At 32.8% G+C, this 72089-nt stretch overlaps 4 protein-coding genes across 4 annotated transcripts; 3 read left to right on the forward strand and 1 right to left on the reverse strand.

Annotated features, from left to right (window-relative positions):
• Positions 1-15656: 15656 nt before the first annotated feature.
• LOC115969341 (double-stranded RNA-binding protein 4-like) lies at positions 15657-21889 on the reverse strand. The gene is made up of 6 exons (XM_031088964.1): positions 21477-21889; positions 18280-18551; positions 17200-17410; positions 16611-16983; positions 16109-16138; positions 15657-15987 (listed from the first exon to the last, which is right to left on the reverse strand). The coding sequence occupies exons 1-6, from the start codon at positions 21595-21597 to the stop codon at positions 15933-15935; spliced, it is 1062 nt and encodes a 353-aa protein (XP_030944824.1). The 5' UTR covers positions 21598-21889; the 3' UTR covers positions 15657-15932.
• Positions 21890-25744: 3855 nt separating this feature from the next.
• LOC115969312 (proteasome assembly chaperone 2-like) lies at positions 25745-32257 on the forward strand. The gene is made up of 7 exons (XM_031088938.1): positions 25745-25863; positions 25965-26130; positions 26244-26302; positions 27460-27578; positions 28465-28699; positions 30443-30566; positions 31965-32257. The coding sequence occupies exons 1-7, from the start codon at positions 25804-25806 to the stop codon at positions 32042-32044; spliced, it is 843 nt and encodes a 280-aa protein (XP_030944798.1). The 5' UTR covers positions 25745-25803; the 3' UTR covers positions 32045-32257.
• A 23133-nt stretch (positions 32258-55390) lies between these two features.
• Positions 55391-57005, forward strand: LOC115969245 (allene oxide synthase 3-like). Its single transcript, XM_031088852.1, has one exon. It carries the CDS (start codon positions 55424-55426, stop codon positions 56906-56908), a length of 1485 nt encoding a protein of 494 aa, XP_030944712.1. The 5' UTR covers positions 55391-55423; the 3' UTR covers positions 56909-57005.
• Positions 57006-68661: 11656 nt separating this feature from the next.
• On the forward strand, positions 68662-70494 carry LOC115968961 (allene oxide synthase 3-like). The gene has a single exon (XM_031088506.1). The coding sequence runs from the start codon at positions 68695-68697 to the stop codon at positions 70174-70176; it is 1482 nt and encodes a 493-aa protein (XP_030944366.1). The 5' UTR covers positions 68662-68694; the 3' UTR covers positions 70177-70494.
• Positions 70495-72089: the final 1595 nt, after the last annotated feature.

Raw genomic sequence — 72089 nt, forward strand, 5'->3', positions numbered from 1 at the left:
GAAGTTGTAAAATTTCATATATTTGCATTTTTTTTTTATGACTCAATATATTCAAGTTTTTTTTTTGTATTAAATTTTATTTAATTTAAAATTTTTAATGACCTCTCTAAAAAAAATCACGGTGCTGCCACTGTGGGTTAAATATGTTAAATATGGACAATACTTAGAAAGTGTGGATGCATTTTGTGCAATTACAATATTTAATATACATTTTTTAAATATAAATTCGATAGTTACAACTTTTATTATATAAAATATATCTATAATTTAAGGCAATCTTTCAAAAGAAAACCACAATATTCTTTTGGGAGAAAATAACTAGGATACATTGTATTTAAGCGGAAAAGAAGATACATTGTAGAGTCGAAAAACTTTTGAGATTATTCGTTTTCAAGACCATTGATATCCCACTATCATAGATTATATATTTTTGGACAGAGCATACAAATAACTCTAGGGTCTGTGAGATCTAAAACCAGTAGTTTACAGCTACAATTCTTTTCGCATTCAAAAGGTCACCAAGGTTAGTAGGTTACAAATTTAAATTTACAACTAGTCCTTAGAATGGGCTGGCCCAAAAAGGTTATCAATTGACTCTTTTGTGCTAATTAACTACTACATTTATATATAGATAAATAGAATTTCAACTTATGAAGTCTATAGTACAATATTTGCTTATATATAGATAAAATAGAATTTCAACTTTTGACGTTTACTGTATAATGTTTACTCTTATCATCAAGCTAAAATACCGATTGATTTTTGCTTCTATCATCAATCTAGAATTTCAACTAATGACGTCTACTATGGTTATCATCACTTATGATGTCTATTATAAGATGATTGCTCTAGATTTCTTTTTTAACGATAATAAACTTTATTAGTTGAAAGTCTAAGACAAAGTGTATTCTTTACTAGAGTGGAATTAGTGACAACTCGATAAGTCAAATGAAAACAACACTAGATTGAAATGCTAACTGTGACATCGAGACCCAGATATGATTTTCATGGTGTGTTGAGGATTGGATTCTTTCCCGTGACCATTTCACCTGTAAATTTATATTAAGAGAGCCATCATCCGAATTAGCTGAACAATGTGGTTGTCATGCCTTTGCCTCCTTAGTCGTCACTATTAATGTGTAGCTTTAATTGAACCATGCATTTTCATTATGTCAGCTAGTTGCTGTGCCTTTGCCACGTACTGTAGCTTAATTAGACCATTAAAAAAAAAAAAAAAAAAAAAGATCATACAATGACAAAATCATTGACATTGTTTATGATTTTATCGATAGAATTGACTTTCAGATACAGTTATAGTTCATGAATATCTAAAATTGTTGAATTTAAGCTTTGTGGGGGCATAGTGACCCCGGCCCACATAATAAGCATAAAACTTTTACATTTTTTTGGCAATAATTAATTACTCGAGTCTCGTGGAAGTTTTTTGTATCAACCACATGTCATCATGTGATTCATAGTATCTTTTAACTTGTTATTGGCTGAAGTTAACTTCGGTTGGTCATCTTCTTAAAAATCTAATAATGCCAATTGTCCTTAGTTTCTAATTGAACGATACATTCAATTTTTAAAGGCAACTATACATATATATATCAATGAAATTAAACTCTTATTATAAATTTCAATTAAAGGATAAATTTATTTTTGAAAGGTAACTATACATAAATGCCAATGAAATTAAATTTTTATTATAAATACTTTTTTATTTTGAGAAGGTTATTATAAATACTTTGAACTAGAAAAATTATTAATTTATTGACGAATTAGTCAAAACTATATACTATAAGATGAGTTATCTCTGGAAACACCTTTTTTTTTTTTTTTTAATTATAAAAAATGATATTTAGATCTCTTCAATAATTTGACTATTCCCTTTAGCATGTATTGTCACCTTCGTCCCACACACAGCGGCTTATTACAAGGAAAAATCTCTTGGAAGTGGCCCCAAAGTATCTCTTGAAACACCTAGTTGCATTTCTTATACCAATTTGCACAAGAATATTATATTACTAGTCTCATCACACGCGCTCCGACCGTGCAATAAGGCTCTTTTTTTATTTTGAGTTTAATATAATTTTTCAATTTTAATTTATATATTGTTAGTGAGATTACACTGGAATGGAATTTTAAGAAACTAAAATTTATGATATAAAAATGAATAAACTGTTGGATGTAGTTTGTGCTAATTTTTAGAGAAAAATGTATCAAATGTGCGTGAGATATATATAAATAGAGAGTTCTAATTTGTAGGAAAAAAGTTTCTCAGATAGTTTTTTTTTTTTTTTTAATTTGTTGAATTACAATTTTAACCATATTTTTATTTTATTTTTTAAGAATAAAGATTATCTAATTAGATTGTGGATATTTTTATATTTTTTAAAGTTACAATTAACTTTCTAAATCCTCTTTATATATAAAGATGAAATAACACATTTCATTACTGAATAAGATAGTAATAAACCCACTATTATACCTAATCAAGGAATTCAATTTCTACTAAGCCTAATTACTTTCTTTCCACCATGTAAAGATGGCTATAGGATAAGGATCTTTGGCCGCAATATGTTTCTCAATCCTCGTATGAAAACACACCCATGTTTTTTTGCTCTCGAGTCTCTAGTTGGTGAACCATAAAAGCTTCAATATTAACATTCAGCCAAAATTCTGAATCATACATGAGGCTTCATTATTTCGCCGTATAAAGCCTTTGAACTTTGAAGCCGTGGCGCGCCAAAACCGAGATTGCTTCGTATTTTAAGTAACGTTCGAATTGTCAACGGTCCATAAATTTCCGCCACCTATATTTCACTGGTGAGGTGACAGTGACCTCATCCAATCCAATAAAATCTAGAACTCCAGTGCCACGTAACAGTTTCTTTCTTAAATTGCTCCAATTAAAATCATTTTCTTTTTTCTTTTTTTCAAAAATAAATATATAAATAAATAAACATTTTCGTTTTTTGCCAAGTTATCCAAAATTAGATTAATACCCACCAATGTTACAAAGCTTTATTTTTTTTTTTTTTTGAGAATCCAATTGTTACAAAGCTTGATGAGCCAAATTTGAGCATAAATGAATAATAGCCTAATTTAGTAATTCTTTCTCTCATCAAAACTTGATGTTGAAGTGTCATAGTCTTGACTGACATTTGGCGGTCTGTATGGGCCCCACAATATATTTTTTTTCTATTTTTTGAAGGAAACTTGATTTAAAATATTGTACTAGCTTACAGTGTTTCACAACTTGATTTGGATTTGCTAAATATTTTGATCTAGTTTGAGTATCCAAATCAAGCTAAAGAAGATGAAATGTGGGGGTTTATTTATTAATTTTTTTTGTGTGTGTGTGTGTGTGTGTTTCTTTTTGAAGACAAGCAAATAAGAAAATGAATGTGTTGGATACACTTGATTAAACACTCCAATTTCACAGAGAGAGAGAGAGAAATCTTCCCAAAATTAATTTTTTCACCACAAAAATATTGTAATGCAATATTTTATGTTATCTTAGTGGGTATTTTGTCAGCTATTAATCTGTTTGTTGTGAATTTTAAGTCGAGCCAAATGAGCTGATACAAGCATAACATACTCAATGCGTCACCAATATTCTTAGATTTTGAAGGAACAACAGAAATTAGCTTTGGTGGGAAAAGAACCAAATTGTACAGATTATCTCACACAGATTTATTCATTGTATGTAGAATTGCTGCGGGTAGGTAAGAAAGTATTAAGTTCTTCACAGTAGCTTTTTTGAATATTTGAACCAAATCTTTCATCTTTGTAGAGAAGCTGACTAAGTGCAATGACCCAAGTTGCCTTAGTTATTAATTCTGGTATCTCATTCCTGTTAACCTTGATTTGATTTGTATTGAAATTTGAAATTGAAAATCGACATGCTAGAAAGAATTTTTAGTCATATCATATACTTGAAGTTCCACTTGCTAGCTGATTACTAATAATAAGTTATCAAGAAAAAAAAATAGTTACCTTAGTCTAAAACTGTAAACTGAAAATATTATTTCCAAAATGCTAATCAAAATTATTCAAGAAAAATGGCCTCTCAAGAGTCTCAACTTTTTTCCTATATGTTCACTTACAATAATTTATACTGGTAGGATTGATTTTAGTTCTTAAAACTGAAAATATTACTCCCAAAATACTAATAATAATAAAAAATTTAGCTTATTCAAGTTGCAATAGCTTATTCTGTTACTTGTATTTTGTATATTATATGGTGCTAGTAGAGTATGTACAACGTAGAGTTTAGACACAAGCACACGTAGCTATACATTAATCTCAACACCTTGCTCTCCCATGATAGAAAATTTATTTAGGCAAAAAAGCTCGTATATATATGTTTCTCAATAAATCCTAAGAATTGATTCTTGATAGTTATAAAATTATCTCTTGAAATGTCAAATATTTCTCTGCCAATTTTATATTTATAGCTTACTTTTTTTTTATAACTAACTTTCTACTATTTAATTACTCCTATTTGTTATTCGACCAGCAAATAAACAATAATTAATGTTCAATTGCTGTTAGTTAGGCATAAAAAATGGGAAATGAAATACGTGTCAACCAATAGATACACATACATATGTAAGATACTATGATTGTACCATGTGACTCTCATCAATAATAATATAGTATAATATACGTACGCTAGATGCAAAATTCCGTGACACTTGGCTCCACGTACACCAAGGTTTTCTTAATTTCTAGCATTTGTAAAAGTTGTACCAAACTTTCTTTAATTAGAAGGAAGAAATCATTACAATATACAACAATGGAAGTCAAAGTTAGCACAAGGATTATCTTTCTTTGTTTTTCGAACCCGGGCGACGCCATTGATTTTATTTCAAACCAAACCAAAAACATTTTTAATAGAGCTTTAGAATTTAAATCCTGTCTGGATGATTGTAACTTCCTGGACCTTGGTTTTTCTGGACCAAAATTCACTTAGTCTAATCGTCGGCAAATTTCGGATCTTATTTTAGAACGCATTGATAGATGCTTTGCGAACCCTGCTTGGAGAATTCTATACCCCGAAGCATCGGTAACCCATTTGCCCAGGGTTTTTTCCAATCACTGCCCTGTTCTTCTAGAGTTATCTAGGCCTCCTCCTTTGGCTTTTGATAAACCTTTTAGGTTTCATACCATGTGGATGCACCATCCAGATTTTCCAAATGTGGTTAGGAATACTTGGGAACCTGGGCTTGACCTCCATTCAGCTATTAAGAGTTTTGTGGTTAATGCCAAACAGTGGAATAGATCGGTTTTTGGGAATATCTTTGCCCGGAAGAAAAGGGTTCTAGCCAGGATTAATGGGGTCCAAAAAGCCCTTTCCAATGGCCCTAGTCATTTCTTGATCCAACTAGAAAAAAGTCTCATCGATGAATATAACTCTATAATGCAACAAGAGGAGGAATTCTGGGCCTTAAAATCTCGTCTTAATTGGGCTGCGTATGGTGATTCCAACACCTCATTTTTTCATGTCTCCACACTGGTCAGGAGGCATAAGAACAAGATTAGAATGTTAAAAAATTATGTTGGGGAATGGATTACTAATGAAGAGGAAGTTAAAGAGTACATTCTTTCGGGCTTTAAGGAGATTTTCCAAACGGAGTTTCTATTCTCCCCCGCTGATCCAGTGGCCCTATTTTCCAGTTGCAGCTTTCTTTCTGAGGAAGAGAGATCCATATTGGCTGGCCCTGTTCTGGAAGATGAGATTAGACTTGGCCTTTGGGCTTTAAAGCCTTTTAAAGCTCCTGGACCAGACGGACTACATGCGGGGTTCTTCCAATATTTTTGGAATGATGTTAAAAACTCAGTATGTATGGAAGTGTCTAACATTTTTGAGTCTAGGGTGATTCCTGATTTTCTTAATGAAACCTTGATTTCACTCATCCCTAAGTGCGCCAGCCCGGAAAGTTTGGGTAACTTTAGACCGATTAGTCTATGCAACACCATCTATAAGGTGGTTACAAAAATCATTGTTGGCTGCATTAGACCCTTTTTGGATAAACTTATTTCACCAAATCAGACTGCCTTTGTCCCGGGGAGAAGGGGTTTGGACAATGTTGTTGTTGCATAAGAACTTATTCACTCTTTAGATAAAAAGAAGGGTAGAGTGGGCTTCATGGCCATTAAAGTGGATCTTGTGAAGGCTTATGACCGTCTTGAGTGGTCATTCATCCGAAAAATCCTCCAAGCCTTTCGTTTTCCTCATGAGTTGATTAAGTTGATTATGAGTTGTGTATCAACCACGACCATCTCTATTCTCATTAATGGAGGTAAATCAAGCACCTTCAAGCCCACTAGAGGGATACGTCAAGGCGATCCCCTTTCTCCATACCTTTTCATCCTTTGCATGGAGTACCTCGGATTTCTCATCAATGAAAGTTGCAGGCTGAAAAATTGGACACCACTGAAAGCTTCTAGGCAAAATGTGGGTGTTTCACACCTTTTCTTTGCAAACGACCTTATGTTATTTGCCAAAGCTGATAAGGAAGGTGCTGAATCCATTAAGAAGGTACTAAATATCTTTTGCAAGGAATCGGGGCAGCTGGTTAGTGCTAAAAAATCCCGCATTTATTTCTTGCCCAATGTCTCCCCAAACATTAGAGAGGATATCTGTGGTGTTCTGGATATTGCTGAAACTGCAAATATTGGAAAATACTTAGGCTTTCCCCTAAATCATAAAGGTGCAGCCCGGAATAGATACAATTTTGTTGTGGAAAGGGTTATATCTAAGCTTTCGGGGTGGAAAACTAAATTCCTATCCTTCGTTGGAAGAACGGTTGTCAAATCTGTCATGGCTGCAATCCCAAATTATGTTATGCAGGGGGCTGCTTTGCCGAGTCATGTTTGTGAAAAACTTGATAAAGTCAATAGAGATTTCTTGTGGGGTTCATCTGCTGAAAAGAGAAAGCTCCACCTTGTTGGATGGAGCAAAATAATTAGGCCCAAGGATGAGGGGGGGCTCGGCATCCAGGCAGTAAGGGCTAAAAACATTGCCTTACTTGCTAAGCTCAATTGGAGACTCTATTATGACCAAGATTCCTTGTGGGCAAAAGTCTTATTAAATAAGTATTACTCCCAGCAGCGTCGGGTTTCTTTGAATCCGGAGAAGCTTCCTTGCTCTTCTAATTGGGCTGCAATAAAAATGGGGTTTCCTATATTTAAACAAGGTATTTGCTGGAATGTGGAAAACAAGTCGAAACTGAGTTTTTGGGAAAGTAATTGGGTGAAGGGTAATACTATGAGAGAATTAATTGAGGGCCCTCTTTCCCAACATGAGGAGTCGCTTACAATTTCGGATATTCATCCTAATGGGCAGTGGAACCTTGGGAAAATTTCTTTTGATTTTCCTAAGGTGGTCATTGACAAAATTCAAGCCATTCCTATTCAATCTTTCGGTGAAAGGGAGGAAACTTTAATGTGGAAATTTTCAGCGGATGGTGAATTCAGTATGGACTCTGCCTACCGGTTAGCTATTGCAGATCAACCTAAACCTCTACCCTTTTCTGGCGGCTGGGTATGGGGTTTGGATACTCTGCCTAAAATAAGACATTTTCTGTGGCTGTGCAACCATGCTAGCTTACCGACTAGGCAGGTGATTAAACTTAGGGGAATTGATTGCTCTGTTTTCTGCCCCTTATGTAATGTGCAAGAGGAGTCGATCTTACATGTACTCAGAGACTGCCCATTTGCTAAGAAATTTTGGTTATCCATCGGGGTGCCTCAAGTTATTACTGATTTTCTTAGTGTTGATTTGCTGGTTTGGCTTAAAATTAACTGCTTGTGCAGCAGAAACATCCAAGCTAAAGGTCTCCCCTGGTGTTTCATCTTTCCTTTTGCTGTCTGGTGGTTATGGAAACATAGAAATAGGGCTGTTTTTGATAACTGTCCAGCCAACCCAAAGCTTTATTTGTCTTGTATCCAGGCTGTGAGAGAATATTTCTACTATGTAAGCAAATCCCAAATGTCCAAACACTATTCTGTTGTTCAGGTGCGCTGGTTCAGTCCACCGATTGGCTGGTTTAAGCTAAATTCGGATGGTGCTGCACTTGGAAACCCGGGCAAGGCGGGTGGGGGAGGCCTAATACGTGATTATCAAGGGAATTGGGTTAAAGGGTACATGAGGCAGATCGGTTTTGCTTCTAGTATTGTTGCTGAATTTTGGGCTTTGAAGGATGGGCTGCTGCTTGCTTCCCAACTTGGCATCTCTAAGCTTCTTGTGGAGTTGGATGCTCAAGTTGTGGTTAACTTGCTGCACTCTTCCAAAACTTGCAATAACTCCTTCTCTTCTCTGCTTAATGATTGCAGATTCCTCTTTCGCCAGTTCCAGCAAGTGAGGGTCAACCATGTCTTTCGGGAAGCGAATAGATGTGCGGATTTGCTTGCTAAAGGTGGCTGCACCCTTGATGGAAATTTTGTTGTTTTGGACATTCCTAGTTCGGAAGATCTTTGTAATATTTTAAATTTTGATGCTCTTGGAATGTACTCCTTAAGGCTTGTAGCCAACACTTCGCCTTTTATGGCTAGTTAATGCAATATTCTCCCCATTAACCAAAAAAAAAAAAGTTAGTACAAGGATATATATTATGAATATGTGACACTGTTTTATTAAATCTGCAGTATTACTCAATACTTTGTCCGCTTATATTATGAAGCACATGCAATTCCCATGCTATATAACACATGATTTCACTTATAAATAAATAAAATTATATGTTATTGCAATAAACAATTTAAGAAGCACGATTAAATAAGCTAAAAAAAAATCAGAATTTAGGCAAGTGTAAACATGATGATACTCTTCCTAAAATTTTGTACGACTTTAGGACCTAATCAAACAAGTACTGCACCAAACCGTTGAACAAAATTCTCAAGCTGTATGTATTTTGAACGCAATCTGATAAAGTTATAATAGTAGTATTACATAAGCAAGAAAATTGGTAATGGGGAGCATATCTTAAAAATATATACAAAGAACATGTGTGGGTGGCTGGTCTTTATTGCTTTTTAAACTAACTTTGGAGCTTAATTTGTCTGCTATTATCAGTCAAGTTCCCATGCCACCAAACAGAACTTTAAGCTAAAATATTACTAAAAAAGCATTCAAATCTCTTTCGAAATAACATGATTACATCAAGGAAGAAGAATTTGTAATAGGGAACATGTTACTGCATGAGTATTAATTTGATTATTGCATTTGAATGTCACTTTGGGATTTGTCTATAGTGACCATCAAACATATTTAATTATGTGCAATTCAACAAAAATCTTCTGCAAAATATTTTTTTTTTGGTTGAGAGATTACGTGTGATTGACATGCATGTATAAATGTGGTACTAGAATTATTGGAAAAAACAGTTAATATAAAATCGGGCTAAACTAGGCAAGTGTCGATACAGCTGTTACTATATTGAGTAATTAGCTCTACTTTTAAGTCTTACCAAATTAATTAATAGTTATCATTGCTTGTAGTTGTAGATAACAAGATTAGAAAAGCCAAAAAAAAAGGGCTATTAGCTCACAAAGCAGTACCACAGATCATACATTTTGACTGTGACCTAAATCCAAGCTAGTTAATTATTGCTGTTCATATAAGTAAAGTTTTCATCCAGTACTCCAATGCATTCAATAAAACTCGAGAGAAAAACGTGGACATTTTTAAATTCGTGTTCTGTTGATGTCATATTTAGTACCACCAGTGGCGGAACCACCAGTGGCGGAGCTAGAATTTGAGTTGAGGGGGGGCAAAACTTGTATAAGATATATGCATTTTATGCACATATATCTTATGTATTTAAAAAGAAAAAAAATAGAAACAACAAATATGTTAAGTAGCTAAGGTGATTTTGTTCCATTAATGATTAGGAAAACAAGTATAAAATATATATACATATATTTCATTTTTCACAACTCCATCAGCAACCAAAACGAGTCAATTAAAAAAAAAAAAAAACCAACAACTGTTCTCACCTTCAAAACTGAAAATAAAAATGATAGTATCAAAAAAAAAAAAAAAAATTTGGGTGGGCTATGGGGGGCAGTGGCCCCCCCTCGACCCCCCCTGGCTCTGCCTCTGAGTACCACAGATAATACCTTTTGACTGTGACTTAAATCCAAGCTAGTTAATTATTGTTGTTTATCTAAGTAAAGTTTCCATCTAGTACTCCAATGCATTAGATGAAACTCGAGAGGAATGCGAGGACATTTTTAAACTCACATTGTGTTCATGTCATATTTAGTACTACAGATCATACCTTTTGACTGTGACCTAAATCCAAGCTAGTTAATTATTGTTTACCTAAGTAAAGTTTCCATCTAGTACTCCAATGCATTGGATGAAACTCGAAAGGAACATGTGGACATTTTTAAACTCACGTTGTGTTCATGTCATATTTAGTACTACAGATCATGCCTTTTGACTGTGACCTAACTTAATATGTCTACTAATTATCAGTCAAGTTCCCATGCCACCAAACAGAACTTTAAGCTAAAATATTATTAAAAAAAGCATTAAAATCTCTTTCGAAATAACATGATTACATCAAGGAAGAAGAATTTGTAATAGGGAACATGTTACAGCATGAGTATTAATTTGATTATTGCATTTGAATGTCACTTTGGGATTTGTCTATAGTGACCATCAAACATGTTTAATTATATGCAATTCAACAAAAATCTTCTGCAAAATATATTTTTTTTGTTGAGAGATTACGTGTGATTGACATGCATGTATAAACGTGGTACTAGAATTATTGGAAAAAAAGTTGATATGAAATCGGGCTAAACTAGGCAAGTGTCGATACAGCTGTTACTATATTGAGTAATTAGCTCTACTTATAACTCTTACCAAATTAATTAATAGTTATCATTACTTGTAGTTGTAGATAACAAGATTAGAAAAACCAAAAAAACCATTGTGTACCCTTGCTAGGTGGTCACTTCACAAGTATATATATTTGTGAGGTGTGAAGGGCAAAAGCCGGGGTTCAAGTTTTTAGGAAGGAGCTTCACACACATATACTTAGATTAGGTTATAATAGAAATTCTATCTTATATCAAAAAAAGAAACGCAAAAAAAAAAAAAAGGGGGCTATTAGCTACATAAAGCAGTACCACAGATCATACCTTTTGACTGTGACCTAAATCCAAGCTAGTTAATTATTGTTGTTCACCTAATTAAGGTTTCCATCTAGTACTCCAATGCATTGGATGAAACTCGAGAGGAACGCGTGGACATTTTTAAACTCATGTTGTGTTTATGTCATATTTAGTACCACAGATCATACTTTTTGACTGTGACCTAAATCCAAGCTAGTTAATTATTGTTGTTTACCTAAGTAAAGTTTCCATCTAGTACTCCAATGCATTAGATGAAACTCGAGAGGAACGAGTGGACATTTTTAAACTCACGTTGTGTTCATGTCATATTTAGTACTACAGATCATACCTTTTGACTGTGACCTAAATGCAAGCTAGTTAATTATTATTTTTTACCTAAGTAAAGTTTTCATCTAGTACTCCAATGCATTGGATGAAATTCGAGAGGAACGCGTGGACATTTTTAAACTCATGTTGTGTTCATGTCATATTTAGTACTACAGATCATACCTTTTGACTGTGACCTAAATCCAAACTAGTTAATTATTGTTGTTCACCCAAGTAAGGTTTTCATCTAGTACTCCAATGCATTGTAAGAAACTCGAGAGGAACACGTGGACATTTTTAAACTCATGTTTTGTTCATGTCATATTTAGTGCACAACGATGCACTGCACAGCATGCCAAACTCTTTGTAAGTTGAAGTTACTTTTAAAATGAAGTTGTCCCAAATGGAAACGAAAAACGCAAAAAAAAGATCCCAAACTACAGCTATGAAGATTAATGTTGACTCTAATTTAAGAAACATCTGTTCAAATCAATTTTGGTCGCCTTCGAATAGTGAGGTGTCTTGAACAAAAACATGTTTTCTTTATATAGTGATCTTGACCAAGAAGCTTGCAGTGACAACAGTATTCATACTAGACATACTAGCTTTTATGGAAAAGCTCATGTACTTTGCTTGAGACACGCAACTTTGAACAATAGGTTGGCAAAGTTATGTTATGTCTTTAGAAGAGTAATAGCTTTTTAAGAAGAATGCACTTCAATGATTGGAAAATAATGTTCATTTGGACTAAATGGTATCAACCGCATATCTTTGCTGCAAAAAATCTCTTCTCTAGTAGAAAATATTTTTACTGTGAAATCAGCCCAACACAATTCTTATTTCGTTGAATTAAAACATATCTGTTTGTCGCATTTCTACTTTCTTCTTTCCTGAAACCTATACAAACACAAAATAGAAATGGAAAAATATAAATTGGAATTATAAGGCATTAGAAATGAAAGACATTCTCCATATTTCCACATCCGCTTTTTCTTGTCTCAACAATGGACAATGATGTTCTAATGTTAGTCATATCATATAAAAGAGAAAAAGCTTTCCAACTATTGTGCTATTATTGGGGGGTGTGGAAAAAAGATCAAAGTCACATCAGAAATTCTAGAATTTCCAAAATAGTAAAAGAGCAATTGATACACCTTTACTATTCAGCAAAAAAAAAAAATTCAGCAAAAAAATTTGATACACCTTTACTAGTGTACACTTGGCCTTTCATAGCAGTGCCACTAAACAACTGGACCTTAGTCTTCTAGGTCTGGACCAAGCAAAAGGATATGGGTGTAGACAATTGATGGGGTTCTCATACTCTCATAGGCCCTAGCCAGCAAAATCATGCATTTCTACCCAATGTTAGTGCTGTACACACGGCAAACTCTTGTGTATACATTTGGATTTTGGACCATATATAGTCCAGAACTTTATTTTCATTGGGTCAAAAAAAAAAAAAAAAACTTTATTTTCATTGATTTTTTTTTGGGTCAACATTGGATCATATTGTTTCAATAGTAAGTTGTGTAAAATAATTTTTGTATTTAGAAAATGAGAGGTTTGATGGTGAAAATAAGTTAAAATTTAATCTTAAATAGTCAAGACATTATATTTGTTTTAACTTTATGTTGAATTGAGACTATTTCATTCTAGCTTCAAATTACTTTGTGATGTAAATTAGGTTGAACCCAATTGATTTTGTCTATCAATTAATTAATTTGACCATTTAAGTGTCTATTTGGTACAGCTTATTTTTCAAACTTTTGAAAATGAGCTGTTTAAAAAAAATTTACCTAGAAATAAAGAAGTAAAACCTATAAAAAAAATTATAAAATTAAAGTAGGGATTGGAAACATGTTACCAAACAGACACTTGTAAACGTGATTGTCTACCTATGAAATTGACAATCAGGCATATTGCTAGAAATTTGCTATACACGTATGTCTACCGGTTCAATCATTTTATAGCACTTGTAGGAAATTTTAACAAAAGTGAATAAGTTATGCAAAAAGTTTTAAAGATTAAAGAAAAGAGGGAGATTACAATTTATCCATGTGGTATTGCCCTATCGTGTGTTGTATTTGTAGTGATTGATATTTTTTTTTTTACTAAAAGTTGTGATGATAAAGCAAAACCATCAGTGGGTGAGTTGTATTTGGAATATTATGCAAAATTAATTCATTTGAATAGAACTTTAACAATTTCATTTTAATCTAAACCTCTAAGGATCAAATATAGAAATTAAAAGTTTTTTTTATATAAATAAATTGTAATAGGACCAAATCTCATTGGGTAAATTGTGATTAAAAAGAAAAATAAATAAACCATTTTCGAAATTATAAGTGCCATTTTGTAAATGAAATTATTTTACACATCCTACACTAACATCCAAAATATGAAGGTTTAAAAAAAGAGACATGAAAATAAAAGATACATCCTGCAAATAAGACTATAAAATAAACAAAGTTGCTTATGAACAATTTACGATTAGTTAATTAAGGAAAAAGCTTATTTATATACGTTTATTTAACAAACGAGTCAATCACATATATAATAATATGATTGTGAACAATCTTGTGGTATAATGCTCAATTTAAGTATATAGAATATTGTATAGAATAATGCACGCGCGCGCACACACATATATAGATTCTATACTAGATTGTGCAAATTTGTAAATAAGTTTATGAGATGTCAAACTATAATTAGTATTTTATTAATAATATAAAATTTCATTTTCGTAATTATATATAAACTTTAACAAAACAATATCCGTGAATCTAAATTTCATAAACAAACACCATTTTATCTAATTAAATCAACTAATATAATTTCAACTAAAATTTAGTTATTAATTATTACTATAGATTTTTGGAGGAGTAATACATTTTATCTATGTTGTTTATTATATTTGGAAAAACAATAAATTAATTAAGTAGCTTCTAAACAAGTTCAAGCTTGTTCAAATCAAACTTAGATATATAATCCAACTTAGTGATGAACTCAAATTGACTAATGTTTGAAATAAAATTGAATGAATAAATCTTGAAACTTTAATACTTCAACTTGAAACTAAGAAAATCACCCTTCTCTTGTTGTTGAAACTAATAAAATAAAAACTTGGCCCAGTTGATTTATAGCCCCTCTCGTAAAACATCTTTTAGCTTTACTTATTGCAATTGTATTTGTATCATGTGTCTCTGTCTCACTAGGCCCTTTCGGCCCAAAGAGTAAACCTGCTTGAGGCCTAAACTATCTTCTTCTCCAAAGTCCATAATTCCTAACCAAAACGACTCTGATCCATAGCCATTCCCCAATCCCAATCTCTCTTACTTGTTTTTGAGCTTTTAGCTCTAAAAAATGGAATTGTTATTGAAGATATGCATATGAATTTCAGTTACTATTAATGAATCTCATACTATGAATTTCAAAAGCACTTCCATTTTCATTCCATTTCTACTTCACGCTGGTTCTGACTCAGTCATATGACCCTTTTCAAGCTTTGTGGCAGCCTTTTGTGTCCATTTCTAGCTTCAACTGCCACAAATTTGGTCTGAACGAGTCATATCCATTGAAAACAATCTCAAAAAGTACTTAATCCCCCTCACAATTTTCTCACCCTTTTTGTCTTTGACAATCATTACCAATGACTGCATAAGCTACCAAGAGTTGTATATCATGAATAATTGAAGGCAAATGTTATCAAACACCTTAAGGTGCTTGTTAAGGTTAAAATAATGTGAGTTCCACATAATAAAAAAAAATTGAATAAATAGGAGAAATTGTATAAAACTGGCCCAAAAGTGTATAAAGTTGACAAAACACCGACATAAAGACAACATCTGACACAAAGTTTGGTGTTAACAGGCACTTTATTGTGCCCATTAACACAACCCCTGATTGAATACCACTAACATTTACCACCTTAATGCATTTTCCATTTTGTTCCTTGTAAAGAAGTGATCTTGATGCATAGAAGCAAGGAATTTGATAATTCTTAACTACACTTGAACAAGATAATTCAAACACAATGCAAATAAAATATTGCAGCATTATGTGTAACTGATTTCCAACTTAAATAAGTATATAACCTACAATGGTAATGTTCAAATGTTGCAGCTTAAATAAGTTTTCTGAATCATGTCAATGTTCGAATGTTGCACACATAATAAAGCATCATAACATGGAAGTAACATCAGAAGCTACCCTATGATCATTACCCAAACTGTAATACCTTCTCAATGTTCACTGGGACATGACCCAAGAAACAAACAACAAAATAAGCTAGATGGTTAATATGTTACCACATGATGTGGCAGGTTATTCATAATAGTAATAGGTAGCAAATAGTTAAGAAGCACATAACAGGGAGGGATTAATGTCTTACAAAACCCAATATGAGAGTTTTTGAGTCAACCTAAACTAAATACTTACACAATATATACAAAAAAGAGCAAGTTTAGTTATCAGGCTAATGAACTGGGTGGGGCTTGAGTCATAGGCAAGGCAGCAAGTGACAACCTGCAAAATGTAACAACAAATTACCTTTCAATTAAGTCAATAAACACCTATACAAGAACAGCATTATGCTTATATAGCTTTATGCTGCAGGAAGGTATGAAATGGGGAGAGAGAAATATGCCTGCCAGCTTCGATGATATCCAGCACACGCCTAGAAGAATGGAGAAAGAGTTAGTGAAGAAAGCTTTTAAAATGAGTAGGATTTTGCTAACTTTTGCAAAACAAGAATTGATATGCAAGATAAACCCTTTTTTTTTAATGCAAATATCTTAATTATGACCTTCTAAATGATCATACAAAGTACCAAGACATGTTAGTCTAATGGAACCATAGAACATGAAAATATCTTTTTTTTTCCTTACTAAGATGCAAAGAGCTTAAATTAGCTTTATGGCTAATCAACAACAGCATGATGTGGAAATTATTACTAGCAACAAGAAAGTTACAGAGATCCAATTAAGGTATTTAACCATAAAGCAACTTAATGAAATTTACCAAATACCCTATATATATATATATATATATATATAGAGAGAGAGAGAGAGAGAGAGAGAGAGAGAATATATATTAAAAAGAGACAGCCAGGAAGCACAGCCAATATGAAAAGAGAGACTAAAACTTACTGAGCGTCATACTGCAATTTCTTATCAGCTTCTTTCTGATTTTTTTGGCGCTTCTTTGAGGAACTTGGACCCACAACTGAAGGCTCTGGTAAATCAGCAAGCACAAATCCACTTTGTAAATTGACTGCTTGAGATGAGGGTTGTGCACTGATCAATTGAGTTGATGGTTCAGGTGGTGGTACTTTGAGTTCAGTGCGAACTTGTGTTCTTGAGGAAGCCCCTGGAATTGCAACTTCCATGGCTCGTATGCTAGGACCTTGGGGTACAGCACTGATATTGGCATGGCTTCTATCCTTGACTTTATGCAATGCAGCATAGAGTTTGCCTTTAGACTTAATAATTTCAGAAAGAATTATTCCTGATCCAGATTGACCTGCATTATATCTTCAATTAGTTATTCATGCCAAGAGTCTCGTGACTCAACTAATACCTCCTGGTGCTTCCAATGGAGACATCCAGGGTTCAAATCGCCCTACCCATAGCTATCATTTTTTTTTTTTTTTTAAATTTGCTATTCACACAAAGTTTAGAACACACATGGCATAAATAGATTTAAAACAACTTCATAATAATCATAGAGCAAAGATACCCAAATGGGAGAGAATGACAGCGCGTGCTGCCAATTGTTCAGCTTCCTTCTTGTTTCTACCAGGTTCACCATTATAACATACACCATTGAAAATCAAAGAAGATATGAAAACTGGAGGCAACCCTTCTGTTTGAACAGTATTGTAAACAGGCTTTTGCAGAGTCATCTTGACAGCAAACTCGTTAAGGATAGACTTGCAAAATACCGTATTCTGGAAAATAACCACAAGGTTAATTTAAATGAAAAAAAAGAAAAGAAAAAAGAAATTGGTCAATCTTTGAAGCAATAAGAGAAGATCTAATATGTCAAACATACATAAATGAATGAACCTAATTCTCAGTAAACTGAGCCTAAATAATATTTATAAGCACATTAACATTACACTTCATATCTGCATTCATCATTCATAATTGCTTGCATTCGCATACCTAAAAAGTAAAGTGCAAGTTTCATAATTAGATGAGCTACAAATACAAAGTATTGTATTGACATTATTTCAACCCCTACGAGTCTTCTTACAAAGAAACACATAAATCTCAATGCCTTGGGAAACAGCATTGTACCTAAGAGAAAATATATAAATCACGTGATTAGTGAAGTCTAAATTGGGAAAAAAAAATCTGTTTCCTCCAACAATAACACACTTGCCGGCTTAGAAACTAACTAGCTTATCAATAGCCATACAAACATTAACATATAGTAACAAAATAATTATCTAAGATGTCAAAGCAAAATAACATGCACATGGTTGTACCTTCAATATAGCAATGCAACCACAATAGAAGACTTCATATTTTTTATAAGCCCTTATTATCTAACTTGAATATTTATTATCCATATTGAATTACTAATACTCAAAATTAATCCACCTAGAAAAGATGCAACCTACATATTTATGTTCTAAAAGGTCACCAAAATTTTATTGTAATAGAATATCCCACACTTATATGCATCTTTCAGCCTCACAATTTTGTCTTCTTTCAACCTCCAAAAAGATAATCTCCCAACCTTTGAAAAAAAATTACAAGTTTCACCTTCCAAAGTTCTAAATTTACAAATTACAATCATGATGTAACAAACCTCACAAATGAGTGGAGTCAGTGGATATCTTTCATCCTTTATCTTCTTTGATATGTGCTCCAGTGCAAGTTTGGAAACATCTTGTTCGGCTATTTTTCGCTGTAAAAAAGTGTTTGGAGAGGTATAAATCTGTCCATCCACTACCACCGTTGACCTAAACTTAGGTGCATGCTGTGATCCTTCATTTACAGTTTTATACATTGGCAACTGAATGGCCGACCTTTGCGCGTATTCCTGTAGGCGGTTCTTGTACATCAACTGTTCTGGAAGGCCTAAACAAATTCCATCCACAAAAGTTTCAAAGAATACTTCTCAACAACAACTAGCAAAAAAGATTCAAGCAAAATGTTGCTCATCTTATATTTTATATATAAACATGAAGCCACATACATGTAACCATGACAAACAAATGGATTAAACACGAATCAACAATGAGAAAGCACTTTGCAATATTAAAGGGTAATTTCTAAAGTAACACACATTGCTTAATTACAATCGCAGTAGAAGTGAACTAGCCGACAATTCAAACAACAACATCATCATCCTGTACATGATAAATAAAAGTATCAACAATTTAGACCTTATTTGAGCAAGTACCTTAAAGCCCTACAAAGAACATTTTATTGTGTGCACGTAACTAAGTTGATCCATCGTATGATGTGGGTTAGTTTGTTGACACTAATTTGCTACAAATGCCTGGCAAAAAGAATATATAAAGCTAAAGCCCATAGAAAACCCAATTAGATTCTTAATTGGATTCTCAATTTTGTGCTACATGTCTCATATAAGTTTTTAAATTTTTGTGCTTGCATTAACCCCTAACACAGAAGCCAAGAAGACCACAATATTAAGGTTCATTAGCCTAAGCAAGAACATCTCACCTGTAAACTTCTATGGTGGACTCAATAGGTGTGTTTTACTTTCGAAAAGTCATAAGACATCTGATATTTCCAATTTTTTTCATAATAAGGCAGAGAGAGAGAGAGAGAGATCTATTTGTGCAATAAACCAAAAAAATATGAGAGAGAGACGCGAGAATCAATCTATTTAACTTTAGTGGTGACCACGGGTAACAAGATTAGCAAAGTCCTTCAGAAAAAGGGCATCATCATCCTTCCCCCTCTTTCACGTTCAAGGTTTTTTCTTTTCTTACCCATTCTAAATTTCGTTTTAATACATCACCACCATCAAGCTGCCACCCATAAGAGATGACATCTCCTAGAAACACACAACTGGTAAGAAAGCAATAATTCATTAATAATATTATATTAATTGCTTCTTCATAATGTTTTGAAGTGACTCCCCATGCTGGATTTCTTGATCATCCACACAGAGGTTCAGCAATTGTTGTTGTTTTTGAAATTATGTGCATTCACAGATCTTGATGTTTTATTGTATAGAGCTTATGTATGTGTGTGCATCCGCTGAAAAAGTGTGAATGTGTGTCTATATATATACACACAGACATACTTTTGCAGCAGATGACAAGTAGAAGAATTATTCACTCTAAAATGCCTGCATGAGAAGGAACTTCAAAGGCTTTACAGCAATGGATCAATTTATCCTCCAAAGAATAAATTTTAGAATGCTTCTTTCCATTAGCAATGACATTATTTCCAAATTAGTAAGTTATGAATCAATCATTACATTTTCATGAGCCACACCAGCCTGCTTCTCCACAATTGTGTGTATACCATAGTGACTTTTTATTAATTTATTTATGAATTGTATACCTCAGTGACTTAATTTGTCTTAAGTTATTAAAATTGTAAATCATGCAAGTACCAATCAAGCATCCAGTTTGTGGATTTTTGGATATGAAGATACCATATGGGCTATATCAAATTGGTATGCTCAATAACCTGTGTGTGGTATTGTTTTTACCACTTCATGCTACCTGATTTTTGTCTTAACTATTTATTTATGAGAGAATTTTCATGTTAGCAAATATCCCAAGTTGTTTTTGATAACTACATATAACAAGTATGCTTTCTTCTAACATATTATGGCTTTAAACCGTTTGTATCATTCTTAGCACCAATAAGTTATAAGTTCCCTAAACCAAAGTCAAACACTAAAGAACTTCTAAAGGATATATAGAAAGGGCAGAGAAAGATTGGGTTGAGGTCCAAATTATAGCAGGACAATCCATGGGAGTCCAATCTCGGGTTCACACCCAAACTAAATTGTGTATATAAATATACTTGAAGGTGAGGGTATTTGGCATCCCAAACTCATCTCCAATGGCCGTATAGTCTATACAAACCAACAATGAAGCTCTCAACTATATAAACAAAAAACATCACAATTCCTATTGAACATTTAAACTAAAGCTCTATCATTCAGTGAGAGCTCTCATCCTCACAGCATTTAAAAAATAGAAAGGCTTTTGTTCTTATACTAAAGTTGAAGCACAAATTAAATCCAAATTATTATTATTTTTGAGAATCAAAAACTAAATTAGTTAATTGTTGTATAATGTGTCTGAATTAATTTATTTAATTTCGGTGTCAAAAGATCAATTTATAATACTCAGTGCAAAAGCCAAGAAAATTACCACACTCACTTAGATAAGATACCAATCACTATTGTTGAGTGTTTCCGTGCGAAATCACCGGTTACAAGCTAGTTTTACATAAAGATCACATCCCAAGTTTTCATTTTTCCTTTTTCTTTCTAAATTCTCAGAGCCCACCAAATTGCAAAGCTTAATAAACAAGAACCATTTCCACTATGAAAACAGGAAAGCACCCCTATTTATTATTTTGACATGGAGACCCTTTGGCTGCTCAGTAAATATATGAAACTAAAAAAATTCTAAAATTCGTTTAGAGCAGAGAGAACCAGACCAAAAAAAATGTAAAACCTTAGATCTTTAAGTACCAAGGACAATTTATCAAAACCCAAAAGGGAAAATGTATGAAATACATAAATAAAATCCAAAAAAGTTTATATTTACTTGAAGAAGAGACCCTTTGGTTGCTCACAATAATCATGAAACCAAAAAATTCTAAATTTTGTTTAAAAACTCAGCTTTAATGAAAACCCAAAAAGGAAAATGTATCAAAACCGTCAGAGAACAAGCAAAAAAAGCTTTAAAATCTAAGATTTTTAAGTAGCAAGGACTAATTATCAATACCCACAAAGGAAAATGAATGAAATACATAAATAAAACCAAAAAAGAAGCTCATACTCACGTGAAGAAGAGGATGGCGCTGCAGAAGTAGAGGGACGCTGCTGAGGCTGAAGTGGAGCTGAAAGCTGAGGCTCAGGCTCAAGCCTAGGCTGAGGAAAAGCATTTGGGCGCATTTCCGCCATTTTTTAATCTCACCCACAGCAAACTCTAACAGTCAGAGGGAGAGAGAGAGAGAGAGAGAACTGTGACTGTGTTTTCAAAAAGATGAGCGCAAAATAGAGAGAAATGATGGAAACGGAGCACAAATGCCTTTTTAGTGTAGAACTGCGTGTGTGTGTGTGTGGGTGTGTGTGGGTTTTTATAAACTAAAGCGTGGCAATGAGTTTAACTAAGGCCACATAAAACAAGGGTCTGTCTAATAAATTTCATAATTAAAATTCAAACAGCAAAAGAGGATTTGAATGTAATTTAATTTTCTGCTAGTCAATTGTAGTGGGAGTGGCAGTGGTTTAAGTAATGGGAGGGGTAGCAAAATTGCGGGTGAAGATTCAAAGGCCGAGAGTCCAGTGGATGATGGAAGCTTCGATGGCAAGGATAAGTCAGGTGACAAGAAATGGTTTAATCTTAACCTGGAAGGAGCTGATAAAAAGCTTGCTTGAGAAGTTGTTTGGGTTATTGGCCCGTTTGATACAAGTTTAAGAACGTGTTTTTAATTTTTAAATAATATTATACATATTTTTTCACATTTTTTCTAAAATATAAATAATGTTACTAGTATTACGTCGGTTAGCTAACTTATTTATTAGACAAATGTCAAAAAATTAAAATGGGTATCTAAGAAATAGTACCTAAGTATCTAAGTTTTGCCATCTTTTTATTATATGTGATTTTTGACTAATTTATTTTTGGATTACATTTTTTCCTTATATCCTTCACGCTTACAAAATTTTAAGAGGGTTAAATATCAGTAAGTATGTTATCGCTTAAATATTTAAATTTTAAGTTTTTGTAATCTAAAATTATGTATAAAAAATAAGTTTATGAATTGATGCTCTGTTTGGTTCGATGAAAAACCTTGTGTAAAAATAGTTTTTTTTTTTTTTTTGTATTTTCTTGTGTTTGGTAGTTGTTGAGGTCCAGAATGTTACAACAAGGTTGTGAAACCCGAACCGAACCGTACGGTCCAACCGGATTAACCGAAAACCACTCGTCAATGCAGGTTTTTAACTCTCAATAACCGGCCTATACAAGAAAAGCAATGAACCGTGCAAACCGCGATCAAACCTCCTGGGTTTGAAAACCACTGACGATTCTTGCGGTTCATATCTAGATTTTATTTTTGATACTTACCACCATTGTTGATGCTTCAAACCACCGTGAGATGCTGTTAGACCTTTAGATCACATCGCCTCTCTTCTTCTCTATCTCACTCGCACTTTCTCTCTCATTTTTTTGCCTTTTTTGCCTTTTTCCATTTCAGTTTCTGTGTTTGGACTCTGGAGTTGCTTTGTAGATGCTGGAGATGGTGAAGTAATGCTTGGCTGTCATCTACTCACTGACCAACCACTTTCCTCTTGGGTTTTTTTTTTTTTTTTGGTATTTAAGCTATTATTTAATGAGTAGACTTCTAGCTTCTTCTTTTTAAAGGTCTGTTTGGATACTGCTGAAAACTGAAAACACTGTAGTAAAATAATTCTTAAATATGTGAATAGTACCGTGGGATCTATTTTTAATAATAATAAAAAAAAAGTTGCTGAAAAAAGAGGTTTGTGGGCCTATTAACAGTGCACGGGACCCGCTAGTGTGACATAAAGTTTGAGAAACACGCTCCTAAAAAAAAAAAAAAGAAGAAGAGAAAACGCAGACACATAAACCTCAATATCCAAACTGATATTAAGAGTGCGTTTGGATACTATTTATTTTGCTGAAAACTAAAAAACAATAAAAAAATAATTTACAGTTACTGTTCACACTCACAAAACACAGTTCATTTGTCTTAATGTATGGAAAGAAAAAAAAAAAAAAAAAACCAATGGATGTGGATGTGGACGTGGGCTTGAGCATCAAGGCATGGGCTAGTTTAATTTGTGCCTAAGGCATGGGTTAATTTAGACACAGGCTTCATAAAATATATATATATATATATATAATTTATTTTTATAAAATTATGTTTTTGGTACCTAAATATTTTCTTATTTAAGTCAATTTTTCTATAATTTCTAATTTACTATATTTATTTATTTATTTAATAAATAATTATTAAATTAATCATGATATCATCACGATTCAATCTCGGTTTGACCTTAAAATCCTTGAACCTCTCCCTTTTTTTGGTTCATTGAACAGTCCGGGTTTGAAAACCATGAGTTACAAGTATTAAAACTCAAAGCAAATGGGCCCTCAAAAATAAGAAAGGGCCAATCCATGAGTCAAGACCCATTTAAAATGAGTAAAAGGAAGCTTAAGCCTATGAATGGGCAAGCCCTAGGTCTTAAACAAGGAAGAAAAAGCAAAAGAAGTTTGGCCCGGCCTTTGTAAGAAGAGCCCCCAAAAAGCCCAGAAAGAAACTAGACCAGGATACCTTGGAGCTGCTAGAACCAAGGAGGGGATCCTCAAGAAGTGCAGAAAAGAATCAACTAGGATTTGGACAACTTAGGGAAGCATGCTTATGGACATAAGGAACGAAGAAAGACATGTCCCATCGCCGCCTACAACTCAGAATAAAAGTTTTGGAAACAGATGATGACTTAGGAATCAACACCTGATGAAGGGAAGCCTAGTACCTCGGGAAAAGTAGGAAGGTAAACCATGAAGAAAGGTGGTTGGAGATCTTTCAGCTTGACAAGGAGGAATCTACTTATTTGAAGAAAAATGACAAAGGGTGAGGCAGCCAAAAAAAGGGTTCTGAAAAGTCTCTTTAGAAGCCTTGGAAAGAGAAATAAAAGTCAGCTCCATCAGGACCCCTCAAAAGAGGAAGGTTAGCTAGGAACTTTTTGGAAGGAAACCTCAAAAGAAGGATACAATGAGAAAATAAGGAAAGGACCAGCCACCAATGTTGTTGACACAATATTGGTTCTGGTACCCAAGACATCAAAGAGAGGGAATCAATGGCACACCAAAAATCCTAGGAAGGTACCATAAACGAAGGATCAAGCCATCAACAAAAGGTATTTAGCAAACATTAATCAAAGCAAAAAAAGAGCATTAGAGAGACTCATTAAACTTTAGAAAAATAGAGAGAAGAGGAAGATATTGCAAAGGATCCTGTAATAAGTGCTTGAGAGCACACTTGGATTCAAGGGATTTAAACCTCACGAGTCTTGAAAGCCTAGAAAGAGCTATTCAAGTCTATAACTTTTGAACTTATTTAAATCTCGTGACATATCCCAATAAAAAATAGGGTCCAATGTACTTTAAAACTTAATATAATGACTATTTTCTGAGGATCCCTGACGTTCTTGTTTACATTTTTTTTTTATAATTCTTTACCGTTCCTTAGCCATTTATTTTACAATATGTATATGTTTGCATGTATGAATGTATATGTGTTGAAAAGCCCATGTTTTGTACACAAATTAGTTCGTAATCAGCCCAATATAGTTACAATAAATCAAGCCCAGTCCACCAACCAACAAATATAATTTCTTGGCAAGCCTAGGATCCTCGTTACCATTTTGGTCTAGGTACTGTCAAAAACAGGAACCCATAGTAGTATTAGAAAAAATGAGTCAAAGAAAAATTATCTTTAGTCAATATAAAAAGTATGGATTAGTTTTAGATATTTTTTCTACTATATTTTTTTTTGAAAAATAATTCTATCTCACAACAAGCTAAATAATGAAAGTTAAAAGATTGTTTTTCAATTTATTTAAAGCTGTTACCAAATATAGGAAAATGAGATAATTTTATTTAAAAAAAAGTTTTTTGAAAAATGACTCATTTCTTAGAAAATATCATCGCTGAAACAAACTGAACATGAAAAATAAATAACATTTGATCGAAAGGAAATTTAATGCATGTGTTGGGACTTGAGAACTAGTGACTATGAAATCAAACCGGTAAATTTCAAAATATGTAGTTATATTAAGTTTTTCATCAACAGTTGTAAGTTGTAAACTTGTCACCATTTTGTGCATCTATAAGGCCATTTTCTCCACCAAAAAAAAAAAAAAAAAAAAAGGTGGGGGGAAAAAAATCTAATAAGGCCCATTAGGCCCAAGCTCAGCCCAATCTTTTAAAATCAACACAACCCTTCGACCCATATCTTTTTAACCCTGCTTGAGGCCCAAGCCCATAGCTTCTTTACCTAGTCCTAAAACTGATAAAGTGCCATTCCCCAATCTGCGAGTCAGTGCTTTTGCTCTGATAAAAAAAAGGAAAAAAAAAAAATGGAATTTGTTGTTGAAGAAGGCAAGAAACCTCATGACCAGTGCTCCACTCTCCTTCTGGTGAGACACACATGCTTTTTATTTTTAGTCACCATGAATTTTGTTTTACACTCTTTTAAGTTTTACTTACAAATTTTGCTGGGTTGAATATGTTAAAAAAGCCAGCTTTATCGATTGGGAATGCGGGGCAATTGGCAATGGATCTTATGGTATCGTCAACAAGAGCAGAAAGAATTGGGTTTTTCGATGACCCTTTTCTTCTTCCTTGTGTAGGAAACGATGCCTATGGTCCTCAACCTCAAGGCCAACTAGCTCTTCCTCTTGAAGGTCAGCTTTTTAAAACTAAAAAATATATATAATTTTCAGTACCCAGTAAATTCCTATTACTTGCTTGTTATGTAACATTGTTTTTATTTTTTATTTTTTTGGTTTTGTTTCAGCTTATGATTCCCCCTCTAATGCACTGACTCTTGTCCAACAAAGGTCCCCGGTTGTTAAGGTTGTCACTCTTGCTTCTTTTTTTGAAATGTTTTGATGCTTTTAATGTTGAGGTTTATGATGATGTTACAATTTTTTTATGGGATGTTTTAGATATGATGGCTGTGAGAAATGTTGCATGGTTGTGACAATGACAACAATTGATTGTATGAGATTGTGATAAGAATGGGATCCCAACTTTAGTAAGCCAACACCAATAGACTAATTAGTAATTACTAATACTACTGAGGTTTCTTGTTTTCAAAATTTGTTTCTTTGCTTTGAGAAATTTTCCTGTCACTGGCCAATGAACTTTAGATCAAATGGTATTTCTTTGCTCTGGTGTTTTTAACGACATTTAGGGTTTGAATCCCCCCTCTCCCACTTAAAATGTATATAAAAAAAAGGAAAATAGAAAGTGACCTCTTGCTGATGTTGATACCTGTTGCTAAGAGTGAAACAGTCTTGTTACATGCTAGTGAGTCAATGTCATTTTGATATAATGTCGTGTTCATTGTTTGGGTCTGCTGTCAAATTTTTTAAAACTCTACTTAAAGACCCTTGTGCAATATGACTGCGGAAAAGACATGTTTCAGATTCAGGTGTTGGTGACCAATGACCTCTAGGTTAAATGGCATTTCCTAGTTAAAATGTGTATATATATATATATATATATATATATAAAGGAGTTGGTTATCCTACTTAGGAATCTACATGGTGAAAGTTTTGGGTGGTAAAGAAATTTCAGGGAATTTTTTTTTTGGGGCAACACTAAACAATTTGAATTCTTAAGGCATAGTGCTTGCCTTTTAAAAATAGCTAATGAGCAATTAATGCTTTGTTACTTGGATGTTTACAAATTGTAGGATAACTTTTGCTTATATTATGTTAGCTACCAAGAATTGTGGGAAGGTTATTGGTGGTTGGGTTGATGATGCCATGACTACTATGTTAGACTTCTTCATTAGTAATTCTTGCATCTAGGGGCCACCTAATGCCTCTTAATATATAGCTTTGCCTGTACAATGTCATCTTGATTGCTTTTTATGTGTATACTCTGTGGAAAACAATTTTATCTTCTTCCTTGTTGCTTTTACTTGAATGTGCTCTTGGTGCTTCTATGTCCTTTATGATACTACTCATTCTCAATTCTGAAGCACTAAATATCCATTCAAACAGGGGAAGATGGTTGAATTTGCTAAAAACTTGGCTGATTTTGCTGCTGCTACTGGAAAGAAACATGCCGTTGTGCTCTCTAGCTTAGATTTTGGGAGGTGTCGAAATATTGATATGTCAAGGTACAAATCAATAATCATGCTATTTATTTATTTATTTATATTTTTTTAAAGTAAAACCAGTATGAAATCAATAATCATGATATTATTAAGTTCATGGTAATATTTGGAAGCTATGGGTTTCTCTACTGGATGAAAAATTGTGATTCAGTCATCCATGTGCCAAGGAAACTAACCTTTAACTCTTTGAAGTTGCAAGTACTAGGGATGGGATTTTTAGCTTTGACATAGGCACATAGAACCAGTTTAACGGGCTCATATTTCAACAAACTATACTAGTGGCCTCCTCATCCCCTTGGAGAAAACTTATTATTAAAATAAAAAACACTAGCAAGACTGGTGATCTGAAGTCATTATCTCTTGAACTGTTAATATATGCAAAATGTTCAGTTCATACAAAATATGAGCACCTCTTTATCTCTCTCTCTCTCTCAACCATCTTATAGTCCTTATCTTCTTCCTGAAAAATGTTTGCAGCTACCACTTTCCTTTCATTGTGGGGCCACTTTATTTTAGCAGAACTCCAGGCTTTCTGCTTTGCTGCAAGTCTCTTATTTAATTAAGGCCTTTAAAAGTTGACTTTCATACATAAGATTTTGTAAATCACCTTGTCCAGTAAAAAGACCGGTTCATGCAAGGGAGAGAATGTTGAATAAATAGTTTCTCATAATTTAAGAATTGATCAAGAAGCATGACATTGAAACATGAGTACAACCCACATAAAAGAAATTTTCTTCTCTTCAATAAACATTATGAGCAATTCTTTCAAGAAGATTGACTTACGTTTGAACTCAGTTGTCTTGGTAATTGCATAAGCAACCATCTGGACCCACTGTTTGCAGTTGCCTATGCCATTTTTTCAATTTTGATTTATCCTTTATCGCATCAGTGGTTTGCAGACATACTACTTGTCTAGCACCAATTCTGATGGAACAGATGATTACTGCGAGCAGCTTGGGTGGAAAAGACTGCAGGAATACAACCCTACTCAGAGATGTTGGAAATATCTCAGCACTTTAGCTGAAGGAAATGCTTTGCAGGATGACAACCCTTTTGAAGATGAATTAGAAGAAGAAGATTACTACCCAAGCTTGCCCTTTGCTGCACTTTTTTCTTGTTTTAAGGTATTTTTTGTTCAAGTATGATTATGACAATTAAACATAATTTTCAAATTATATTTTTCGTGTAAAAATGAAAAAAGAGGGAGTGGGGGGAAGGAGATTTGCATGTTATGCTTTATGGTCATTTATCGACACCAAACATTTTTTAACTGCTAGATACTTTATGGCTTATTTTAATAATTGACCCTTTCAAATTATTTATCACTTTATTAGTTTTTTTTTTTTTTTTTTTGCTTTATTTTGTTGGTTTCCAAGTTCTGAGCTTCTTATGTGGAGTTACTTCTCCATGCCATATATTCTATAAGGACACTCCTTGTATGATATTTCTGGGGATAGGTTATGACTGGCGTGATATCTGGGTTACATCTGTGTGTGTGTATGAATATTATACTTGAAACAAGACCTTTGTCAACCACCAGTTTTTATTCCAATTTATTTCATGCTTAATTATATTAATTATATAACCTGTAGAATGCAAGAAAAAAAACCTTCTCTACATTGTAAGCTTTGTCATCTGGCATCCAAGCACGCACACATGCACAGATACGTAATACAGCCAGATATAGTCCATAAATTGCAGCCTATTCACTTTCTCTCTGTCTCTCTCTTTCTCTCTCTATAAGTTCTCTCCCCCCGGGGGGGCAGCCTCCTGCACAGTAGATATGAGAAATAAAAACTAAATATTGTTAATCTGTACAGCTGCTGTACACACTCACGTGTAAATGTGTCATACAGCAAAATATAGTCCATAAATTGCAGCCTATTCACACACACATAAATGCTTAATACAGCAAGATATAGTCCATAAATTGCAGCGTATTCACTTTCATCCTCTCCCTCTCTCTTCTGAAAATACATATGAAAGAAAATAGAAATTAAACATTGTTAATCTGTATAGCAGCTGTCTGGTTTTTTCAAAGGCGAAAGGCGACCTTAAGGTACTAGGGCCTTGTATTGCCCAAGGCGTGAGGAGACAAAAAGGCGCTAGCCTGAGTAAAGCAAGGCGCCAAATTCTTAAAATATTTATTATACATATAGAATTTAAATCATACTTACCTAGTATATTAAAATATTATAATGAAGTGTTTTTCAATCTATTGCATGAAGAAATTAGGTCTATCAAATAATTTCAAATAGGATTAACATCGTTTAGGCTCTATTAGTTACTCTAACAATAGGTTTTACAACAAGTTTCTATATAACAATAAGTTTTACAACAAATCTTTGTAAATTAAGTTAAATAACAATAGGTTTTATAACATGCCTTTTTAAATTTTTGATAAGTAATAAAAATTATATTATAAAAAGAAGAATTGAGTCACCTGAGTATACAGGGAGTATACATCAGGGAAAAAGAAACAAATCAAGAGCGTAAAATACAAAAGTCAATAAACCCATGAACTGAAAATAAATCATGAAAAGAGGAGAAAGAATGACAGCCTAACACTGCAACCCAGTCTAGCCTAACATGCCTTTTTAAGTTAATAATCTAATAGTAGGTTTCACAACAAATTTTTATAAAAAAATTAAATTAAAAAAAAATCCTGAGGCTCTCGCCTTAGCAGCCTTTACATGGCTTAAGGCAGTCGTCTTACTCACCTAGGCTCTAAAGGTGCCTTGCCTTAGAGCCTTTAAGGCACCTTAGTGGCGCCTCGCCTCACTTGAGCGCCTAGCTTGCCTTTGACTACAATGGGTTTTGCTGACCAATGTGATTTTGATATACAAAGGTTTTGGTTTATTGATCAGGCCAAAGGTTTAAAAGTCACCTGCTTATTATGCTACTGCTCAGAAGGGGACAACATCCAGGATGCTTTCCATTTGGCTGAGGCAGCATGCAAACTTCTGGGTCTTAGTCCCAGTAATTTCCACGGTATGTTTCCTCCACCTGTGATTGACAGTCTGATCAAAGTTAAAAATCTAATAATTTCCTCATATGCCTTATGGCCATTGTCAAACTTTTGAAATCCCATTTTAAGCTTTCTTTGTTGTCACTTGTCATTGTGATGCTCTCTATGTAACTGTCAGTTGTAAGAATGTAGGGTGTATGTTATTCATCTTAGGGATGTTAGAACCAGCACATGCTCTAAAGCAACTTGAAGCTTGGGGCTATTATCCATTAGGAGCAATTAACCTGCCACCTCCATTAATACCATTGATATTTCCAACCTTTTTTTTTTCTTAGTTTGTTTTGCCCCCTAAATCAGTTACTTGGTAGGAAAACTTTTGCATAGCATAGCCTGACAATTCAAATTTCACGGTTTATGGAAGTTTAAGATTAGCACACAATCTTCTTTCCCCAAATATATATCATAGATTCTTTTCCACATCAAAATTTTATCTGTAAGCTGGAGCATGATTCCTATTATGTTTTTCACTCCTTTTTTGAGGCTTTTGTTTCGTATGAATACAATTTTTTTTTTGAAAAAGAATTGGCTCCAAACATGTTTTGAACAATCTTTTTTCAATCCACTATGTGACAATTGAAGAGACCATCCATGTGTGTTGTGTAATTTTAGTCACATGATTTTATGAATGAGTCGTGCTCTTTAAATAATACTCGTGGATACTCTTGTAATTAGTCACATAATGGGTTGAAAAAAATAGCTTCAAACATGTTTGGAGCCAAATTTTTTACAATTTTTTTTTCTGGTGAATTCTTGCTTTTTGGAAAAAAAAAGGAAAACAACAACAACTAACTAACCTTCAGCTTTTTTTCTAAATATGGCAGCTTTTAGTTTTTTGTTACACATTTAGCATAAAAGTTACTAATGATTATATCTTTTGATAAACACTATGCAAATAATCTAATGGAAACTACACTATTCCCAAAATGGACAATCTTGAAATATTTATAACAGCATTATATTCAAATTTGTTTCTGACATATTACCTTTATATTGTTTTACCAAACGTTCTCCAGAAATGATTTCCTTATATATGACTCTTTTATTTTTCATGGATATTAATTTATGCCTAGATTAAGTGAGTCCATATTGAATTTTATTGTCTCAATTACTTTATGACCAAAAGTTTGAATTACATGATGAGCCTTAAATAATCAGGCATATGGATATTTTCTATGTAATTTGACATTCATCATTGGGAATTTTGTAATCTTGTGCCAGATTAATTATTTGATAGTTTGATTATTTAGAAAAACCCTTTCTGGGGGTGGTTATTACAAACTTTTCCAGATTATATGAAAATGGACTTTGGTAGTCAAGCAATCATTCTAATTTGTGCTCTTTGTGCTATTGGCTTTGTTTAGGCAATGAGGGTAATGGATGGCTCATTCCATATTCGTGGAAGAGTGTGTATGGACCACCCCCAGATATGTCTATCTTCTAGGCTGTATTGACCTGAGATTGGATCTGCAAGAACAAGAGTACCCCTTGAATTCTCATTGTTGTTTCATCAAAGGCTGCGAAAATCAAACAGTGCATCCATTGTATCTTGCATATGTAAACGTTAGGTTCTTTTTTTTAGCAATGGATTAGTCAATATAGAATCAATGATTTGAATATCGTTTTCCATATGCTGGTGGATTACTTCTTTTCCTTTTACCGTGTCTTCCTTTTTTTCCAAACATGCGTGTGAAAGTAGAGTTTCTTTAACCAACAAAGTAGAAAAACTAATGCATTACGCTTTATAAAGTGAAGACAATGACGACACGACATTGCTTCATCATATGCATAGAAAACCTAATTTACCTGTCCAACCCAACATTTTACATACGGGATTGGTCTTTCTGGAGTTGGTAGATTGGATCGAGTTGATTTTACGTAATGATTATATATTTTCCATGATATATTTTTATTACATATGTCTAGTTTTAATTCGTGCCTTTTGTTTCATTCTATATAGGAAACCCACATTCAATCATTTTCTCACCTAACATTCAGTACTTTTCTCATCTAAAAGCCACAACCATATCTAATATTTTAGGTTTTCATTGTAATCTCACATTCTCGATGAAAGTAAATTAAATTTTCGGGTTGGTTTGATTGGAGAGGTGAAAAAGTAGGATTATAGAAAATGGTGGAGTAATGAAAAAGTGGGAGAATAGAAAAAATTTTATTTTCTCTTATTTTTGTTTGATTGAAAGTGGAAAAGTAGAGGGAGTGAAAAAATGAGTTTGAATAAATTTACTCATATTCTCTTGTTAAAGAATGATGCCCAATTAAAAAAAAAATGACAAATAACCACAAAAAAGAGCAATTACCCAAATTTATTAAAAAAATAAAAATCGTGTAAAAAAAAAACACGTCTAAAAAAAAAAAAAAAAGCACAACTAGAGGCAAAGTTACTGCCCATAAGAAGAAAGAAGCACGCCTAGGCCTTAAAAATCAAAAGAAAAAAAAGAAAGCAACGTTAATGCCCAGGAGAGAGAAAAAATAAAAAATAAAGGCAACTTGAAAAAACTCATGCTCACATGGGTATTTTTGTTAATCAATAAAAAATTCATCTCTACTTAGTTTTCCCTCCATTTTAGAGAGAGAACATTTTGGTGGGTCTGGGGAGAAACTGTTTGGGTCTCACTATTTATTTTCCTTCCTTCATACCCAACCAAACACACTTCAAAAAAGTTTTTCTTCTTGTTTTCTCTCCAAAGTTTTTCATCTACCCTGTTTTACCTCTAAACAAACACACCCTTAAGATCTGTTTGAATGAGAGGATAGAAAATGAAGAAGGGGTAGAAAAATGAGATGATAGAAAATGGAATAGAAAGAATTTTAATTTTCATTCTTTGTATTTGGTTGGGGGGTGAAAAACTTTTTTATTTGGTTGAGAAGAAAAATGTAAGAATAGAAAATACAGTTTATATAAATTTACTCATATGTCCATATTAAAAAATGATGTCCAATTAAAAATAAAATAAAATATGGCAAACAATCAACCAAAAAAAAAATCATACCCAGTACAAAATAAACAACAACAAAAACAAAACCCAGTTAAACAAGAAAAGAAAGGGAAAAAAATGATGAAGGGAAAAACACCCAACCAAACAAAAAAAAAAAAGGAAATAAAAAAATAAAAAGAAAAGAAAAGAAAGGGAAGCATGTATCACGCCCAGTAAAAAAAAAAAAAAGTCAAAAAAGTAACGTGGAGGCACAATGGTATCCAAAACAAAGCTTTTTTTTTTTTTTGGGTAAAAAAATACTTTAGTGGGCTCAGAGAAAAAGAATCTAGACCTCACCAAATTTTCCATTCTCTCTACTCTCCAATCAAATACTCACAAAAACCATTTTCTCTTCACCTTTTTTTTTTTTTTTTTTTTTTTTGTCCTTCCTAAAATCTACTCAAACAAATGGATCCTTATAGTTTTTTTAAAAACAAATTAAACCTTGAAGTTTTAAACATAACAAATTAAACCCTATAGTAAAAGTATCAAATTCAATCTCAAGTCATTTAAGTAGATTGTGTTTGGGTATAGGTTCGAAAAGTCTTATAGTTCAATTGGCATCTACTAGTATTTCCACTATTTTAAAAACTAGATCGAATTGGCTAGTTCAATTGGATGAACCAATATTCGGACAGGTAAAAACAGGAAAAATCAGCAAAAAAATCAAGAACCAATTCCTTTTCCAGTACTTTAATTCCGATTTTTAAAACCATGAATATTTCGACAAAGATGTTAAGGATTCAAATTCTCTTTCTCCCATTGTAACTATCAAATTATTCAAAAAAAAAAAAAAATTACTTTTTGAAATATGAAGGCTTTTAATTTGTTACTTTTAAAATTATAAGGTTTAATTTGTTAATTTTTATAACTTTATTACATTATAGGGTTGAATTTGTAACACCCCATGAACTATAAGGCTTAATATAATGTGTTCCTAAAAATGATTGAAATATAAGTGTAGGCGTTTGGATGTAAAAATATGTAATATTAAGTTGTGTTTTTGAATGGAAATGCTAAAAGTATGTAAATATTATTGGAAGTAAATAACTTAATGAGCTTGACAAAAATGGTTCAAATCAACTTATGCAAAACAAGTAGAGTTAGAAATGAGTCAAGTGACTCAAGTTAAGTTGAGTATTAAAAAATATGTAATATTAAGTTTCTTCTTTGGATATTTGAGCATAAATGTAATTAGAGATAAATAACTTTTTTTTTTTTTTTTTTTGAGAAGGTAGAGATAAATAACTTAATGAGCTTGACAAAAAAATTTCAAATCAATCAATGCTACCAGCTAGGGTTATAAATAAGTCAAGTCAAGCTAAGTATTAAAGAGTTTAAGATTTTTTATTATTATATAATCATCCTATAATTATGGAATTTTATTGTTCCGCTTCTTGGACTAACCATCCCTTTCAATGTTCACATAATTTTATTTCAAACACAAATCAAGCTTAAGCTCATCATCAAATTGGATTAAATGCACAAGTTTATTCATATTCTTGTTGAACAAACTTGAACTTGTTTGCAAGCTACTTAATTATTTTTTCCCTATTTAATAAACATTATGATTAAGATCTTTTAGTCCTTTACAAATTTATACTAAAAATTAATAACTAAATTATAATTGAAATTATATCGTTTGTTTGTTCGTTTAGATCCCTTAAACCAGATTGTTTAACCTATTATAATAACCAAGTGATTACTTAGATTAATTATTCAGATCTAGGTTAAACATAAATAAATCATATCATGCAAAATAGTAGAAAAGTAAATAATACCACGATATGATTACCTAGGAAAACCGATGAAACGAACCATTTTAAGGTAAAAACTTGGAGAGGATTTGACCTAACTATTCTCAAGGTAAAACAAATCCATTATAAGAGAATTAAAATTTTCACAATCAAATTTAACCCTAAATCTATTGCTACTTCTAGTAGTAACTTATTGACACGACCACGTGCAAGCTCCGAATCCACGGACTTCTTTTATTCTTGGATTTACACCAACACAAGCTACCTTACTTGTGACTTTGAGATCCCACTCAAAGGTTTCAGATCACCATCAGTAATGATCTTGATGCAGTAACTATGTTCTACCTATGCTTGATTGTAGATTTTGCTTTGGTAGATTTTTGTGTAGTTAGAAGGTACAAAACCTCTCAGATCTCCCAAAGAGTAACACACAAGTCTTCCAAAAGTTTGAAAAAAATAGTCAGGGTTTCCCTTTTATATGTGGAGAAGTTTAGATAAAACCCTAAATGTTTTCGCGGGCTTGGGCCTGTTTAAAAATTCTGTAGAAAAATTGGACCTACGATTTTCGATCGGTAGAGCCTAATTCTCAATCGGTCGAGCAAGGTAGAACCACACTTCCTTTTTCGGCAATCAGCAGGACTTGAACCTTGAAACGGCCACTTTTAAGCACTGCCTAAAGATCTAGACTAGATATGTTTGTTCTCGGTTTGCCAACACACTAAAAACATGATTCTAAACATTTAAACATAAATCTTTAGAACCTAACATTGTTTAATTAATTACATAAAATGATTTTCATTTAAAAATATATATCAATTTGATTTACTAACCTTATGTTGTTAAAAGTTTATATAAATAAATTACAATTAATAATTTGATATATTATGAACTTATTTACAAATTTTATACAATATAATATTCCATCTATATAATTTATATTTATGTGTGTGTATAATATTATATATACCTAAATTGACCATAATGCTCATGAGATTATTCATAAACGCATTATATTGTTTGAACTTGGCTCATACAGTTGAACTTAAACTTATGCTTGAATTTGACTTGTTTATTAAATAATTAAAACAATTTTTTTCCCAAGTTGAACCTAAATTTTTCATAAACAAATCAATTCATTGCAATCCTAAAAACTGCAACCTTTGGCTTGAATTAGGTTGGTTTGGATTGATCCTTTTAGCATCTACAGATTGGCTTGGGTTGGTAGTCGGTTTGTTTTGAAAAATCCTTCAAAACCAATCTAAACTAACACATGCACATTCCCATTAATTTGAGCAGAAGTAACTAGCTAGGTATAAAAGTTCAATTCTTTAAATGGACTACAAAAGTGGAAATTGGGAGGAAAATTATACGGTAAATCCCTTGCATAAAAAGCATTATTGGGTGCTTTTGATCTTTTGTTGCCGCTTAGTTGATGCTGTTAGGTTCTAAGGAATTAGGAACTAATGTATTAGAACTTCATTTTGTAATGTTAGCAAACCATGATCAAAACGTTTTAGTCTTGATTAGACTTGTTTAAACTTGCTCAAAGTATGTGCTTTTATGTAAAGTTGGAATCGAGTTACTGAAGGATTTATTGTGTAAATCTGTCTGGCTCGATCAATTGAGAATTAGACTAGATCGATCGAAAGTCGTGTAGAATGTTTTTTTTTTGCAGAATTTCTAACTCAACCTAAGCTCATTTGACGTGTAGGGTTTTATGTTTTGCCTTAAGTATAAAAGGGAAAACCCTAGCCACGTTTTAGTGTTGCTCTTTATGCTATGTGTGTAAATCTTTTGTGAAATCTAGAGGTGTTTACCTTCACATATACTTAGGGTTTCCAATCTCAAGATTGATGTCGAGAGCTTGGTGATCAATTCAATTGCTGTTTCAAGAGCTTAAAGATACACAAGCGAGAGTACTTGTACTAGCTGGGAATCCAAGAAAGAAGTAGTCTATGGACTCGGAGCTATCACGTGTTGGGGTAGTAAATTTCTTACTTAATGTAGCAATAGGATGTTAGTGGTCTAAGTCGCTATTGTGTAAATTTCAATTCTTTCATAGTGGATTCGTTTTAACTTGAGAATAGCTAGGTTAAATTATCCCCAGGTTTTTTACCAGTTTGGTTTTCCTAGGTTATCATATCGTTATGTTCTTTATTTTCCGTGCTTGGCAATGATATGACTTATATGTGTTAACCTAGATCTGCATAATTTACCTAAATTAATCACTTGACTAAATAACTAGGTTAATCTAGTTGTGTTTAAGGGGTCTAAAAATAAACAAGTGGTATCAGAGTAGGTTGCTCTCTTGTTGTAGATCTTTTGATCTAGGAGCTGATCCTTGACCCCTGTTGCTATGGAATACAGACACTCTCTTATTATTCCACTTCACTTTGATGAGAATAATTATGTTTATAGGAAAGTAAGGATGAAAGCATTCATGAAATCTATTGATGAGAGAGTTTGGAACTCCGTTGAGTATGGATGGGAGAAGCCCACTACTCCTATGAGTGAGTGGCTAACTTCTCAGAAAGAAACAACCGCTTTTAATAGCAAATGTATGAATGCTATTTTTAATGCTGTTTCTATGGAAGAATTTAAGAGAATCTCTAATGTTGAGATTGCTCATACTGCTTGGAATGTCCTCCAAACTGTGCATGAAGGCACAAAGATAGTTAAAATCAATAAGTTGTAGCAGTTAACAACTAAATTTGAAAGCATTAGGATGTCTGATGATGAAAGTTTGGATGAATTCTATGCTAAGCTTAATGATATTGTTAATTCTGCATATAATTTGAGTGAAATCTATGATCAACCTAAAATTGTTAGGAAAATTCTTAAATCTTTGATTGAGGATTTTAGACCCAAAGTAATTTCCATCACTGAAAGCAAGGATGTGGACTCCATCCCTGTTGATGAACTTGTAAAATCTCTTCAATCCTATGAGTTGGACCTACCTAAGACAAGCAAATCCAAATCAATGGCTCTTAAGTCTATTGATGAAGTTGATGTGAATGGATTTGATGATGAGCTCTCTGCTACAGAGATTGCTTATCTTGCCAAGAACTTTAGAAACTTTCTTAGGAACAATAACAGAAGGGCAAGAGGTAAAAACAATGTTGAACCTAGAAATTTTAGGAGGAATGATCCCACTAAGGTGAACGACACTGAAAAACCTAAAGAGAAAGTAGGCCAACCTTCTAATAATTCTATGGGTCAACAATGTTTTGGGTGTTAAGAGTATGGTCATATGAAATCAGAATGTCCAACATTCTTAAGGTCTAAGGGTAAGGCTATAACTGTAACCCTTAGTGATGATGAAGTTTTTGACAATGAATCTGGTAGTGATGAGGATGGAAACTTCATTACTTTCACAGTTATTGCTGTAGTTGATGAAAATGTTTCTGTTGAAGAGAACTCTGAGGATGCAAATTTACAAGAAGCCTATAATAAACTTTGCAGAGTTGCTACAAAGGATGCTTTGAGTGTTGAGTTAGGCTTAAAGAAAATTGCATATCTTGAACTTGATTAGAAAAATTTGCTTGTGAAACTGTTTGATGCTAATGAATTGTTGAATAATGTGAAAACTAAGAACATACTTTTACTTGATAAAGTTAAGAATTTGGAACTTGAATTATCTGTTGCTAGAGAGCAAACTAATAGGTCTGCAAGCTCCAAACTTGATTACATGCTAAGTGTTCAAAAGTCTCCTATAGACAAAACCGGTCTAGGTTTTGTAGAAAGCATCTCTGTGCTTGAACCACATTCCACAAACTTTGTTCTTTCTTCTAAACCCCCTATTAGTGAGGTTGTCAAACCCGTAGAAGTTACACCTCCTAGGAAAATTAGGGTTGATCTTCAAGAATCTAAACCTAAGACTTCTAATCCTCCTAAAAGCAAGTTGCATGATAGACCTGTATGGGTTTGTTATTTTTGTGGAAAGTCTAGACACATTCATCCAAACTGTTTTAAGTTGCAAACTGCTAAACGAGCAAACAAGCCAAAAGTGCTTGTGCCTCAAGCATAAGATGCTATGATACTTATTGGTGAATTGGTAAAGGCTCTAAACCTTTATTCCAATTCTGGAATTGGTAATCATTCTAATGTGAATAAGAACTCTAATGCTCGAGGTGCATCTAAAAAGTTTTGGATGCAAAAGGCTTAATCTAAGTGAGTTTTTCTGACATGGTCCTTGTACTTCATCGCTCTACTCTTTGTGACCATTCTTCTTTGTTGCTTTTGTTTTCTTTGCTTTTCTAAGATTTGCATTCCATAACATTCTTGCATCTCATTCTAGGTTGTTTTTGTTATTTCTTTTAAAAAAAAAAAAAAAAAAATACAAAATAGGGGAAAAAGGAAGCAAAATGTGTTTTGCATTATTTTCTTGGATTTGAAATCAAGGTTGACCAATTTATTTTTACGTAACATGTTTATGTACTTTGTTTATCTTGGATGAGCTTATTTACTGCACTTTACTAGTTGAAACTTTGTAGTGCATGTTGTGTGGGAAAGATGTTTATAGTTTTTGATCACATGATCTTGATTTTGAAGTCACATACCTTTGATTGTCGGACTTGAACTTATTGAGAAAGACATAAATAACCATCTCATCACTGTTTACTAGCTAATCATGAACACCTTAATGCATATCGTAAGATTTTGTACTCGAGAAAGTGTAGCATATGCACAAAAAGAACATAAGGTGTAGCCTCACTTTAAATGCTAAAATTGGTGTGTACATTATTGGGCTTTAATAACTTCACAATCTAATAAAATTGATGTGTACATTATCTTGGCTATTTTAATAAGTTTCTAGTCAAATAAAATTGGTGTGTATATTATGAGGCAAAATCAAGAAACTTACATAATTGCAAGTTTTTATTCTAGGAGATGTGAGAGTTATATGATGTAACTCTCTAGGTGATAGTCTCTCTCAAATTTATGTGATAAATTTTGTAGAAATTGCGATTGATTTCTATTTACATATTACCTCACATGTATCTCAAGTTTTTGCTAGTTGCACACACTACACAAGTTACTCTTTGCTAAACTTTGTACATGTTATTGTGTGTAATTTTGGTTTGGCCAACCAAGCTTGAAAATTCCTTGAGTTTTATGCAAAACATGTTTGCTGTCTGAGAATTTAAGGATAATTGATTGGAAACCTTATTTTTGGGAAATCTGGGTTCAATACAAGTTTTTTTTTAAGATCATTTCATCTCATATTCATGCATTTTATTCATAAAATTCAATGCTTTGATGAGTTTTTGCAGAAAACTGCTTTTTTTTTCAAAAAATTGTGTTTTCTAGATTTCAATTGATCGAACCTATTTTTCGACCGATCGAAAATGCGATTAAAATTTTGGTTTGAACCTGACCGTTTCAATCGCTGCTCAATTGGTTCTGGATTAATCGAAGACATTTTTGATCGATTAAACCTAATTTTTGATTAATCGAAAATTGTATAGAGAGTTTTTTTAAAACCTTTGTTTCTCACATGTTCATTCACTATTTAAGAAGTTTCAAAAGCTTTTCTCTCTCTCTTTGATCGATCAAGGAGTCAAAGCAATTTTTTGTCGTTTTCCTTCGAAATTTTTGCAAGGTTTTTCTCTTCCAAGGCCGGTAAGACCTTATGGCCCTTCCTTTTTCATTTATTTTTAGTTTTCATGCATTAATTCATGCATTGTTGGGTAATTTTCGAACCTATGCAAATTTGGGATTTCTGATAATTTAAGCCTTTTCTTTGGAAATTGATCAATGGGTTTTCGTTGTGGGACACTATAAAAGTGATCTTTGTGTTCAAATTTGATCAATTTGGTGTTTTGTGAAAAATTGGAAATTCTAGGGCTTGAAACTACCCAAATTGGGGATTTTGTTCAATTGTGCTTAATTTGATGAAATTGGCTTGTTAGATTGATTCCTATGATCATTATAATGTATTATCTCTCTTGTGTAATGGTCAACTGATCAATTTGTTGGGTTTTGTGAAAATGGGTTTTTCAAATTTTGAGGTTTTTGATATAAACTCTATACTCAAGCCAATTTTGTGATTTTGGAGTAAAGTTGAACTTATTCTCACTACATTAGAGCATGCATCATATAGAATTGTTATTTCTATATTGTTCTGTGCTAACTTGCAGTTTGCCCTTGGTTTTTTTGTTTTTTTTTTCCTTCTCTTATGTGTTTGTCCTTCTGCTCTTTAGCTTCATGTCTAGGAAGACTAAAGCTAATAGGAAATCCACCTCTACTTCTTCCCTCACCTTTGATAGTGAGAGGTTTTTGAGTGAGAAAAACCAGGAAGCTTATGAGAAGCTAAACCTTCGTAGGAACATTTGGGCTGAGAGAAAGGTTCTGTTAGACGAACTAGATGGTGAGATTAGAAGAAACTTTGATCGTCGGGGCTGGTTACCCTTGTTGGATGTTGATCATCCTCCTCCGGCTACCTTGATCAGAGAGTTCTATTCGAACCTCTCTGTCCACTCCTATGGTTCCAACACTCTTGTGAGAAGTTGGATACGAGGTGATGAGTACATCATTACTCCTTCAGTAGTTGCTGCTGCTCTTGGGGTGCCATTGGTCCAGCATCTTGTTTATCCTTACGATGAGTCTCCGCCCCTTGATGACATTATGTCATTTATTACTGGTATTACTATCCAGTAGGGTTTCTATCCTCGGATCACCTCTCATGAGCTAGCTAAGATTCATTATCTTTTCTTTCAGATTTCTTGCCATTCCATCTAGCCTATCTCTCATCTGCACACCATTCCTTTGGAGAGATGTGTGTTTTTGTATGCCTTTATTTCTGATACTCCCTTAAGCTTTTCTCATCTTTTTATTCGTTCTTTGATTGAAGTTCATAGGAGTAGTTCTACTGCTCATGCTCTTTTCTTCCCCATTTTTATTCATTGGATTCTTTTGCATCTAGGATTAGATGAGTTTCCTGCGTCTGAGCCTGTTCATATCATTGCCCCTATTGGTACCACCTTTTTTAGGTAGAGGGTTGCTTAGATGAGAGCAAGCTCTAAATGCCCTAGAGTTGAGTCTTCTGGTGTCACACCTTCTCCTCCCTCTTTTACAGGTGATACTACGGCTGAGGAGTCTATTGATCCTGCTGTTGCTACTGTTCCTCCACCTTCTACCTCGAATGATTCAGACATTCGATGTATGTTGTAGACTATCATGACTGTTCAGGCGGCTCATGGTCAGCTTTTGGTGGACATGCTTGATGAGCTTCGTGCCTTACGAGCAGATTTGGAGCATTTGAGATGGTCGCCTCCACCACCTCTTTTTGATGATGAGTGATTGCCCTTTGGCAATTAATTAGAAAAAGTGGGAGTACATATGTAGATGAGTTTTTGTAGTTAGGGGGAGATTTTTGATGTTTTGGAGCTGTGGAGCTTTTAGATTGTATCTAGGTGCTTCATTTTATATTTACATTTTTGGCTCATGATGTATTCTTTGTTTTTGATTGGGTTGTCCATGATAGGGGGAGATACATTGATGATATATGTTTCTTGTTTCACATTGTTTATTAATTTATATTTATGAGGTTATTCATGATATATGTCTTTATTTGTTATGTTATGTGAAATCAAGAAGTTACTTTATTTTACTTGTATTTTCCACACATGCGTTTATGTGTTTGTTAAGTGTTATAGGAATATACAGGTTGATTCAGTCATGTTACTGTCTAAAACTTGCAACTGATAGATGGTAGTCAGGTTGAATTTGTTGTCTTGGGCAATATTTTTGTAATGGGCTTTTTTATGTAACTTTGAGCACTGTGTTTAGTTTGTGTTTTGTCATGGATTGCCAAAGGGGGAGTTTGTTAGGTTCTAAGGAATTAGGAACTAATATATTAGAACTTCATTTTGTAATGTTGGCACGCTACAACAAAATGTAGTTTCAGTGATGAATTTTAGTGAGGAAAATTTTTTCCTCAATAAAGGGCTATATAGCGACAAAATATATATTTCGTCGCTATTTATAAAAAAATAAGTAATATTTAGCGACGAAAATTAGATTTTGTCGCTATATGTTGTGTTGAACTCAGGTGCCAAGCGAAAAATGCTAGCGCGAAACTAAATTTAGCTACAGCGACGAAATTTTTCGTCACTAAAAGATTAAGTTTTTTGCGACGAAAAATTTCGTCGTTAAAGGTGTTAGTGAGAACACTATTAGTGACAACAACTATTTCGTCGCTGAATATAACATATAGTGACGAAAATAAGTCGTCGCTAAAAACAAAAACATAAATATCAGTATATTATCAGCGACGAATCCATGTTCGTCGCTAAAGCCATCCAATAGCGACGAAGTTTAGTTCCTCACTAAAAGTCTTATACTAATATGGACTCAGGCGCCAAGCGGAAAATTTTGGTGCCAAACTAAATTCAGCTATAGCGACGAACCGGTTCGTCGCTAAAAGTTTAGGTTTTTTGTGACGAAAAATTTCGTCGCTAAAGGCGTTAATAAGAACACTATTAGTGACGAAAATTATTTCGTCGCTAATAGTAGTCAATAGCGACAAATTCCAGTTCCTTACTAAAGCTCTTATACTAATATGAACTCAGGCGCCAAGCGAAAAATTTTGGTGCCAAACGAAATTCAGCTACAGCGACGAATCGGTTTGTCGCTAAAAGTTTAAGTTTTTAGCGATGAAAAATTTCGTCGCTAAAGGTGTTAATGAGAACACTATTAGTGACGAAAATTATTTTGTCGCTAATAGTAGTCAATAGCGACGAATTGGAGTTCCTCACTAAAGCTCTTATACTAATATGACCTTCAGCCCTTTTTTTTTTTTGTTTCACTTCTCTCTTTCGCTCACTCTCTCCCTCACAACCCATTCGTAACATCCAAACGATCCCAACGTCATTCACAACATCCAAACAATACCAACACCGAATCGATTCGCGACGATCCCATTAGCGACGATCTCGCCGTCGCGACGATCCCATTCGCAACATCCAAACGATCCCAACACCGAACCGGTTCGCGAAGATCCCATTCGCGACGATCTCGCCGTCGCGGCGATCCCCATTCACGATGATCTCGCCGAATCGTTCGCCGTCGCCGCCAAATTTTTCGCCGTACTTGTTGCTTTTGCTTGCTCATTGTCACTTTTGCTTGCCGTCGTTGCTTTTACCGTCGTCACATTTGCTCACCGTCGTCGCTGAAGCTCGCCGTCGTCGCTTTAGCTTCCTTTCGCCGATTTAGCTCCCACGACCCTTCGACTTCCACCCACACCGACTGTTCGCCTTCCTTTCGCCGCTTCAAACCCCAGCGACCCTTCGGCTTCCACTTCAACCGGTGACCCTTCGCCTTCCCTTCAAACTTTTTTTTTTCCTAACTACTTCAAGTATGAGACTCCTAAAATTATATTTATTTATTGCTTTTCTACAGTCTGCAATACTTCACACACACACATACAGGAATGCATTATTTCTTTGATTGTGTTTATTTGTCTAAATTGTTGTTTTTGCAAAAGGGTAAGGTGGGTTTGTGTTGTGTTTGTTTGTGGGCAAGTGTTAGATGGTGTGTTGAGTTATGATGATGACAATCATTTCATGAGGAGGAATGTGTAATAGTTTGGAGATGGGGAGTTCTATTAATGTTTGAGAGGAGAAGTGGGGGGTGGTTGTGATATATATTTTTTGGTTGCTAATTTGTTGTTGTTGTGATATTGGGGATTCTGGTGGGTTGGATTTTTGTATGACAATGCTTTTTAGGGGGCTGAGTTAGTTTTAAGGAAAATTTGTTTTGTTTCTGAATTTTTTTTATAGGATTGCATTTTCTTCTTTATTGAAATTTAATGGAGGGAATTAGTAGAATGACCTTTTTTTTTTTCAATGGATGGAATATTTGTCAAAATTAATGGTAGTGTATATTAGGGTTTTAACTTTCAAGTGGCACTTTTCTTTTTCTATTTTTCTATAGTGCTGATTTTTTGTTTTTGGGTGTTTTTTATTTTATCAATTTGAAGGCTATTAAGGACAAGGTGAAGGAAAAAGAAGAACTCGCAGAGAGGTCGGGCCAGTTGGAATGCAAGGTTCTTATTATTGTTATTATGGTTCTCACAAACATCTTTACGAGTTGATTTTAACAATAATTTTTTTAATATGCATCATATCTTCCATGACTTCTTTTTAGAATTGTTTCAAATATTTGTGTACTAATTTTATGGCCCAAGATAGACTTCATTGATGGATTTTTACTATTGTATTTATGATTCTTTGCATTTGACCCTAGATAGTTAGAATATTCCGGATTCAATAAATTTGGCATTGCCAATAGGTCAATAGGGTCCTACCATAGTGAGTAAAAACTTAAGGCATCTACAAGGGAGGGGTGGGTACTTCAGTTTGAATTTTTCCTTTGGAAAAACTAATTGGGCTGCTTGGAATTTTTTTTATACTTGAGAATTCCTAACATACTAAGTAGTGAGATGTTCATATACATTTGAATCTTATGGTATTTGATACTAATGGTCAAATAAAATCATAAATATGCAAAATGAGCTGTCATGTGGACAAGCTGGTATATTTGGAGCTTGAAGTCTTGAACCTGTGAAATGTCAATCCCTTTAGGGAATGTTGTATGGTGAATAGATATTGTATTGGCTTTGTGTGTTTGCTGCCATGAGTATGGGCATAGTAGTTACTGTTGTTTTTGGTCTTTGGTAGTGTGCTCTAATTGTGTGGCCTTTGGCCTTATTTCTAGTTTTCCAACTTGTTTACGATAAAATTCTCTTGATTATCAAAAAATAAGTAGAAATGTTGGGCATTCCTTGTAATAATTAATAGTTTAATTCCATGTTGATACCCATGTATTCCTTACAGTCATCAACTAAGCTCCTAACTCATCTTCATTAATTTTCACAGGTATAATTTTTTCTTTTTTATTGTTTCTAGTCTTTGTATCATTTTCAAGACTAAAGTACTTATAAATTTAAGTTTTCTTTTGCAGGCTAAATACACATTATTTGCAATAAATTTTTTTTTTTTTTTCTGAAAGTTGTAAGCTTGGCTTGAGTAAAGTAAGTAAATTCTAGTTAAAAAATTATAAAATTTTATTCTCGTAATGTTGGAAATTGGATTTGTGGTGGTATGTTGTGTTGGAGCAAGCGGGTGGCTTGCATGATGTTATAAGGTGGTTTAAATACATATTGGGAGTGTTTTACATTCTTTTGAATTATGATTGGGTATTGTTGATTAGATGTGATGAATAGTAGATTTCAATACTTGCAAGCATTATAGTTGTGATGTTTGTGTTTGATTTTCTTGTGGATTGTTGGTTTGAATGAGTATTGTTGATTAGATGTGATGAATAGTATTTTATATGATTTAAATTCTTGTAAGACTCTATATTTGTGATGTTGGAAATTGGTTTTGTGGTGGGTTGTTGTGTTGGAGTAAGCGGGTGGCTTGCATGGTGTTATAAGGTGGTTTAAATTCATATTGGGAGTGTTTGAGTGTGCAATTGTGAATGAGTATTGTTGATTAGATGTGATGAATAGTATTTTATATGATTTAAATTCTTGTAAAACTTTATATTTGTGATGTTGGAAATTGATTTTGTGGTGGGTTGTTATATTGGAGCAAGCGGGTGGCTTGCATGGTGTTATAAGGTGATTTAAATTCATATTGGGAGTGTTTGATTGTGTAATGTACATTTGTTTAAGTATTAATATAGGCTTGTGCATTCATGAATGGGATATTGTGCATGAGTTGTCCTTATTTTACCTAAGTAGCTTATAGACTTAGATGTTAGAATAATTTATGCATGAGTTGTCCTTATTTTGCTAAAATAGCATTTACCTTGCAATTGTAGTTAAACATAGATAAAAGTTGGATGACAATGGGTATCTTCAAGTTAATTTTTTATGTATCATTTGAAACTAATTGTATTATATTACACTTGAAAATTTATATTTGCTTTCTACGACTTATACATTAGGAGTTATGATTTTAATTTATTGGTGTGGTTACTCTTAATTCATTATTAGAAATATTTCGTATAACATAGTTAATATTTTTACTTTACGATTTTAATGTAGTAGTGTTTTTATATTTGTGCAGATTTCTTATTGGTGGCTTTAGGGGATTTCCTTTAGGCATTATTTGAAGACATATGAGGATATCTTCCATTAGTTTTAATTATATTATGCTACATTTTTTGTATTGCTATAAAACATCTTAAGTTATTGTATGTGTTGCAAACAATTATTGTATGGAAGGAGTTTGAATTGGATACTTGTTTTAATTTTAACTTGTGAAATGTATGAATAGATTTTTTATAAATGTGTTAATCAAATGTGAGGTTTTAATAATGTGATGACAGGTTACAGGTTAATATCAACGTCATGAAAATAATAAAAACAAAAAATAAGTTTTAGTGACGAATTTTTTCGTCACAAATATGGCGACAAAAAATTGTTTTAGTGACGAAATATTTCGTCACTAAATGCAACGGAATTTTGTAAGAAATAGTTTTAGTGACGAAAATTTTCGTTGCTATATGTGCCTGGATTTTCTTGAAAAAGATTTTAGTGATGAAATGTTTCGTGACTATATGTACCAGAAAATAGTTTTAGTGACAAAAAATTTCGTCGCTAAATATGATTTAATAAACTGAAATGGTTTTAGTGACGAAATATTTTCGTCACTAAATACTGTTTTTAGTGAGGAAAACTTTTAGCGACGAAACATTTTCGTCGCCTAAAGTTTAAGAAAAAAAAAACAAATTGGACTTTTAGTGATGAAACTTTTCGTCGCCAGGACTTTTAGTGACGGGGCTACGGCGACGAAACGAATTTCGTCACTAAAAGTCCAATTTCGTCACTAAAGGTTCTTAGTGACGAAAAACTGGACTTTTAGTGACGAATTTTTTCGTCACTAAAAATACATTTTCTTGTAGTGGCAAACCATGATCAAAACGTTTTAGTCTTGATTAGACTTGTTTAGACTTGCTCAAAGTATGTGCTTTTATGTAAAGTTGGAATCGAGTTACTGCAAGATTTACTATGTAAATCTGCTTGGCTCGATCGATCGAGAATTAGACTCGATTGATCAAAAGTCATGCAGAATGTTTTTTCTGCAGAATTTCCAATTCAGCCCAAGCCCGTTTGACGTGTAGGGTCTTATGTTTTGCCTTAAGTATAAAAGGGAAAATCCTAGCCACGTTTTAGTGTTGCTTTTCATGCTATGTGTGTGTGAATTTTTTATGAGATCTAGAGGTGTTTGCCTTCACATACATTAGGGTTTCCAATCTCAAGATTGATGTCGAGAGCTTGGTGATCAATTCAGTTGCTGTTTCAAGAGCTTAAAGCTAAACAAGAGGGAGTGCTTGTACTAGCTGAGAATTCACAAAAGAAATAGTCCGTGGAGTCGGAGCTGTCACGTGGTCATGGCACATGAATTTATTTATTTTATTTATTTATTTGTTTCACTTTTGATTTACCGAAATGGTGCCTTAATGTTCATTTTCTTAGAAGCATGTTTATTGTTTGATAATTAGAAGTTAGAACTTAGAACACTGATCCAAGGGCAAAGCATAACACTCATATATATATATATATATATATATATATGAGTTTGGTTCAAGTTACTTCTGGTGTAACTCTAAATAATGTTACACCACCCAATAACTTGTTATAGAATTCATAATTTAAAAATCTCACTGTTGAATTATATGTTCTTAACAATCATGTCAATTTTCATGTTAATTGGATATTATTTACCATTTGATCCATAAACTCATATTTTATGCATTATTTTAAACTAAAAACTTGAATTTAAAAAATTGATTGATGACATGGTTATAATCTTTGATTACCTTGAAATTTTGCAAATATAGAGAATATATGAAGATAATATAATCTAACAGTAGATTTTTCAAAATTTACATCAAATTTAAAAATATTGTATGGTGTAATATTGTTTAAAGTTATGCCAAATGCAGTAACTTAAACCCAACTATATATATATATATATATATATATATGAATGAAGAAACGAACACTGGACTATTTTTTTCACTACAAACTCCAAGAAATTTCTTGATGCTGATACTTTCTGTTTGATGATTTCCATCAAGCCATGGCTTGCGGTCCTCCTTTTAAGTGTGTTCAATTAGATGAATTTGTCAATGTCAACCTACGTAGAAGCAAGGATGTCTGGAGCATCTCCTATATGCATAGAAATCCTAATTAGTAGGTGGTGGTTATGCATATTTTATTACTGGTTGTATCAATATTTAAACTAAGATGTACACGTGATTATTCGACTAATCATTTAAAAAAAAAAAAAAACTTTTTGACCAGAACTAAAAATATACTAATAACTTTTTTCTTTTTTTTTTTGGGCTGAGACTACGTGAAGAACAATTTGCAGTATTAGATTAATCACTAGTGTTAACGTCTCAACAAAAAAATGAAGAAAATGTTTTATTGATCGCTAATGTCAATGTTTGAATAATGAATTCAATAAAAAATTGTATTACGTAACTCGAACGTGCCTCTTTTAAATAGTTTTATAAGGTTATCCAAAGTAACTTTTGGCGACTTTTCTTTGGTTGACAATTAAACACGAAGTGCCATAGATTCATGATAACCAATGGAGAAAGGCTATAAATACAAAAAATTTCACAATATTTTTCTACATTGAGACTCCTTGTAGTTGAGCGCTAGCCACATCTGCGCTATACTTCAAAAGGATTAATCGCAATTGAGACTCCTTGTAGTTGTTAATAAAGTCTAGTTCAACCCAGTAAATACCTGATGTGGGACTCATCACACACCCACACACATCATACAATCAATCAAATTGGGGCATCACAATCTCTCCCACTTAAATCTCTAACGTCCTCGTCCTCGTTAGAACTCACTTTGTGGGGTAGTGTCTCTGAGCCCACATGGGGTTACCGGGTCGGCTCTGATACCATATATAACGACCCAAGGAAAAACGCTAGCCACATCTGCGCTATACCTCAAAAGGACTAGTCGCAATTGAGGTTTCTTGTAGTTGTTAATAAAGCTTAGTTCAACTTAGTAAATACCTGATTTGAGACTCATCACACATCCACACACATCACACAATCAATCAAATTGGAGCATCACATATCGAGTATGAAATTTTTTGTATCTAATTACTTTCTCTGACCAAAGACAAATGAGCCAAAAATTACGTTGGGTTCTTAGAATGCCTAGTGATGTTTTTTGCAATGGCGGAGCTAGGAATTTATCTTTGGGAGGGCCATCTATATATATATATATATATATATTTTTTTTTTTTTTGTATGAAATGTAAAATAGTAATATACAATACTTCATAACTCAATTTTTTCCCTTTTATTTGTTGAGATAATTGTTAAAATTCCTATATGTTCATTTTAAAGATAATGAATGTTTAATTATTATAATTTGTTTACACATGTATTTATAGATTGTATTTTATTTAAATAAAAATTATATTTACTTTTAGACTTTCTTAAATATATATGTATATTATTAGGTATGGAGGGCCAAAATAATAAAGTTATTTAAAATTATCAAATTATTTAAGATATTTTCAAAAAAATTAATTAATTTTTGCAAAAACTTTGGGGGGCCCAGGCCCCCCTTGGTCATCAAGTGGCTCCGCCACTGGTTTTTTGGGTTGCTGTTTGGAAGTCTTCGGGAGCTCAGATTTCTTCAAATTTGGTGTCTTTGGAAAACTCTAGATGTCTAGTTTCCATAGGCTCTAACCTTATGCCATTTGGAGCTGTCGAAATATCATGTCTTGAAAGGTTCAAAACAATGACTTGTGAAGGAAAACATGCATTTCATTTACATCGTCAAACTCTCAGGTCTTATCAAATGCAATGTACTTAGTCTACTTAACGTACATCATTCAGGGAGAGATTTATACTTTTATTCATCTTCATTTTTATAATTAATCGCATGATAACAATGCTCCGATAATATTTCTAAAGACACATTGGAAAGGGGAACCGTGACAAATAATGATTTGTAATACATCACTTTCGTAAGGTGTCACCAGTGACATTGTTTTCACTACACAGTTGTGAAGTTGATTGTATCCGAACTGGGGAAGAAATGCTTGGTTGCACTATGCAAGACTTCATACACGTGTCCTATCTCAAACACTTTGCTAATTGCATACCTTTCTAAGACTTCAATTATAATATTGACTTGTAAAAACTAAAAAGATTATAAAGAATATGTTTCACATGGGTTTAAACTTTAAAGCTCATTTATTATAAGACAGTAGCAAATTTAGCAGGTAACTTTTTTAATGCTTGTTTGAATAGTACAAATTTAGATTTCCCACCATCATTGTACTGTATAAGGACGAAAGTAGAAGCGTAGGTCATAGCATTTTCTCATTCTCCAGCCACCTTTGTTGAAGGTCAGGTGAGACTTCTAAAATTCTAGCCTAAACACAATTCAAGATCATAAATTAGGGCTTTGTAATAATTGGATTAGATTACTTTTTTTTTTTTTTTTTTTTTTTTTTAAATTTTGAGAAGGAAGATTATAATTAATGGATAGATATAAATAATATTCATCAACATATAGAATGTTCGAAACCGAAAAGCCTTAAAACCGCCAAAAAGCGACATGAAGCGAGGGATAAAAATATAGACGAATTGGAAAAACCAACAAAAAAAATGGATGGGTGCGTTTTCTTTCTCTTTCTCTTTCTCTTTTTTTATTCGATGGAATCAAAATGTTTTTTCTGTCTGTGTTTTTTTTTTAGTATTTTAATATTTTTCGACCTATTCAATAAATTTATTTGACACACATTGACACAGTCGAGTTTGTGACCTAATTTCGCGTTTGTGAAATGAATGTGATTTATAAGAGAGAGTGAGTGAGGTAAGCCACGTGGTAATAAACATTTAATAAAGAGCGTCACCCGTTGTTTTTTACTGTATACTCAGTCTTCACTTTGCTCGTAGTCCACATTTGAAAACAAAATTACGTGTATTTAGCTTAATTGGTAAAGTTTTTAATGATTGAATAAGAAATTTGGAGTTTAATCTTCCTTCTACACCAAAAATCAATTGGTATCTTGATCTAATGATAAAAAGTTATCATAAAAAATAGACGTCAGAAGTTTAGGGCCCGTTTGTTATAAGTATTTAAACAACAGTTTTCAGTATTTAAACAACATTACATGTATTTTCACACACTTTTTCACCCACACGTATTTCCAAAATAAAAAATTATCGTTTAAAGCATTTGTGCTTGGTAAGGACATAATAGGAAATTCAGTAAATTAATAGCTTTTAATTTTAAAAACATAACAAAATTTTGAGAAATTCCAAAATGAAATACAGGACTAATAAGGCAATAATTTGGGACAGAGGGAGAATATTGTTAAACTAATTTTAAAAAATAACAAATTAAATCTAAACTAATATAAGTGTAAGGTATTATTATTAACCCAAAAAAAAAAGGGTTTAATTTGAGCTATATTTTGAAGTTAAATTCGTAATCATTCACACCAATATTCAAGGCATTGTTTAGCCCACGTGCATCTATATATTAAAGGTCTGTTTGGAAATAGTTTATTTATCTGAAATTGTAAATTTTTTGCTGAAAGTATTGTAGATAAAACTAAAAGTCAGCTGAAATAGTACTGTGAAACATGATTTTCAGACTCGAATTGTTTAATGAACCGTAAAAGAGAGGTCCAAAGTCAAACTAAGGTCGAACCGTGATGACGTCATAATTATTTTAATAACTATTTAAATATATTAAATTAATATAAATACAAAATTTGACTAAAATAATCCCTAAAGAAATATAAAAATCTATATTTCAAATGTATTTTTTATATCACAACTTTCATAGGATAAATAAAAAAAATTAAATTGAAAGCAAAATTAATAAATAAACAAATATATAATTAAATGCATAACAATGTCAAAGTTGATTTACTGATTATTAAAAAACGTACTTGATTTACTTAAATCACTAACCAAACCAAATAGTATAAATCATTGTTGTCAGTTTTAAATATGGTATAAAATATTATTAAAGGATTTTGCTAATGTATTATTAAAAGGCGTAAATACACTTTTAGTTCTTACATTTTTCATATTTTTCATTTTAGTCCTTACATTTTCATTTCACCACTTTTAGTTCCTAAAACAATTAACGCGTTCTATTTTGGTCATTACCGTTACTCACTTAACAGAAATTGCTGATGTGGCAAATGGAGTCCACTATTAACACATTAAATGCTGACGTGACTAATAAAATAATATTAAAAATGTCACGTCAGCTTATAAATTAAAAAAAATTATTTATTAATTTTAACTAAATACAAAAATTAAAAACAAATTGTTTTAAAAAGAAATAAAATTAATTAAATTAAAAAAAAATCTTTACATTATATTCTTTCCAGTCATCATGAAGAACATGTTCATGTTCTTCCTCAAATAATATGTCTGGTTGCCGAGGAAATTAAAAAAATCAAGAACATGTCAACAGGGATGAAGCTTAAGGTATTGTGGTAGTAGTGCTATTATGGGACACTAGTCTGGTACTGTAATTCACTAATGCATGAATATATAGGGTCCGTTTGGATTGAACTTATTGTTACTGAAACTGAAAATTGAAAACTGAAAACACTGTAGCAAAATTATTTTTAAATGTGTGAATAGTATCGTGGGACCCATTTTTAATATTTTTTAATCCGTAAACAGTGCCAAACAATGTATGAATAGTGCTTAACAGTGTGTGAACAGTACTCTTGTCCCCCTAAAGCAGAAACCGTGCAGGAAAAAAAAAAAAAAGAGTAAAACACAAAACGTGAACGCAAGTTTTAGCTGAAACCAAACGGGCACATAGAATATCAATAGTTATATGATTTGACAGTCGACGTTTTTTACTAGGCTATGTACTACGTACTGCTTTATCAGACAAAACAAAGAGGTCTTATCCAAAAAAGAAGAAGAAGACTAAACAAAACAGTGGGAGTTTCAGAACCCCTCGCATCAGGCGACTTGTGGAGGCAAATTATCAGAGATTTAGTTAGATGTTATATCATTTCTAACTGGAGAGCTAAACACAAAATCTTCTCTATTATAGAGAGTAAATCCATAAAATAAGTCTCCAATGAACTCTCTATACCCAAAATTTTTTTTGACTCATGAATAGTAGCTCATCAAGTTTGATGGGCTACTGTTCATTCTTCAAATTTTTTTTTTTTAATTATAATAATTAGGTATTGAATAAAAAATGTTGGAAGATGTGTAGTTGTTAAAAAAAGAATAAATAATGAATGAAGAAATAATATTTAAATGAGATAGAGAATGGGATAGAGAATGTATTTGAAAAAGTGGGTAGCTAAAAAGTAAAAGTCATTGTTCATTCTCCAAATAGTACAAAAATTTGCCTAATCTGCTGGAGATGCTCTTATACTCCTATTTTCTTTTTTTCTTTGTACTGATTTATTTTTCCTGGAGGTTATGAGGTGGGTACCGTAAATACCTTTTTCTTTCCTCTTTTTCTTAAAAAAAATTATTTTCAACTCTATCTTGAACCGCAAGAACTATCCACGTTTTACAAATTTGGATTGTTCAATCATGGTTCACTGATTTTTTTACATAGAACAGTTTTTTTGGAGTTTAAAAAACCGTCAAAGTTAACAGTTTTTGGTACTATTTATGATAGTGAGAACTATAAATAGTATCATAAACTATAAAAAGTCTATAAATAATAAAATAAATAGAAAAAAATAAATCTTCCCAATATAAACACAATCTAATATTTTATGGTTTTGTTTGGAATTTGTTTATTTTGTTGAAATTAAAATTTTTTTGCCGAAAATACTAAAAATAAAAGTAAAAATATTAATTAAAATGAATAGTACTAAAATGTACAGTAAGCTCGTAAATAGTAATAAAAATAAGTTAAATAGTGGAATAAGTTGACAAAAATAATTTATTTTTGATTGATGGCCAGAAAATTCTATATATAACCCAGTTACTCTCTTACCCGAAACAGCAATTATACATTTCCAAATCCCCAACACCTGGTCAATCCCAGATCGCCCAACCATGTCTTCAAACTCTTCCTCATCTCCTTCCAAGCTCCAATCCTCTTCCAGTAATGGCTCTCCTTCAACAGACCTCCCTTTAAAGCCCATCCCAGGCAACTATGGCCTACCCTTTTTTGGTCCCATCAAAGATCGCCTTGACTACTTTTACCGCCAAGGAAAAGATACCTTCTTCCAAACCCGAATTCAAGAATACCAATCCACTGTCTTCCGAACCAACATGCCTCCAGGACCATTCATATCCTCCAACTCTAATGTCATTGCTCTCCTTGATGCTATCAGCTTTCCCATCCTCTTTGATACTTCCAAAGTCCAAAAACTAAACGTTTTAGATGGTACTTACATGCCCTCCACAGCTTACTTTGGTGGTTATCGTGTTTGTGCTTTTCTTGACCCGTCTGAACCCAAACATGCCCGTCTTAAGGGCTTGTTTTTCTCTATTCTTGCTTCTCGTCATGATAAATTCATCCCACTTTTCAGAAGCTGCTTGTCTGAGCTTTTCATCAACATTGAAGACCAAGTATCTGACAAAGGCAAATCATACTTCAATACCCTTAGTGATAGCATGTCTTTTGACTTTGTGTTTAGGCTCTTTTGTGATCAAAACCCTTTAGATACAAGTATCGGATCAAAGGGTCCGATACTCTTTGATATATGGATGTTTTTTCAACTTGCACCATTGATGACACTGGGGTTACCAAAGTTGTTTAACTTTCTTGAAGATTTACTACTCCATTCAATCCCATTACCACCTTTTCTCGTTAAATCTAGCTATAAGAAGCTTTATAATGCATTTTATGAGTCTATGTCGTCTTCCATCTTTGACGAAGCTCAGCAACGTGGGATTAAAAGAAATGAAGCTTGTCATAATTTAGTATTTATGGCTGGTTTCAATGCTTATGGTGGAATGAAAACTTTGTTTCCTGCTTTGATCAAGTGGGTTGGCTTAGCAGGAGAAAAGTTACACCGTCAATTGTGTGATGAGATTAGGACCATTGTTAGAGCTGAAGGTGGGGTTACTTTATCAGCGTTGGATAAGATGACGCTGACTAAGTCAGTGGTTTATGAAGCACTAAGGATTGAGCCTCCAGTTCCATTCCAATACGGTAAGGCAAAGGAAAATTTGGTAGTCAATAACCATGATGCTGCTTTTGAGATCAAGAAAGGGGAGATGATCTTTGGATATCAACCATTTGCTACTAAAGATCCAAAGGTTTTTGAGAATCCTGAGGAGTTTGTGGGCCATAGGTTTGTGGGGGAAGGAGAGAAGCTTTTGAAGTATGTTTATTGGTCAAATGGGAGGGAGATTGACGATCCTACAGTGGAGAATAAGCAGTGTCCAGGAAAAGATTTGGTGTTGCTGTTGTCTAGGGTAATGTTGGTGGAGCTTTTCCTCCGTTATGATACGTTTACGATCGACGCTGGAACACTGCCATTGGGATCATCAGCCACATTCACTTCGTTGACTAGGGCTACGAGTATTTAATCTTGGCCAACTATAGATCCTTTTATTCATTACTTGTATTTGGATTATTTCATTTTATTTATTTGTTGAAATTGGATGAAAGTTATGTGTACTTATAATTGAGAAAAAAAAAATGTTTAAAAAAATAATTGAGTACTATTGTACTATTATATATAAAATTGGTCATTGTTAGTTGTGATAAATTGTTTTTAGGTAAATAGTGGGAGGAGAGAGATAAGGTTTGAATCTCAAACATTGAGGTGGGAATGTTGTTGCTTCAGCCAATTCACTTCATTTGCCAAAGCATCAAGCATTTGATTTTCGTCAATTATAAATTCTTCCATTGTATGTTTGGATTTTTTTTTTTTTTTTGTTTGCTTATTTACTTTATTTATTGAAAATGAGAAAAAAAAATTATATAGAAAAAAAGTAGTGTTAAAATAAAAACTGTATATAAGAAGAAAGTGAGGTTTAAAAAGAGCATTAGGTCTTGTACCATTTGTTATATATGCAATTGGTAATTGTTTGAGGGACATAAGTGTGGGACTTTAATTTATTAAAAAAAAAAAGTGGAAATTTAAAATAGTTGTGCACCATTTGAACAAATTATAGTTTGTGTTTTACAAAATAGTATGATCTTATCTCAAGTTTGAGAATTTATTTATGAGTATAGCTATGTAAGAATGATATTTTTATGTAACTTTACAGGTTACAATAGATCCATTGGAAGGTCGTTAACTTGCTACCTTTTTTTTTAAAAAAAAAAGAAAAAGAAAAAGAAAAAGAAAAGAAAAGGAACACATGTTGATTGGTACTTGGTACTTGTTGAAGAAGTATGATTAACTACAAAGACAACTTTATATATATATATATATATATATATATATATATATATATATAGAACAATTCCCATCTCAAAGGTGTAGTAGCGGATTTAGGAATTTTTTCTAGAATGGTTATTAAGAACATTCATATTAGTCCGTAAAAATGGCATAAGGGCCAAATTTTGCACAACCAACCACAAAAACCACCCGCATCACCTACAAAAATTAAGTTTTTATGCTAAATTAGATAGACCCTTTTGCACTAGCTAATGCAGATGTTTTTAAAGAATTAAATTATACAAAATATAATAAACAAGAACTTAAATATATTGACATCACACAAAACACACACACACACACAAATACATAAAGTTTTACTATATTCTTCTATTAAAATAAAAATTCAACTCAACTCTAATTTTTGTTGTTGTATATTTCAACTCAACAAAAATTTGTTGTGTACATAGCATTACTCTATTAAAAATATTTTTTTTCTTAATTCTTTAATTATTTATCGTGTCTATAGTAATACTTTATTAACAATTTAACTCAACTCAAATTTTTAGTTGTATTTTTGTTGTCCACAACATTAATTTTGTTATTACTCAACTTATTGATTTTTGTAATTGTGTTTACAATTATTAGTTTTTGTAACTATATTTTAGGGTGTTCAATTTTTATTTATGGCAGACAAAAAAATATATTCCAAAAATATTTTATATATATATATATATATTTTAAGTCAGGAAGTTAAAATGAACACCCGAACCATGTTATGGAGCCGCCCCTAGCCTGCAAAGGTGTAGTAGATTCATAGGTGCCGTTTGGATTCGGCTGAAACTTGTGTTTGCGTTTGCGTTCCTTTTTTTTTTTTTTTTTTTCATTTCACGCATTTTGCAGAAAGCAGGGACAATTAACACTGTAGCAGTACTATCTATATACTGTAGCAGTACTGTTCATGGGACCCACAACTACTTTATTCATAAAAATATTAAAAATGAGTCCTACGGTACTATTTACATATTTAAAAATTATTTTACTACAGTGTTTTCAGTTTTCAATTTTCAATTTTAACAACATTAAGTTCAATCCAAACAGACCTCTATACCATTGTAAGGACGCGATTCGTGACGGACTGTAACAGTGTCGGGTTCGCACGTAAAAAGGTCCTTAACAATATCACTTGTAGAGCGTGGGTTTGGAAGGCTAGGCCCTGGTTGACAGGCGGTGGGTTTTCACGGTGTTCGTACGAGTTTAAGTTTTCCTTCACCCCTAGAGTCTTTCTCCTGGAGGTGGGCCGGGAGGCTCTGGTTTCTGGCCATTTTTCCCAACCCCCTTATCGGTGCACCTTCCTTTTTATTATATAGTCCGTCTTGGCTGATCCTGACCCTCCACTTGTAGGTCAGGCAGGAGCTTATTTCTGTATCCATCCCATCAACCATCCCGTCTAACTTTCTATTAGTTGCATGGAAAGACGTTTGCACCGCCTGCAAACGTCTTTTCTCATTAACCCGCTCTGGGTATTGGTAGGTGCATTTACTGAAGGGGGTGGGACGCACTTTCCTTGGTCCGAGTTCACACCCTGCTTCCCTATGGACCCCATTCCGTTCACATCCCCTTGAGGGGGCTGTTTGGGGATTGCCTACACCGGGGTGTTGGTCTTCCCACTGAAGTTATGGAATGCCGAGGACAGGGTAAGTTCTCAGCCGTTCCCCTTGCTACCTCGGCCGCCGAGCATTCGTCTTCGGCAAGGTACCTCCTCGGCACGGGCCCTGGGCCCAGATAGAGTTTGGGCCGGACTGCAGAACTCTCGGACCCACAACCATGGTTGTTTATAAGTTGATACATGACTTAACTTCTCAACATAACCCACAAGCAACAAATACTAAATGCTGACATTGACAATTCTCTCTTGATTCAATTTTGAAGAAATTTGGGCCCATTTAGTAAAACATTTTAAACATATGTTTTCATTTTTTAAACAACATTACACGTATTTTTATATACTTTTTTATCCACATATTTTAAAAATATACAAACAACATTACTTAAACTCCTCTATCGAACGAGTCCTCTTTCTCTCTCTATTATGTTATCTTTTCTTCAGTCTCTTTCTTGACCCCACGGGACACAGTCCCTTTGTACACCTGTCTTCTCCCAGAACCCTCTACAGAGATTTTCTAATTTGAAAGGTACTAGCTACTGTTCTGTTTTTGTTTTCTGCACTTTTTTTCTTAACCCTACGTATGTACGAGACATAGTAGGGGATATAAATGTAATATCCTCCCACTCTTTCTTTGACTTGAGTAATTCTAAGTTCTAACTAATTAAATAACTTTTTTTTTTCTCAACCGGGTAAGAAATTATTGAAGTAAAATCACTTCAATATGTTTAATATTAACACCTCATCAATAAGCAGTTATGGGCAAAACTAAAGTAAATTCTCCAACTTAATACAAATGCATATTTGTTTTTTGTCCTTATGAGAGGGAACTCAAAGGCATGGTTTAATTAATTAAACACAAACAATATTATCTTTTTCAAGAAAATTGAATTCAATACAGCCATATGCTTCAATTCAATTGAGGGAATTAATATATAACACTTTTTTTTTTTTTTATATATATACAAGATAGAATTTTACTCTAGCATAATATAAGTGTATATTTGTATGAAGCTCTCTCTTGGAGACTTAACCTCGGTCTTTACCTCCCACACTCTACAAACACTTATACTCGTGGAGTGACCATTGCACTAAAGGTGTGCGGTGGTAACACTTAAGAAACTATACATAATTTATACCCTTATTAGGTTAATTAATGTTAGTTTATGTGAAACAATTTAACTTCTTATTTGTTTAGAGACAATTTTTTAATTATAAAAAAATAAAAAGAAATAATAAAAACTAACTTAACCAAAACGGAACTAGACCTAGAAATCACCTAAAGACTAATCAAGGATGTTATTTTATTTTTATTTTTTATTATTAAATTACTTAGATTTTGAGATGATCAGTTGGTTTTAGTTTGTTTATTTTATTACAAAATAAATAATATATATAAAAAATATAGGGTAAAACCTAGGTTTCCAAATAAACACACTAGTCAATAAAATACAAAAAAACTTTTTGGTTTGTTTGTTTGTTTTTTTTTAAGAACAATAAGTTTGATATAGTTATGCATGTGTTTGGATTTTATTAAAAAGCAGCATATATAACACCTACCATCTTTGGGTCGTTTGCTTTTTAAAGCAATTAAACATTCACGTGGGAGCGCTTACCTATTAAAATATTTAACAAGGTGATTCACAAGAAATTATTCAATAACAGACCATTTCTCTTTTATTCGTCAACCTTATGAGGTTTGAAGTCAAGGGTTTTGCTGCAAAATCATGACGCTGAAAATTATTTCTTGCCAATCTTTCTTTCAAGATTTAATCATTGGCGAAGATTTTCTTATTGACACTAAACAGTGTAATTCTACTTGGTTTCAAACCCTCTAAGAAAGAGAAAATATAATCACCGACCATAGAGATGCATTTTTTTTTTTTTTTTTCACATCTTAAATTGATGAGCTTTGAGTGCCACCCCTCTTTTAACAAAGCCTAATCCAAAGTTTGTTATGCTAAAGCCTAAATAGTGTTGGGCCTGTTGGCATGAAAAGTCAGCTAGTAAAAATGTAACTTAGGCTTGTCACCTCCTACACGGACATAGGAGATTTCTATGCTTTTTTTAACCTGAAAACTTCGTCAAATCAAACAGAGGCGCATACAATGATGCAATCATCCTTACAAGCGTTCAGGATGACTTTAGGAACTTCATGCTTATTAAAAAAAAAAAATGTTGCAGCTAATTTATTTGACATATATACTCTTTGTATACTTTGTATGTCATGACCAGAGAATTAGGTATAAAAACAAAATTCTTATTTCATCGTGTACTAATGTTAATTATGAGAAAAAAAATTTTGGGTGTATTTGAGATTTGGATTTTTTTTTTTTTTGAAGTCTTGGTGTTACTATTGTAATCACCATATATATTATTTTAAGATTTTATCATCTCTCCCATTTATGTGTGTGTTTGATCCTGAGAAGCTACATATATGCATACTTTTTTCTTACTATGAGCGTGTCTTTTAATGTGGAATTCCCACTTAGTAAAGAGAAAAGGTAAATAAGATAATTGTTGACTAATATGCTTATTAGGTCTCTATAGACTAGACATCAGTACTTGTTCTTGAAGTAGCATGTGTGTGTGTCAATATATATATATATATATATATATATAGAGAGAGAGAGAGAGAGAGAGAGAGAGAGAGAGAGAGAGAGAGAGAGAGAGAGAGAGAGAATTAAAGGTTTTTCCTTTTCTTTTTTAAGGTTTTTCTTTAAGTTTGGAGTAGGTTATTTTTTTATTTTTTTGAGAAGGAGTAGATTATTTTGCTGATAGTGAGAATTTAGTCACTTATTATAGCTTGCATTTTCTACCAACGTGAATCCAAATCTCCAATTTGCCACTTGCAACCAGCACAAGGAAGACGCTTCATCTTTCCTATTTTAATTATTCTACTCAAAATTTTATCTCTAGAGATCATTGTATCAATATTTATTTAAACTAGTATGTAGCCCATGCGGATATTATTAATTATGAGTTTATTCATGTTTAAAAGGCCCAGTTAAGTCTAAATTCATATTATTAACCGGAAAATTTCATTAACAAAACTTAGCAGTGTATATATATATATATATATATTTGTTGATGAGAATGAGTGGTGGGGTAAGATAGAGCAGATGAAAGGAGGAGGGGAAGAGGAGATGATAATTAAGCACAATTTCAGTCGAGCAAGCCAGCAAACCTTATATGATGTGGCTTATCAATTGGTGCTTTACTTGTAAGTGCTTATAAATAATTGGCATAAGAGTGGTTTGTGTGCATTGATGAATTGTGCGTATAAGAAATGCTATTTGTATTGTCTATCTTCTAGCTTAGATGAGTATAGTTTGATTGAATTTGTATAATTTATTTGTGGGAGCTATGTGATTTGTCATCAGTGGATGGTTTACTTTTATTTTATTATATTGTGTGCTTCCACATGAGTATGGTTCACTTTCATTACAGTGACATAAAATATGCTTTGGACAAGAAAGATTGTGCTTTATTATTTAGCAGGTATTGTTTGGTAGATTAGATGTAGAAATGCGGGGATTTTTGGTTAGAAATGACGGTTCTAATTTATAATTTAGCAAACTTTATTAGAAAATGCGGATGATTCAAATTTTATGGGATGAAAATTTGAAATCTTAAGAAGGAATTTTTTTTTTTTTTTTTTTTTTTTTTTTTTTTTTATATTCAATGAGACGTAACGACAAATTTTTGATAATCACAAGGATAAGGTTCATCACACTTTGAATTTTCCACAATCGATAATCATTCCTTTTGGCAAACCAATATTTCAGTTATATTTGTTGTTTATGCAATACAATTTATATTTTAGGCATATTCTATGCATATTTGTTGATAGATCAATTATGTATTTGTCAGTTATATTATAGGCATGTAGTTTATACAATACAATTAAATTTTAGTAATGGCATATTACAAACGTTAATGAAACTAACAACACCTTAAATCTGCCAAGTTTAAAATGGTCTAAAGGAATGTATGTGACACTGATAAAGTTACTGGTTAAAAAGAGAAAGCATCACTGATAGCTCAAAAGAACTTTAATCTACTTATAAGTAGAGTATAAGATCTTTTATATACTTAGCAGTGATCAGCAGAATCACTTACACACCTGCTAGGGAACCCTCAATTGGATGTGTATGCCAAAGATTGATGTAGTGATCCAAATAGATAAAAATTACATAGAATGTTGCTAAAAATTGTATTTTCCAATAAGTTATACGTGATAGAATTTTTTAAGAACACTGGTAACAAACACGCATAACAGAATGAACAACACATATTCATTACAAAACAACAGCATCAAAAATAAATTGCTAAGAACAGAAACTTAAATATCTGCACAATGTTCAATATTATATTGATTTGATCCCAACAACATCTTTAAGATTAGTTACATATAACTGTTTTTAATTCCGTTCATTTACAGTGAAGACCCAAAACTGTAACCAATTTTTTTGTAATCTTCATAATCTATAAAAATGTCTAAGTCCAGCGAGGGAATGGACGGTGGTCTATATCTGTGTCATAAGTTTTTTTTTTTTTTTTCTCTATCTCTGTATTGCAGGGTTTTTTTTCCCCCTCTTGTATTGCAAGCCTTTGCTATTTATTTCAAACAATTAGTTTTCTTTTTATTGAAAGAACTATAAAACAAAACGTTGTTTTAACATTGTGAAACAGTATAATGTATCATTTTTTAATATAAGTCTATGCACCATAGAACTATGTTAACCACAATATCAAATTACAATAGTTACAATACAACTTAAGAGATGAATGCAATAGAAAGTAAAGTACACCAAATCAAGATTAAAGCATAATTTTAACAGTTATAGTAGAAATATCAGCTACATATCAAGAAGGTAATCAAGAATATATATGTACATCTCAAAGTGGCTAGGATCAAAACATGTTTAAGCTTCTATTAAGGTTATATCAATTGGCAACACTATGGAAAAAATATACAGTGTCTTCCAAACTTAAGACTGTCACCATTCAGTAAATTAATAGCTTTTAATTTTAAAAACATAACAAAATTTTGAGAAATTCCAAAATGAATTACAGGACTAATAAGACAATAATTTGGGATAGAGGGAGAATATTGTTAAACTAATTTTAAAAAATAACAAATTAAATCTAAACTAATATAAGTGTAAGGTATTATTATTAACCCAAAAAAAGGGTTTAATTTGAGCTATATTTTGAAGTTAAATTCGTAATCATTCACACCAATATTCAAGGCATTGTTTAGCCCACGTGCATCTATATATTAAAGGTCTGTTTGGAAATAGTTTATTTATCTGAAATTATAAACTTTTTGTTGAAAGTATTGTAGATAAAACTAAAAGTCAGCTGAAATAGTACTGTGAAAAATGATTTTCAGACTCGAATTGTTTAATGAACCGTAAAAGAGAGGTCCAAAGTCAAACTAAGATCGAACCGTGATGATGTCATAATTAATTTAATAACTATTTAAATATATTAAATTAGTATAAATACAAAATTTGACTAAAATAATCCCTAAAGAAATATAAAAATCTATATTTCAAATGTATTTTTTATATCACAAATTTCATATGATAAATAAAAAAAATTAAATTCAAAGCAAAATTAATAAATAAACAAATATATAATTAAATGCATAACAATGTCAAAGTTGATTTACTAATTATTAAAAAAATGTACTTGAGTTACTTAAATCACTAACCAAACCAAATAGTATAAATCATTGTTGTCAGTTTTAAATTTGGTATAAAATATTATTAAAGGATTTTGCTAATGTATTATTAAAAGTCGTAAATGCACTTTAGTCCTTACATTTTTCATATTTTTCATTTTGGTTCCTACATTTTCATTTCACCACTTTTAGTTCCTAAATCAATTAACGTGTTCTATTTTGGTCATTACCGTTACTCATTTAACAGAAATTGCTGATGTGGCAAATGGAGTCCACTGTTGACACATTAAATACTGACGTGACTAATAAAATAATATTAAAAATACCACGTCAGCTTATAAATTAAAAAAATTTATTTATTAATTTTAACTAAATAAAAAAATTAAAAAAAATTGTTTTAAAAAGAAATTAAATTAATTAAATTAAAAAAATATTTAAATTATATTCTTTCCAGTCATCATGAAGAACATGTTCATGTTCTTCCTCAAATAATACGTTTGGTTGCCGAGGAAATTAAAAAAATCAAGAACATGTTAACATGGATGAAGCTTAAGGTACCGTGGTAGTAGTGCTATTATGGGACACTAGTCTGGTACTGTAATTCACTAATGCATGAATATATAGAACATCAATAGTTATATGATTTGACAGTCGGCGTTTTTTACTAGGCTATGTACTACATACTGCTTTGGGTGAGTTTGGTTCAATTTTTTGTAAAAGTGCATAATGAAAAAGTGGAGTTTTCAAAAAGTGCATAATTGAAAAAGTGCATTTTCAAAAAGTTGAGTGTTTGGTAAAAGCTGTTAAAAAGTACTTTTTGAAAAAGTTGAGTGTTTGGCTAGCACTTATAAAAGTGACAGTTTGAGGGGTAAATTACCAAAAAGGACAATGTATATATAAGAGCATCTCCAGCAGGTTAGACAAATTTTTGTGCTGTTTGGACAATCAATAGTGACATTTATCTTTTGCCTATCCACTTTTTTAATTTTTATTTTGTAATCAAATTTATTCTTTTTTAATATTTATTTTTCTTTTTCTATTCATTCTTAACAATTATATTTTTCAACAAAAAGTGTTATATCCACAATATTTTTTGCAGTACTTTCACAGGAATCATAACAAAATCTTATATAAAAAGTTGTTACTAGTTCTAATTTGAACCAATTACTGAAATTATATTTTTACTCATCAATATTAGCTAATTACTTAAAATTTATTGTGAAAATATTGTGGTAATATTTTGAAATTGTGATTTCTAATACTTTTCCTTTTTTTTCCCTCTATACGTTACCTTTTCCTTTTTTGTTTTTTCTCTTGTATTTGATCCACCACACACGTGTACACTATTTTGTCCACATCCTCTCCTTTTTCCCACACCTCCACTTTCCAGAAGGCTCTCTCATTCTTTCATTCTTTCCTTTTTCCTTTTTCCTTTTCCGTTTGTTTCCAGAAGGCTCTCTGAATTCCAAAGCTCTTCGGCTCTCTCAATTTCTTCTCTGTCTCTCTCTCTCTCTTTTTTTTTTTCCACTTGATTTCCAAAAGATCTCCACTTCCGCTTCTTGACTTATATGAAGCAAATTGCTCGCGGACCTAAACTGAAAATTGAGAAGCCTCGCGACCTGAACTGAACACTATGGGTTCGGTCTTTCTTTGTCTTCATCTTCTTCTTCCTCTTCTTCTTCTTTCTTTCTGTCTTTCTATGTGTTTATGGTTGTTTGGTCATGGGTTTGTGCTATTTGATTTTTGTATTTTTGGATTGTGGTTTGTGTTTTGGGTAATGATTTTTCTGTGTTCTTTGGGTTGATTTCTCATGGGTATGGGTTGGTTATGATTTCTCTATTCTTTGGGTTGATTTCTCACGGAGAGGGCAGAGCAGAGAGACTTACGGAGAGGGCAGAGCAAAGCAGAGAGAAAAGATGGAGGCGTTGTGCAAAAGGAGAGCAGAGATGAGAGATGAGGGGCCTGAGAGAACTGAATAATTGATGGGTATTTCCGTAATTTTAATTTTGCAACGGTAACCCACCGAAAACGCGCATTGCGCGTTTTCATTTATGGACCCCTGAGGGTCCATAAAAATTTCCGCGTTTCTCCTTATTTTTGGTCTATGCCCAAAATGCAACTTTTATCGAAAAGTTGCGTTTTGGGCTTAACCAAACGCATATTTTGGTTTGGCTTTTTTCAAAAAGCCCTTTTTGGGTTCAAAATGTGGAAACAAACGGGCACTTTATCAGACAAAACAAAGAGGTCTTATCCGAAAAAGAAGAAGAAGACAAAATAAAACAGTGAGAGTTTCAGAACCCCTCGCATCAGGCGACTTGTGGAGGCACATTATCAGAGATTTAGTTAGATGTTATAGCATTTCCAACTTGGGAGCTAAACACAAAATCTTCTCTATTATAGAGAGTAAATTCACAAAATAAGTCTCCAATGAACTTTCTATATATGAAATTTTTTATGCTCATGAATAGTAGCTCATCAAGTTTGATGGGCTACTATTCATTCTTCAAATATTTTTTTTTCTATTATAATAATTAGGTATTGAATAAAAATTTTTGGAAGATGTGTAGTTGTTAAAAAAAGAATAAATAATGAATGAAGAAATAATATTTAAATGAGATAGAGAATGGGATAGATAATGTATTTGAAAAAGTGGGTAGCTAAAAGGTAAAAGTTATTGTTCATTCTCCAAACAGTACAAAAATTTGCCTAATCTGTTGGAGATGCTCTTATACTGCTATTTTTTTTTTTCTTTGTACTGATTTATTTTTCCTGGAGGTTATGAGGTGGGTACCGTAAATACCTTTTTCTTTCCTTTTTTTCTTAAAAAAATTTATTTTCAACTCTATCCTGAACCGCAAGAACTATCCACGGTTTACAAATTTGGATGGTTCAATCACGGTTCACTGATTTTTTTACATAGAACAGTTTTTTTGGAGTTTAAAAAACTATCAAAATTAACGGTTTTTAGTACTATTTATGATAGTGGGAACTATAAATAGTATCATAAAGTATAAAAAGTCTATAAATAATAAAATAAATAGACAAAAAAAAAATCTGCCCAATATAAACACAATCTAATATTTTATGGTTTTGTTTGGAATTTGTTTATTTTGTAGAAATTGAAATTTTTTTGCTAAAAATACTGTAAATAAAAGTAAAAATATTAATTAAAATAAATAATATTAAAAAGTACAGTAAGCTTGTAAATAGTAATAAAAATAAGTTAAATAGTGGAATAAATTGATAAAAATAATTTATTTTTGATTGATGGCCCGAAAATTCTGGGTCCGTTTGGATTGAACTTATTGTTGCTAAAACAGAAAACTGAAAACACTGTAGCAAAATAATTTTTAAATATGTAAATAGTATCGTGTGACCCATTTTTAATATTTTTTAGTATGTGAATTTGAATAGAAATTTTTGTCCCCTCTACAGTGAACCATGTGAGATTACTGTTTACGCAAGGAGGGAAAAAAAAAAAGTGGAAAATGTGAAACACAGAAACGCTGGACGGCAGACTCAGTTCCCCAACGCTCACTCTATATATAACCCAGTTACTCTCTTACCCGAAACAACAATTATACATTTCCAAATCCCCAACACCTGGTCAATCCCAGATCGCCCAACCATGTCTTCAAACTCTTCCTCATCTCCTTCCAAGCTCCAATCCTCTTCCAGTAATGGCTCTCCTTCAACAGACCTCCCTTTAAAGCCCATCCCAGGCAACTATGGCCTACCCTTTTTTGGTCCCATCAAAGATCGCCTTGACTACTTTTACCGCCAAGGAAAAGATACCTTCTTCCAAACCCGAATTCAAGAACACCAATCCACTGTCTTCCGAACCAACATGCCTCCAGGACCATTCATATCCTCCAACTCTAATGTCATTGCTCTCCTTGATGCTATCAGCTTTCCCATCCTCTTTGATACTTCCAAAGTCCAAAAACTAAACGTTTTTGTCGGCACTTACATGCCTTCCACAGCTCTCACCGGTGGTTACCGTGTTTGTGCTTATCTTGACCCTTCTGAACCCAAACATGCCCTTCTCAAGCGCTTGATTTTCTCTATTCTCGCTTCTCTTCACGATAAATTCATCCCACTTTTCAGAAACTGCTTGTCTGAGCTTTTCGTCAACCTTGAAGACCAATTCTCTGACAAAAGCAAAGTATACTTCAACACCATTAGTGACAAAATGTCTTTCGACTTTGTGTTTAGGCTCTTTTGTGATCAAAACCCTTCAGATACACGCCTTGGATCAAAGGGTTCGACAATGTCTGATAAATGGTTGTTTTTTCAACTTGCACCATTGATGGCACTAGGGTTACCAAAGTTGTTGAACTTTGTCGAAGATGTACTACTCCATACATTCCCATTACCAGCTTTTCTTGTTAAATCTGACTATAATAAGCTTTATAATGCTTTTTATGGGTCCATGGCTTCGATTTTGGACGAAGCTGAGCAAAGTGGAATTAAAAGAAATGAAGCTTGTCATAATTTAGTGTTCATGGCTGGTTTCAACACCTATGGTGGATTGAAAACTTTGCTTCCTGCTTTGATCAAGTGGGTTGGCTTAGCAGGAGAGAAGTTACACCGTGAGTTGTGTGATGAGATCAGGACCATTGTTAGAGCTGAAGGTGGGATCACTTTCTCTGCGTTGGAGAAGATGACTTTAACTAAGTCAGTGGTTTATGAAGCACTTAGGATTGAGCCTCCAGTTGCGTTCCAATACGCTAAGGCAAAGGACGATTTGGTGGTCCATAGCCATGATGCCGCTTTTGAGATCAAGAAAGGGGAAATGATCTTTGGATATCAGCCGTTAGCTACTAAAGATCCAAAGGTTTTTGAGGATCCTGAGGAGTTTGTGGGCCATAGGTTTGTGGGAGAGGGAGAGAAGCTTTTGAAATATGTTTATTGGTCTAATGGAAGGGAGATTGATGATCCTACGGTGGAGAATAAGCAGTGTCCGGCGAAGGATTTGGTGGTGTTGTTGTCTAGGGTGATGTTGGTGGAGCTTTTCCTCCGTTATGACACGTTTACGATTGAGGCTGGGACGTTGTTGTTGGGTTCATCAGCCACGTTCACTTCATTGACCAAAGCTACGAGCATTTGATTTTGGTCAAATGGGAGGGAGCTAAGCGATGGTCTTATTGGTGGAGAGTAAACAGTATCCAACAAAGGATCTAGTGATGCGGTTGTCTTATGTGTTTGGATTTTTACTTATTGGTGGAGAGTAAACAGTATCCAACAAAGTATCATTGGTGGAGCTTTACTTATGTGTTTGGATTTTTTTTGTTTTGTTTTTTACCGACTTATTTGTTGAAATTGGAAAAAATATTTAGAAAAAAAAAATTGTGTTAAAAAATTTGTATCTAGGGAAAATGTGAGGTTTAAAAACCATTTATTATATATGCAATCAGTTATTGTTTAAGGGACATGAGCGTGGAAATTTAACTTTTATATATATATATATATATATATAATAAAAAAAGTGTGGAAATTTAAAAATTGATTTCCCTTTCAAAATAACATGATAGTTGAGCACTTGAGCACCATTTGTTCAGAATGATAGTTGTGCTTGTCAAAAATAATATAATCGTATCTCAATTCTCAAGTTTGAAAATTTATTCTTGAGTATTGCTGTGAGTTTTAGATCCATTCAAAGGTCGTTAATTGGGTTGGTATTTTTATTTTATTTTAGGAGCATCTCGTAGATCGGTACTTTCTACTTGTTTGGGAAAAGCAACAATAGATCCCAAATTGGCTCATATAAATGGTGCAAAACTAAAAAAATGGGTGAAAAGTTTTTGGCTCACTAGGCTTCGATTTCCAGAAATGTTTTGTTATAAGATTAATTTTGATGGAGCTGTATTTGAAAAGGAAAATAGTGCGGAAGTGAGGTGGTAATAAGGAATGAAGCAGGTTTGGTCATGGCTTCCTTGTCTCAATAGATTCCTCCTCCTTATACAATCATTGAGATGGAGGCTCTAACAGCAAGACGAGCTCTTGAATTGGCTATGGAAATAGGTATTGATTCAGGATATTTTGGAAGGAGATTCTTAGATCCTCATAAAAGATTTGGAGAGTGGTAGCAGTTCACTAGCCAAGTTTGGCCATATTGCCAAAGATGTTTAGTACCTTGCATATGTTTTTACAGATATTAAATTTTCTCATGTATTGTAATATTGTCGCTTATTCACTCATTAGGTGAGCAGTTTTGTCTCCATATTTGTTAGTCAAGAGAGAAGATTTGTCATCAAACGTTAAAACTATATTTCAGACTAATTTGAACAACCATTCTTAATAAATGCACTGAATTTATTAAAAAAATAAAAAATTAACTTCAATTCCCGGCAAGAAAATGTCATCTATGCCATTTAATCAACTAACCAAATAAGTCATCTACTCATAATAAAGATATACGTTATGTTCGAGGTTGACTAATTTGAACAATCAAACTTAATAAATGCACTGAACTTATTAAAAAAATAAAATATTAACTTCAAATGTCATCTATGTCACTTAATCCAACTAACCAAATAAGTCGTCTACTCATAATAAAGTTATGTTGGAGGTTGAAATCTAAAGTTTTAAATATATTTGGAGCAAAATTTGGTCAGAAAATACTAAAGTACTAGTGTGCTACGTCATGGTTTTTTTATTATTGTAAATGGTGGGTGTATAGGTGACTTGTCAATGTAACCCATGAGAAGCAAACAAAGTGCTGACGTTAACATTCTCTTTAATCAATTGTGAAGAATTTTGTACTCTCTCCTCAATTTTCACGAGTTTTAATAACAACTGGAAAGGAAGTGGCTGCTATTCTGTATACTATGAATACTATTATTTTCTCCAGCCCATTCCCTCCCCAACCTCTGTCAGCTGGTACCCTTTTTTAAACCAACGTGCTATAATTTGTCAAGATATCATGTCTTGAACATTCTCAAAAAAAAAAAGATATCATGTCTAGAAGGGTTTCGTTTAAATTGTCAAACTCTCAGGTCTTATTAGATGCAATGTACTGGA

The sequence above is a fragment of the Quercus lobata genome, chromosome 11 (assembly GCF_001633185.2).
Source record: "Quercus lobata isolate SW786 chromosome 11, ValleyOak3.0 Primary Assembly, whole genome shotgun sequence".
NCBI classification, from domain to species: Eukaryota; Viridiplantae; Streptophyta; class Magnoliopsida; order Fagales; family Fagaceae; genus Quercus; species Quercus lobata.

Bases quoted from the DNA above. Each gene is read 5' to 3' on its own strand.
- LOC115969341 (XM_031088964.1), bottom strand. From the start codon at position 21,597: ATGGCGGAAATGCGCCCAAATGCTTTTCCTCAGCCTAGGCTTGAGCCT. The intron at 18,552-21,476 runs GTGAGTATGAGC...GAATTTGTTTAG, and splicing joins AGCGCCATCCTCTTCTTCAC to GCCTTCCAGAACAGTTGATG. The intron at 16,984-17,199 runs GTATCTTTGCTC...GATATAATGCAG, and splicing joins TGTCATTCTCTCCCATTTGG to GTCAATCTGGATCAGGAATA.
- LOC115969245 (XM_031088852.1), top strand. From the start codon at position 55,424: ATGTCTTCAAACTCTTCCTCATCTCCTTCCAAGCTCCAATCCTCTTCC.
- LOC115968961 (XM_031088506.1), top strand. From the start codon at position 68,695: ATGTCTTCAAACTCTTCCTCATCTCCTTCCAAGCTCCAATCCTCTTCC.
- LOC115969312 (XM_031088938.1), top strand. From the start codon at position 25,804: ATGGAATTTGTTGTTGAAGAAGGCAAGAAACCTCATGACCAGTGCTCC. The intron at 26,303-27,459 runs GTTGTCACTCTT...CCATTCAAACAG, and splicing joins AAAGGTCCCCGGTTGTTAAG to GGGAAGATGGTTGAATTTGC. The intron at 30,567-31,964 runs GTATGTTTCCTC...GGCTTTGTTTAG, and splicing joins TAGTCCCAGTAATTTCCACG to GCAATGAGGGTAATGGATGG.